A 71,914-nucleotide genomic window follows, 5' to 3' on the forward strand; every position below is an offset into this window, starting at 1 on the left:
CCATGATACCCTCAATTATTTTCTCATTCTTGTCGTGCAACAGCCTTGTGTCTTCACTGATTCATTCATATCTCAGCTTGAGCTCCTCATTTATGATTAGATTTGGGTTTTTCAAAGGCTTGGCTTTTTCACCTACACACAAAAATATTAATCTCAGACAGGAAAAAAAAAAAAGCACGAGTAAATAGATCAAAACACAATGGTTTCATAGATTGAAAATAAATAATAAATAAATAAACATGCATAAAATAGTAAATAATAAATAGTACAATATATAAATATAAAATGCATAAATAGTAAATGATTGCATAATTCATTCCAATATTAAACTTTATATTTTTATCCTCACACTTTTTTAACATTTTTAATATTACATTATATAATAAAAAATTATCAATTATCATAAATCAATGTCCTTTTAGTCATTGCTATTTAAAAGTACATTTCAAAACCATAAATTATCATCAATTCAAAAAAATTTTAGTTTATCAAACTGACTTTTAAAAAAATTATCTAAACATAAATTTCATTACAACAATATTTTTATTAAACTAATTTTTATAAAATGAACTTTCAATAAATTGCCTTTTGACAAACTAAACCAAACACACAATTTTAATCTTTTAGAACCATAGCATTTTACAAGCCTCCATACCTATTCTAATTGCAAAAATTTCAACAGTAACAATATTCATTTCACCCACAATCTCTCTAAAAAACCTTTTATCCAAGTCCTATTAGAATTATTGATCATTCCACCTCATGCAACTTGGTGACCGTTGACTAGAGATGCATCAATATCAACTCTAGCATTGTCTTGAGATGGAGGGCTCCAAGTAGCATATGACCTCCCCGAAGGATAGAAGATCTTATGCTTGTACTTGCCATTCACTAACTCCTCCAAAAGTTCGGCAAAAATGGCATGTATGGTTTCACTAAGTGAAGCTGCTTTCACCAAACATCTTTTACACCTAGTATTCCATAAAGTCCAGCAAATACTGCTGAAAATTTTAACCTAAGACCACCATTGAAAATGACCACTTCTAGGGTTATGCTCGAAGTTCCATCTAAGCCATGCTTGTAAGTCACCAAAAAAGAAATTGTAAATTAAATTAGCATTAAAAAATTGCACTAGACAAATTTCACTCTCTCATAGCTGTCATAAAGTATATGTATAATGCTCTCCTTATATCACACTCAAGAGGACACAAGTTATTGCTAGTATGCCTCTCTCATTACTGAGAAGAGTTTGAGGGAAGTCTCACATGAGTCACTTTCCAAAAGAAGACTTTGACTTTTTCAGGAACAGGCCATCTCCATAATTTAACCCACCTAAAATTAGTTCGATTAGTTTTCAATCTTTGAATGTACTCATAAGCAGATTTGATAGAGAGACCATCATTCAGGAAGTTCACACCCAGCTATACATAGGGTAAATAGGTGGTCCAGTAACTTTGCCTAAAGCATTAATGACATGTTGGGGTAAACAGTCGGTCCATCTTGAAGCATCTCATTTTCCATCATTAATGACAAAGTCTCCGCCCAAAGCACGGGTACCTATGTGGCCACCTCTAGTGACATAGGCAATTAAAGTTGCTCAAGGGTCATCTACAAATCCCACAAAACTTGGTATCTTTGCTGCTAATAATTTTCCTCTTGATTCCCTTAAAGAAGTCATTCCAAACTTCAACAATTCCCTTCCAAGTGGCAGACAAGCAACTCTTTCTTGTGATAGTTAGGTGACCTCACTTATACTTTGCTTTAAGACACTTGACACAAACGCGATAAAATTGGCAAAAGATTCCCCACAAAGTTTGTACATAAAAGCTTTGTTTTGTCATTAGAGATCTTTAAACCTAGGCCACCTTCTTTTTTTATCTATGAGAAACTTCTATATCGCCATATTAAGGATCTTCCTTTCCAAGAACACAATTTCTTCCTAACCTTATCAACCATAGGCTCAAAAGTAATCTTGGTGGCACGAGTGTGAAGGAGAGGAACTCCCAGATACTCAGATACCTCAAGGTTACAAGTGAGACTAAACACAACCCTTTGGCATTATTCCATTGGCAATTTTCTTGACAGGCGATTTGTGGAGATATGGGACTTGGAGCAATATATGCAGCCGAATGAATGGCTCATTATATTTAATTACATGTATTGAGTATTTAAATATTTTTTTTTAAATTTAGTCAAGCGGCATTATATATAATAAATTATTGCAAACGGAAAAAGAAAGAACAGACTACTCTTCATTGATCAGTCACAATTTTAATCCTTTTCTCCATATTGTAAAGATGCCATATATTTTTTTCTATCAGTTTTTTGTACAAACTTTATATATATATATATATATATATATATATTTTAATTTTATCCTTTCCTATTTAAATTCTAACTCCGTCCCCAACTTTAGTCGTGTCTCTTGTGAATATGTCCTGAAGAATAACATTGAGTGCATGAAATGCATGATGCGACAAGATGACAGTGGCTGGGCCATAGAGATATAAATGCATATCCAGTCACACCTGTATCTTAAAAAAAAAAAAAAAGAAATAGGCATACAGGTTTCACAAGAAAAGCAGAGACATATAGGGGTCACTCATTTCTGGTTGATTTTAGTGTGGATTTAATTTTAATTTATTAAAAATTTATTTAGTAAAAATTTATTTAATAAAAATCAGTTTAATAAAAGTCAGTTGTTGTAACGAAATTTATATTAAATATATTTTTTTAAATGTCAGTTTGATATACTGAAAATTATTTAATTTTTGATGATAAAATGTGCTTTTGAATGTACAATTATAAAAAAGGACATTGATTTATGATTATTTATAATTTTTGTTATACAAATGTAATATATTTAAAATATTTAAAAATATGATAAAAATTTAAATAACATAAATTTTGATTTATATGCTAAAAATTTGATCTTTAGTTATTTTTATTTTTTAATTTTTGATTTTAAAAATGTGAAAGATTTATAATTTTTATTATGCATTAATACTAAAAATTAAGATGATTAATTATTTAATTTATAATGTTAAAAATTGATACCTAATTATTATTATTGAAACAATATTATATTTTTAATGAATAACTATTTTTTTAAATAAAGAATAAGAGATTAAATTGGGATAATATGATCAATAACATCTTACTTTTTAAATTTATTTTTAAAAATTTTAAATAGTTACATTTCATAAATTATTTTAGCTATTGTTTGAATGTACTTTTAGAATATACTTTCCTGTAAAATATTTCTCAAACAACTTCCAATTTTTAAAAATAAAATTTTACTTTCTAATGTAAAATGAAAGAAAATCAAATGAACCCTTAAAAAAACTGATAAAATCCAAAGATAAAATAATAACAATTAAACCTTTAAAAAAATTTATAAAAAAAGACATTATAAATATTAATTCAAACAATATTAAACAAAAATTTAATTATGACCTTAAAATTACATTTAAAATTTAAATGTATTATTTATATTGAAATTTTTAAATTTATTATTATCATTTTGATTAATATTTATAATTTATTTTTTATAAAAAAATTCATTCTCTCTTTTAAGATTTAATTGTCATTTTCCTTTTTTTAAGTGGTTATTTTAAAAAAAAAGGTTAAATAAAAGCGATCAAACTAACATTGTTCATGTGCCCTTAATGCATGCCAGCATGAGCCATGTTGATCTTTTCTGTCGAAATTTGGATTTTTCTCCCAAGGAACCGCAACACCCACTTTCACAATCTATGTTGTTTTTTCCTTTTTAGGCTAGTACAATTTATGTTGTGATATGTTTTTTTTTTTTATTTTGAACGAATTATGTTGTCATATGTAATTTGGTAGTTCTCCATTAGTTTTTCCTATTTTTTTCCCTTAAAAAGTAGAGAATGGATTGCTTTCATACCATGACATATACCATCACGATCATTTGATCATGGCTTGAGAAACAAAGTTAATTGTTCTCGTGTTTTTAATTTAAAAGATTAAAGAACTAATATATTAGATTATCGGGATATATTTGATTTCTTTTTTAAAATTATTTTAATAAAAAAATCCCCTTTAGAAAGTGTTTTGAACTTAACTATTTTTAAAATTGTTCTCATTTTTATTTAAAAAAAAAAAACAATTTAATGTTTTTTTCTCTTTTTTATTTTTAAAAACACTATATCTAATTATTGTAAATTATTTTTAGCTTTGACCAAGCATTGGCCATCGCCGTTAACCACAAGTGGCTATTATTATCAACCATTTTTAACTCTAAATTATTTTCAAATTGACAAATAATTAAATGAATTTTTATTTTATTTTAAAAATAATTTCAAAAATTTATTTGCAAAATAATTTTTACCCTTCAACTTTTATTCAAAGGATCATTTTTATTGTTCAACTTAAATATTTTATAATAAAAATATCAAAAAATAATGTGAGACTCATTAATGATTAATTAATAACGAGAAATGGTAGGGTGATAAAAAAGAAATCTTTAAAATTAAAAAATAAAATTGACTCGTAATTAAATTTAAGAACGTTTGTAATTTTTTGTGTATTTCATGAATAAAAATGATCCTTAACTCTTGATTCTATAAACAATGTCTTAAGCTTCAACCACATTCTTAACATGCAAATTATCAGTGCAAAAGGAAAATTACAAGTATACTCCCTCAGGTCTTTAATAATTCTAAAGTCTCGTAATGGGGTGACAAGTATACTCCCTCAGGTCTTTAATAATTCTAAAGTCTCGTAATGGGGTGAGAGAAATTTAGTTAAAATAATAATTTTTCACTTTCTAGAATTACCCCCAATATAATTCATTAATTAAATAGAGAATAATAATTAGTTAGAAAAATGTTAGTTGTGGAGAATATCATTCGCAAATGGCATTCAAAAGAAAAAACTTAGGTAAAAAATTAGAAGCAATGTTAGTGAATAAACATATATAAGCATTTATAAAGTTTGTAACAAGATTTGCTTCTTTCGGATGCAACATGCTAACATCATTTGGAGGACAAATTAAAGTTAATAAAACATAAACAACTATTTACTTTTACCAAATTTTCAAAAAAATTTCATACCATTTTTTCCAAATATCACACTTCTTACTTTTCCAAACCTTTTTTTAATACCTTCTTAAAGTTGATATGCAATAGCTAAAAAAATAGATATTAAAAGTGATTTTCTATAGTAGTGATTAAAACCATCTATCCATTGAATCATTATAACTCAACTCATTTAAATTTTTATTTTTATAAAAGTTTTTTTTCTTCTTATGTGATGAAATTAAACATGCCAGCAACCTCACCGGAGGATAATGTATTATGGGAGAATGATAACCAAGTCCCAAAGAGACTTTTTAATCCCAATAAAATCCTAACAAATTGCAAAGTACAAAGTAAGTCCCATATGTACTTAGCTGGTACTTCCTCCGTCCTAAATTATATAAAATAATTTTAAAAAAGATTCAATATCCTAAAATATAAAATATTTTAATAAAAATAAGGTTTCATTAATTATGCTTATTATAATATTACCCTTTTCATATATTTTTTTCTTTAATATTCTTTTATTAATGAAATATTAAATAAAGGTTTTTTTAAAAGTTTATATTTTTATCTTAAAAAGTAAGGTTGTAAAATGCAATTAATGAGCTTTATAGCTATACAAAATTTTATCTAAAAATATTTATAATTTGGGAGGGAAGAAGTAGTATGATTCATTAGAAAAGACTTAAATAACCTTAATAATTATAATAGAATATTTTGAATGTAGAAATTTGCAACTTATCCTCCTTGATTTCCTAATTTTATTTATAAATACACTATTTTAACATTAAATTTTAAAGTTAGTTACATCTTATTTTCTCAGATTTGCAGCTCCATCTAATCAAATTTGCAATTCCCTATCCCGAATTTATTTATGAATACTACAGCCGTGAAAACCAAAGTGGTACGCCACCACCTTCTCCTCCTCCATTCCCACCACACAACCCAAATACCAGAGGTTATCTGAAACCCAAAAGGCAAGATCTTGAATCAATATGAAGACCCCTAATAGAAAAGGATCTTGAATCAATATGAAGACCCGCAATAGAAAAGTCTACTATGTTAGAGATTGCAATTAACAAGTTTGAGGCTCATAAGACTACAATCTCTTCCAACAGTAGGGTGGACTATTTGAATCACAAGAACATAAATGCGCTGGAAGGTTGAAAACAAGCTCCATAATGTTCATCGTTGGTTTTTCTAGCTCAAGATCAATTAATACAAAGATCGCACTTGATTCTACTATTTTCATTTGGTTTCTTCCTAACAAGTGAGTCCGTGGTAGATTTGGTAATTTAGGCCAAGCCCGACATGCTAACTTGAATTGGCCTAAAAATAGTTAGGGCTGAGTTTGACTGTATATGTTTTTTTTTTTTAAAAAAAGATAGGATATTTTAAATTTTATCTGAATAAGCTGGGCCATTGGAATTATCGTCTTTATGTATGTAGAGTTGATAATTCAACCAAGCCCAACAAACTAAACAAACTACCAAAAAAAAAAAATTAGAGTCACACTTGACTATATAAGATTTTTTTTAAAAGTATGATGCTTTAAATCTAATTCAAAAATGCTCAACCTGAATTGAGTCCACTCAAATTATTGGCTCTAGTTGGTGGGCAATGGCTGCTTGGTGATTGGGCATTTCCTCTCCTTGGCAGTGAGAAGCCACTACTCGATGCTCCTTCAGTCATATTGTTTGGAAGTTTTGGGTCCCTCATAAAATGAACCGAGTTGCGTTTTAGAGTCCCAAGTTAGGAAACGTTACAAGTGATGCAAGCCTGGATCATTTGCGTTGTGTGGTTGGGAATGGAGGAGGAGGTGGTATCACTTTGGTTTTCATGGCTGTAGTTGAGATATGTATTTATAAATAAATTTGGAATAGGAAATTGTAAATATGATTAGATGGAGCTGCAAATCTTAAAACATAAGTTCTTGGTCCCTATTGAATGCAGTTATGTTTCATAGTCCGAAGTTGGGAAATGCTGCAAGCGATGCAAGTCGAAATCCTTTGCGTTCTGTGGTAGGAATGGAGGAGGAGGTGGTACCACTTTATTTTTCATGGCTGTAGTTGAGATATGTATTTAATAGATAAATTCGTGACAGGGAGATGCATATATGATTAGATAGAGTTGCAAATCTAAGAAAATAAGTTGCAAATAATTTTAAAAGTCAATGTCAAAAATATGTGTTTAAATTAGGAAATTAAATTGCAAGTCAAGGTGAATGAATTTGCAAATTTACGAAGATAAGTTGTAATTTTTTATATTTGAGATATTCTATTATAACTGTTAAGAGTATTTGAGTCCTTTTTAATGTGTCATAATACCAGCTAAGAACCTAGAGGATTTATTTTCTATTTTGCAATTTGTTGGGACTTTATGAAAATGCAATGATTTTTTTGGACTCAGTTATCAACTTAATCATTCTCTAGTGTTTCCGAGATTTAACTTCAAATATTCTAAATCCGAATTCCTCGACATCATTATTATATCAAACATGTCCAAAATTACCGCTTGCCTTTTAAAAAAAAATTGAAAAATAAAATTAAAGTTTGGGGTCGACATCGAGTTGTCGAGTGTTTAAAGGGGCCATGGCTCATAATTCTTCAGGTACATGTGTCCTTTATTGATTTGCTTCATAGACTGGATTTAATAATGAAGCGGACAGAACAGCTATTCTCTCAATCCAGTCAGAGGATGTTTGATTACGATTAAAAAGTGAACAATTTTTAGATAATTTAAAAATGTTATGAAAAATATTTCTTTTACAGAATTTTTATAAAAAATAAATATTATTTTTGTGTTATAGTAATAAAAAAATTATTGTTAATTAGTTACTCTCTTCATTCAAAAATATAAACTATCTTTTAAAAAATTAAATGTTTAAAATATAAAATATTTTTGATCTTTCAAGATCTAATCATTATTTAAAAAAATACTCTATTGATAAATAATTTTATATTTATTATAAGGTATTTAATAAAGATAAATATAAAAAAATAATTTTAATTTAAAAGTATGTAACTATTTTATTAGGCACTAATATTTGGTTAAAAATATATTATATTTTTTAACGGAGGTAGTATTTTTTAATTTTATTATTTAATTGTTTTAAAATTTTAAGATATTTTTACACATCCCACCTTTTTACAACACTTTTTTCATTTACCTTCGAAAGTTATTTAAAATAATTTTTTAAAATAATTAAAAATTTATTTTTTAAAATATCATTTATTTTCAAAAATTTAAATAAATATCATAGACACTTATAGAATAATTTTTAAAAAAAAATTAATTTTTTCATAAAAAAACTTAAACGAAATAGGTTTTAATGAAAATGAAAGGTGTTAGGAACATGCATATCTAATTTTTTGATTAAAGTATTATGCATATCTACATTAGAATATATAATTTTACAAAATTTTTTAAAGGTTTTCTTACATACCAAAATGTAGCCTAACTGTTTTTTTTTTTTTTATTTGGCCATCAACCTGACTAGAATTTGCAAGATGACTTCTATTTACCAATTTTAATTTTAACACCATCATATTGATACGAAACGATACACTTTTTTAAATAGGACATCTTAATCTACATAAAATTGAACTCTTATCGTACGAACTAATGGTAATTATTAGGTTGTGTACAAGAGACTCAATGTCCCAAAAAAGTCTCAAATTTGAGCCTTTCAAATAGAAAAAAGCATATTAAAAATGCTATTACCCACCATTTATAAGAAACGTTAAAAGTCAATGGTTGAATATGGATTGATTAATGATACCAATCAAATATTATATAATTATCACAAACGATATTTATTTCATAAGGCTACATGCAATGCATCCGGCTAGGTAAATTTGCTGAGGCAAAAGTATCTTCCTATGGGTATTTCAACTTGACTTAATTTCTTAGACAAAGAAAGAAATTCATATTTAATTTCAAAATTAAAATTATTTTTTGTCAGCAAAATTATTATCAAGGTCAAGGGCTTTTTTTAATAGCACAATGAGTAAATTTCACCAATAACAGAGATTATGCCAGTTTGAGATATTGAGAACAAAGGATAAAGATTTCCTAACTAAATTAGTATATACTTAAGTGAAGAGTCTCTACTACTCATGTCCCAATTTTAGTTGGTTAAAAGTTTTTTGAGTAAATTTGATAGGAAAAGAACACTAATATATATATATATATATATATATTTATTTTGCAGCAAGGTCCTTATAGCGTTCTCAGGACACAGAAGCAGAAGCATCTAAAAAAGATACCGTACAAGCAGAGGTCTCAACAAGTTTTATCAAATCCCAAATATTAGTATTTAAAATTTTTATTCTTTAAATAGAAAAAGTAAACTCTGCCAGACATAAAGATAATTTCCCTCAAAATGTAGGAGGTAAAAAATAGACATCTCCCAATCAAATTATTACATAGATAATGGCTTATTTGAAAGACCAGAGTTATTATTGCTCATGTTAATTTTAATTATTTTTGAGCAAAAAGCAAGTTGACCTTTGAACTATGAACTTAGGGGTATGTGAGACTTTAAGCTCATTTTTGTGCAATTTTTTTTAATAATAGTTTGTGCAATGTACAATCTAACCCCTATCATTTATAAAAATTAATTTTAATTATTAGTTTACCAAAAATAATATTAAAAATTACAAAAAATGAATAAAAAATTACAATAAAATACCAAAATTATATAAAAGGATCAATAAAATTTTATTGGTCCCTTTTTAATATTTTTTTAGATTATTTTTTAGTCAACTAATGATTAAAGTTGACTTTTGTCAATGATAGGGGACTAGATTGCGTTATTTTTAAAAGTTAAGAAGAATCATTGCATAAAAAATAAGTCCAATATTTATAGTATAAGAGCTAGTTTGCTATTTCACTAGTTATTTTTTTCATGAAAAAAATTAATTATTTGATCCTTATAGTTTTAACTCAATTGTAATTTAATTTTTGAATATTGATTCGTTATAACTTGATTCTTATAGTTTTAATTTAGTTGTAATTTATTACTTAAACTTTAACTCTTGTAATCCAATGTTTTTAATTTTAACCATTTAAAATATTGATTCTTATATTTTAAAAAATAAAATCATTGATATTAAAAATATTTTAAAATTTTAATATCTATAATTTTTATAAATATTAAAAGGTTTTACACTAGTCCTAAATTTTAAGTTAATTTTAATCTTTATAATTTTTTTAAATATAGAGAATGATATTTTAAATGCTTAAAACTATAATAATTGAGTTACAAGATTTAAAGTTCAGGAATTGAGTTACAACTGAGTTAAAACTATAATGATTGAGTTAGAATAAGTGAAATTTTAGGAATTGAGTTATAGGTAAATCAAAAATATAATGATCAAGTGATTTTTTTTTAATCATTTCTTCCTTTTTTTTATTTGTTCTTTTTTCAATTTTGGGCAAATGGTTCAAACCCAAGCCCAGCCCAGCCCACCATACAATAATTCTAACAATACATTTGACCCAGACAAGATGTTAAACTGATTGAAAAGGGAAAACACACGTAGTTCAGTACTTCAGCTTATTGGTATTCTGTCATTCACCTTTTTTAATTTCTTTTCTTTTGGTGGTAATCTTTCACTTAATTATTTAATTTTCACACGTAATATTTTTTTTAATATCAAGCGTGAAACATGCTTGACAGATATTTATGATTTATGCACGCAAATCTATTTCATGGTCGGTAAAAAATTGTAACTGCTGTTTTCAACAAAAAATTTCACTTTCTCCATTTAAAAATGTAAAATATTTTGTTAGAAATTGAATCTTAAAAAAATATAAAATATTTTTAGTTTTTAAAGCATAATCATTATACTTTTGTTTTAAAATATCCACAATAAAAAACCACTTTATATTATTTTTGAATAAGACATTATAGTAAATAGGAGCACACATAAAAAGATGGTGCTAATTTAAAGACAAATAACTATTTTATTGAGGATAAAATTTAATTAAAAATGTTTTAAATTTTTTAACGGAGTGAATAACTGCTATCTAGGTGTAATATTTTAGTCTATATCTTTGTCAATTAAAGTTTTAATTTAATTCTTGTACTTTAAATATTTATTTTTATCATTGACCTTGAATTTATATTTTTAACAAAAATAACAAGTGTTCAAGTGAGTTAGATTTCAAAGCTTGCCAGAGTTAAAATCAAGAAGGTCTTCTGATTCGAAGTGCGGAAATGAAATATGCTACTCGGAAATTCTCCGCTAATGTGTTCATTAAAATAGCAAGAGTATGCTTCATACATCTTTTTGAAGAGATAGAAATAAGTATTGTTCGTAAATCGAGACTGATCTGCCCGGGTTGATCGATAAACTGGTGAGCAAGTCTGGTTGATTGAGAAAATTGATCACTTATCATCCGGCTTTAACTTAGACAAACCGGCCAACCCGATAAATTAATGGGTTGACTCGAGTTAGATTTTATTATTTTTATTTTTTTTTTTTTATTCTCATGAATATTGAACTCTAAATCAAATATAATTTTTTTATTAATATTTATGCTTTGTGTTTTATTATTGTGAAAAACTTATAATTATTATTTTTATAAGACATGTATAAGATTTTATGAATAATTTTTTTATTTACTTAAAAATTGAAGGCTTTTATTTAAATATTATGATTTTTCATGTGAATATTTTATATATTTAATCAAATTATCTTATTTTAACCTTGACTGATCTGATTTCGGGTTAGCCTTTAGTTGAATTACTTATTCTTAAATTACTACTTCTATCAGTTCAATGATTGATTTGGCTTTTGGCATCTTGAAAATAAGCTATGTTATTTAGAGAAAATAAGAATTATATTTTAAAAAACTGAATTAATAATAGTTAGGTTTTTAATAAATTTTTTAAATGAATTATAAATATATTCAAATATACAAACTAGAAACCTAATTATAATTTGAGAGTTTCATTTAAATATTAAATTCTTCATTTGTAATAGAAACTTTTGAATTTCTAATTATTTGAAACAATATTTTAAAATTAATCAAGAGGGCACTTAGTTTAATTGGTTGAGGAAGTTAAATCAATTTGTCTTCAAGTCGAGTTCAATTATTAAGATATACAGTTGCATTAAATAAATATAAATTGGCTTACTAGCAAAAAAAATCTTGTGCATGAAAAACATGAACCAAATTTACAAAAGATTTGTCATTAATATATAATGGTATGTTATTGACAAATATAACAAACCTGCCATAATGCAAAATATAATAAATGCTAGATCCTTTGCTTGGTTTAATCTTATAGTATGATCTATATTTGCAAAAACCCCTTAAATAAATATTCTTAAGATATTTTGAAGATATTGATAATAACAGTCCAATACAATAGGTTTTGGACTACTTTAAGCTAGCAGTGATAATATCTTTAAATTTTTCAAAATATCGAGTAATGAAAAGTATATATATTTTCAACCGGTCTTTCAAAAAAGCTATATACTTTGATTATACTATGAGAGATTAATGGCTCCATGAGTGCTGCAGCAAACATTCGAGTGTGCCGCCCTTACAAGCAAAGCCATGAACCATGATTGATGAATCTTTTGCATGACGCTCTAAACGTTAGTCAGATTTGCATCTGTAATATCAGGTCCTTGTTTGGGTCTTCTCCTCTATTGAATGAAAAAATATCATGAGGGATTAAACCTCCACAGCTTCATCTCTTAAGATATAAAATAGAATATACATTAATACACTAACCATTGATACTATAAAAACACTAAAATACACATTTAAATACATAATGAGTCATATATAGACGGCAAAATATAATACATTGAATGGTTTTGTTTTTGAATATTATATGTAACCTTTCGTAAAAGAGGAGATCATACACGTATACATTTCACACATTTCCACACAGCACATAAGAATTTTGATGTCTCTTTAATCATATGGGAGTTTGATCCTCTAATCTCTTATATTAAGAGGTAAGATCACAAGAATGAGTTTCACTAGACCAAAGGGTCATTGAATGAGTTAATTGATGATGGTCTAAAATGACAGAAAGGATGGTTAATTTTTTTAAAATAAAATAATAAAAAACAGGGCATGGATAAAAAAAAATCCATTATTCCTGTATTTCTTAATTCTAAAAAGTTAAATATTTCTAGCCTAATTTTTTTTTAAAATTTTGTCATGTTTTATTATATAATTATCCAATTAAATATTTTTCATAATTTTATTAATGATTAATTTAAGTATTTTAAAAGTCAAAGTAATTAAAATAATTAAGAAAGGATAATGAAACTTTAAGTCCTTCAAGAATGCCTCAATTATCAATTTGATCCCTTAAGTATAATTTTTATTGATTTGATCCCCTATTTTTTTTAATTATCATGAAAATCTTTTAAATTTTAAAACACAATTTGATTCTTCAAATAATTTTAAAGTATATTGATAATTTTAATCAATAAATTCCCTTTCATTATGTTTTGTTCTCTCTTTTTCTCTTTAAATTTTATAGTCTATTTTTTTCTACTTAAATAATTATACTTATTTTCATTAATTTACATGATTGCTATCAATATTTTATTTTTTTTATCAACAAATTTTAACAATGTGATTTTATTTTCAAATAATAAAAATTAAATTAATAAAAATTAAACCTGATATAGCAAATTGATAATTGAAATAAACTAAAATAATTAAAATTTATTTTATCTCTAATTAAAAAAGTGAATTTGAAAATGAAATAAATAATTTGACCTATTTTTTTTTTCAAATTTAACCTGCAAAGAAAATGAGAAAGGTAGCGAAGGACCCTGCAGGTGAACTGAAAATTGCCCGTTCCAAAAGAAACTAACAGAAGAAACTGAGAAAATTTGCTCATAACCACCATATCCTCATGAATAAACGCAATCTTATTACCAACACGGGAACAAAACCTAATGCTCTTTGGCGCTGAATCTCTTCGACTCATCCTTCTCTTGCCTCTTCTAATTCTTTGATTTTCCTCCCTCTGAACTCCAAATATATCGGTGTTTTTAATCGAATTGCTTTTGAAATATCTACTCACTGCACGATCCTGTTCACGGGAACGTTCAATTTGTGTCTTCTACGGCATTTACTAATGAGGCAGAGCCAAAAATAGGGCATTTGCATTGATTTGACTTAATCTTCCATTGTGGAGTGAGATAGGCTCGGAAATGAGCACGGCGAATCGGGCTACCGTGAGGGACCTCGTCGATGAAGCGAAGAAACGGATTGTCTTCCTGGTCATATGCGTCGTAGGACTGTCATATCTCATGTCGTGTAAGTTTCTGTTATTGATTTGGTTTAATTATTTGAAACTATGATTCCTTCTAGTTCAGCTGGGCATAAATCGGTCATCTGCGTTTTTGTTCCTCCTGGCTATGTTTCTATTTTTATTATTTCGTAGATTGCTTTTTTTATTAATTCAAACTGAGAGCAGCCACTTGGGTATGCATCTTGCTCTGTGTTGTTCGTTTAGTTTGGGCATCCTTTTAACGGCCTCTTTATCGTTTTCAAGATCAATATTAGTCATTACATTCCTACTGTGCAAATAACAATAGGATCATTTTGATGGCATTTATCGTGAGTTAAATACTACATTGGGCAGCCGCATTTTATTGGAATCGCGCTGGGGAAACTACTCTAATAAACGATGAATTCAATATGCAAAATCATGGCCTTATCGTTACTTACTGTTTCTCCTCGGTTAATAAAAAAACTTTCTACGTGTATAAGGTGTGAATACACGATTTGGTCCACGATCAAGGTGTACGACTTTCCTTTCTAGGGGTTATAATGAAAGGTTTTCTTTGGAAAATGTTCTGCTTGCGTTCAATTCTCCCACTTGTTGCTCTAAGAAAGCTAGCAGCGAACGCTTCTCTAGTTATTAACATCGTTGCTCAACTAGGGATTTGCGTGCTTAGTTTGTAGAATACAGAAATAATTTAGTTGAGTTACTCCATTTACTCACAATCCAAGAGTAGATAGCCATGTTGGCAATTCTGGGATCTATTTTCAACTTTAAGGATCCCTACTTTCTTCTTTGTTCAGGTTGGTAATATGTTACTTATCAACTCCGATGCCTTTGGGGGTCTTCATTTTATTCCCTGTGTATGTCTTCATAGTATAGTTTAGTATTGAGCAAGTAGAAGGTTTACAAGTAAGGTTTTTGGTACCGGTTCTTTGAGAAAAAAAGGTATAATGAATGGAGTGAGTTTAAGACGAGATATCACATCAAGTGATTAAGTGATTCAAAATCTTAATGTTTGCTGACTCCTTCTTCCCTATAAAAAATGGATGTACTCATTATCAAAAAGAAATCACGTACTAATATTTGAAGTGAATAATCTTTTTTTTTCCTTTTTATCATTCTAACTTAATTTTCTTGACACATTGAAAAGTCCATTTCCTATTATGTTCTAGTTTTCTCGTTGTCTCTTGCTTGTGTGAGTTAACCTATCCTCTCGTGCACTTACTGAGGTTTGATTTGGAACTGAACTAAACAAAGCACAACTCTCTTCTGGTTATATATTTTCTTTTCTTCAGTGCATTGCTTGATTAGCAGACTATTTTATAGGTTGAGTGGACTAAGTATAAATAATATGATCAAACAATGTACTTGGAATAGGCGTCTGCAACCTCAGTTTTGGAATAAAGTTTGAGATTAGCCTTAATATCTGGATTTTAAACTCTTGTATTGTTTACTTGATTGGTATCTTTTTCGACTTATATTAAGTGCCCATTTAGGTTAGACTTAAAATGTTTCAAGTGTGTCCTACATGCTTGAGATTATATTTTCATATCTTGTCCTGGGTATTTGATTTATTTCCCCATCTTTCATTTCAGTGACGAGTTCCTCAGTTTGGGTCAACTTACCTGCTGCAGCTTCCTTAATTATCGTCCTCCGTTATTTATCACTTGATTTTGATATGAAGAGAAAAGCTGCTGCATACAACAATAAGCCAGGCTCCACCTGCGATCAGTCTCTAAAGAAACCTCCTGAATTTTCTAAATCTGTTGCAAAGTCTGATTGGAGAGTGAAAGTTAATTCTCCTATTGTTGAGGAGGCAATAGACCACTTCACAAGACATCTTGTTTCTGAGTGGGTGACAGACCTGTGGTATTCTCGCTTGACACCAGACAAAGAGGGTCCAGAGGAGTTAGTGCAAACTTTAAATGGTGTTATTGGGGAAATATCAGGACGCTTGAAGAATATAAATCTGATTGATCTTTTGATAAGGTGCTTTATTTTTTGCTCTTGAATCTTGATTTCACTCTATTGTTAGTTAGGTCATAAGTTGACAAACTGGGGTGTTAATTTTTCTTTTATGGTTCAGGGATCTTATTCATCTCATCTGCACACATTTGGAGCTGTATCGTGTTACCCAAGCAAAGATTGAAAAGCAACTTTCAGGTTCAGTTACATTTGAAGGTCGTGATGCTGAAATAAAACTTGCCTTGGCTTCTGAGAACAAATTGCATCCAGCTTTATTTTCTGCTGAGGCTGAACATAAGGTTTTGAATTTCATTGTTTTATTAATAATTACTCTTTGCTATTAGGCTATAGGCTTGTTTTTTTTTTCTTTCCAAGGTTTGGGGATTATGCTTTGTGCATTGTTAATGAGCAGGTTCTGCAGCATCTGATGGATGCTCTTATGTCTGTCACCTTCAAGCCAGAGGACTTGCAATGCTCTTACTTTCGATGTACTGTAAGGGAGCTTCTGTCATGTGCAGTAATGCGACCTGTCCTGAACTTAGCCAGTCCAAGGTATCCATTTAGAGTCATTTTGCTTCTTTTTCATGTATTTTGTTATTCTTATTTCCCCTAATTTCTTCTGGCAGATTTATTAATGAAAGAATTGAATCTGTAGTAATCAATATGACCAAGGTTAATAAAGGGACTACTGCAGTTCAAGAGGCATCTCACTCAAAAGAAGAAGGGTTGTCAATTTCATCTGACCACTTCTCTTTAGATCCTTCTGTTACTGGTGTGGAGCTTGTGCAGCTAAGAAATGGTACCTCCAAAAAAACACAGTCATCTGCAGAAGATAATGCCAGTGATAAATTTTCAAAAGACCCATTGCTTTCAATTAATGCTCAATCATCACGTACATGGAGCTCATTGCCTGCAAAGTCCCAAACTAGTGAGGATCTAGGTATTGAGCGTCATCGCTCAGGAGGAGAGTGGGGTGAGATCCTAGATCAATTATCTCGCAGAAAGACTGAAGCCCTTGCTCCAGAGCATTTTGATAACCTTTGGGCAAAAGGAAAAAATTATAAGAATATGGAAGAAGGGAATCAATCAAATGAGCAATTACCGCATAATTCTGTGGCTGGAAAATCCCTAACAGTGGGTCCTGTAAAGGCTTTATCTGGACCAAAAGAAAAGGAGACTTCTTCTAAACTTAATCTATCCAAGGGCATCAATGTTGATTCTAGACACAACACTCAATACAGAGGAGAAAACAGAATATTTCAGGCTGACATGAATGGATCAACATGCCCTTCTGTTACATCATATCAAAATGATGGGCATGAATACATGAATGTGCAGAAAGTTGATTCAGGTAGCACTACTTCTTATGACTCAGAAGATGATGAAACTATAACTGGTCTTGACTCCCCTGTAACTAAAGTATGGGATGGAAAGAGTAACAGAAATCAGGCAGTTTCTCATATTCATCACCCACTTGAAAATTTTGATGGCCGTAGCAAGAAAATGAAAAAGAGGCATTCTCACTATCAGAGGCTACCAAGAACTCAATCTGGCTGGAAAAGGTCCAGGCCAAGTGGTCATAACACACATACTTGGCAGGAAGTAGAGAGAACTAGCATTTTATTTGGTGATGGACAAGACATACTTAGTTCTATGAAAAAACACACAAGCTCTGAAGACTCCAGTGATGAGGCTGATCCTGAAAATTTAGTTAGAATTCACAGTGGAGCAGCTGCTTCTTCTTCCACATCATTTATTTGTAAATCAGAATCTTCTGTTAATTCCCTGAAAAGTTCCTTGGCAACAGATTCCTTTTTTAAGCTGAGATGTGAGGTACACTTTCATTATGCTCCGTAACTCCCTCGATATGTGAAACTTCAGTTTTTATTCGGATATGTTTGTGTGTGAAAAATGGTAAGTTGATTCCCTGATGCAGGTCTTAGGTGCAAATATTGTGAAGAGTGACTCAAGGACGTTTGCTGTTTATTCCATATCTGTTACAGATGTAAATAATAACAGCTGGTCAATTAAAAGAAGGTGATAAGCCTTTGTTTGTTCTCTTAAACAATGTGTTTTTAATTCTATTTTGTCAATATCTTGTCATCTTCTTGTATTCTCCAGACATGTGTGACTGAGGTTTATTTTTAATTCCCCAGGTTTCGTCATTTTGAGGAGTTACATAGACGTTTGAAAGAGTTTCCTGAATATGATCTTCATTTGCCTCCAAAGCATTTTTTGTCAACAGGTTTAGATGTGCCTATCATTCAAGAGCGGTGTAAATTGCTGGACAAATATCTAAAGGTTAGCAACTTAACTGACATTTCTTTGTTCCTCCCATTACCCATCCAGCCGCAATATATCATGATAATACAGTGTATAGTATAAACTTAAGATATGTTGAATGACATTTAGAACAAATTCCTTCTATTTGCTCCTTTATTGGAGTGCCCATTATTTCTTAAACAATCAAATGTTGGTTTCATCCTCAACCAATTTATTCATTTTGATTAAAGAAGAATAAATTAATTGGTTTCAGAACTGTCTTAAAAATGGAATATCAGTGTATTAGTTCCACTAGTATAGATGTTAAGTGAGTGAACCTCTGTTTTAAGATATTGCTTTCTCTGCATGTATTGTATAGTGTTATTTTTGTGTCTGGTAATGATGCACTTCCGTTTTTTCAATATTTTTGTTGATGCATGTTTGTTTTTCTTCAGAACCTCATGCAGCTTCCAACAGTTTCAGGATCAATTGAAGTGTGGGACTTTCTCTGTGTTGATTCGCAGGTCCAATTCTTGTCCCACATTTCAACTTCGTGTTGCCTAATGGTTTTGTTTTTCTTGGCTTATCCCTTATTACTATGCGTTATGTTGCAGACTTACATATTCACAAATTCATTTTCGATCATTGAAACATTGTCAGGTGACTCATGTTTGATGGACAGTGTTGTATGGCAACAATTTCATTTTCCCCTGCTCTTTTTTGACTTGTCTTGCATTTCTTTGTTAATTAAAATCTATCCTAGTTGACCTGGAAGACAAGCCATCTGAAAAGACTGAAAGAGCTTCTAATCTGTCCACATCTGCAAATGGTCCCTTGCCCTCAAGGGGAGAAAACGAAAACACAGAACATAAGGAGGCTGTTTTACGAGCAAGAAATAATCATATGGCTAATGGACTAAGGTCAAAAGAAAATTCTAGCATTAATGCGGATATTAAAGCGTCAAAGAATGCACCATCTCCGAAGAACTTACAGAAGACAGTGAATGGAAGCAAGCTGAATGGTTCAGACAAGGAACCTAATCTGCTCCACGATACCTCATCTGATACTATTCCTACTGAGGTGGTCCCAAGATAACTCAAGTCTTCTCTAGATGTCACTTAATATATGTTCTCTAGTTTTAGGAATAGATGAAGTATAGATATTCTGTCACCTTTTTTTCTTTTGGCCCAGGCATTCTGTTATCTGCAGTGAAAGTTAATATTCAATCGTTGATCTGTTTCTTTTTAGAACATTTATTACATGTGTTAATCATGATGGCCGCTGATATTGATAATATGGAATTCTTTGGTGCAGTGGGTGCCTCCAAATTTGAGTGTACCCATATTGGATCTGGTTGATGTTATCTTCCAGGTTCATGATGGTGGCTGGATTAGGTAGCTTTTTAAATCATTTTGTTATTGTAAATGTAAAATTTTGGTTGAGGTCTATAAGCTCAGTTTAGCTTATAATTTTTAGCTTGTATTCAACGCAGGCGGAAGGCTTTTTGGGTAGCCAAACAGATTCTTCAATTAGGAATGGGTGATGCCTTTGATGATTGGTTGATAGAGAAAATCCAGCTTCTGCGCAAGGGATCTGTGGTCGCTTCTGGGATCAGCCGAATTGAACATGTAATTTTATGACCTGCTTAAGTTTTAGAATTTGTGATGTTCCGGAAACTTACCATTTAATATCCATTAGCTTTGATAAATTTCTGAACTTCTACGTCTTGTAGCATTTACTTCGTATAATGTACATGCAACCCTGATGACGTTTCTGGGCTATAATTGAGCTCTTTGACAAACATGAAAGGAGCAATGTACTTAGTGTACAATGCCTTGATAAATACATGATATGCTGATGCGAGAATTGTGCTACTTCTGTAGATACTGTGGCCTGATGGAATATTCTTAACCAAACATCCAAAACGAAGGCCACCACCCCCAAGCTCATCCCAGAATTTACCTCCTGGCCAACAATGTCCAGCAGCATCTTCTCCAAGGATGGACGAGGACAAGCAACGGGAGGCAGATCGACGTGCCAAGTTTGTATATTCGCTAATGATAGGTGATGAATGTCATCCTGTTCATTATTTAAGTCTGTAGATTGCACAGCAAAGCAAATTAGTTTAAGTATTAATGATGATCCTGTCTCTCTAATCATCTGGAAGAACGTAATTATAGACAATCCTAAGCATTCAAAGTTGTCCTTAATTACTTTTTTAAGAGACCACATAACTCTAATTAAAATAAAGTGGTCTTGATTACACTTTTGAGTGTCTGATTCTTTCCTGCTCTCGCTTGCTACTTGCATGCAGATCATGCACCATTAACAATTGTCGGTCTTGTTGGTCGCAAGGAGTATGAACAGTGTGCTAGGGATCTCTATTTTTTTCTACAGGTAATGCCTTCCTTAAATGTTTGATGTTTTTATGTTCTCCGACGAGAATATTTGTTTCTGCAGTGTTGTTAGTAATTCTAACTTTAACATTGTACTTTTGGGTGACATCAACCTATAGTCTCTGTTTTATTTATCCTACATTAGTTTCAATCTTTCCTATGAACGTTGCACTTTTAGGGCTTGTTTGTTTTCTGTTTTTGAAAATAAAAAAATTTAAAAAACATTTAGATAAGTGTTTTTTTGGTTTAATTGTTTCCAAAAATGTTCTCTCTCTTTTTTTTAATAGAAACATCTTAAATTGTGTTTGTTGTATTTTTCTAGTTTTTCAAGATAATTATAGTTATTTTCACTAATTATTATCATAAGCCACTATCATTAGCAAAAGGCTACTATTATTATCGGCTGATTTTTTTTAATTCTAAAATTATTTTAAAATTAAAATAACTAAGCAGATTTTTTTATTTTGTTTTGTTTTGAAAAACATTTTAAAAATTGATTTACAAATTTTTTAAAAAGTGAGAACAAAAATCAAACAAGCCCTTAATCACTTGGATCATGATTATCTGTTTTCTAGGCATGTATTCCTGTGATTAGATCTATGCTCTTTTACTCTGCACTTGCAGCTGAGTGTCCCAATTATTCTGGTTAACTGAGTGCTCCTGGTAGATTATTATTTAAATGTTTGTTGCTTTATTTTTATGTTTTAATATGGGAACATTAATTACATAATCAACGTACTGATCTGTTGTCGAATAAAGTTAAGAATAGCAATCTTATCATGTTGCTCTATCGTAAATAAAACCTCTCTCTACTGACTGGAGAAAATTATTATTGCCATTCGTTTTATCATAATTTAGCTTGATTGCAATTTAATGAATTGATTACCTTGTCACAGTCATCTGTATGCTTGAAGCAGCTGGCTTATGACCTTCTCGAGTTACTTATGTTATCGGCATTTCCAGAACTAGAATACGCCTTCAAGCAGCTTGATGAAGAGAAACACAAATTTGGTGAGTTTAAGTCTAAGTGAAGATGATTAATTCCGATTTAGCTCCAGAGAAACATTGTTACCGATGCAATGTTTTCTACATTTGGCGTATTGCTCAAGTTCTGCTTGCCCCATTTGTCTCCGCAACCTGCTGGGCCATCCATTAATTTTGGCTTCGCAACGGAACTATTTTGTAAATTTTCATAGCAATGCGATTATTTCATCTCTTTTTTATAGTATTTTTTTAATGATCTTTTTTATGTCCCAACTTGAATAGTATCTGTTTTTATATTTTATATTGATAATTATTTAAATATTCAAAATTTTAGATAAACCGAGCTATTTTCCTTATTAAAATGGCAACATTTGATGGCAAATATTGCTGGATGTCAAAGCTCACTCCCCGAAACTGAAAATGCCATAAATTCTTGGGTGGCATGAAAGCCTTGATGTTTAAATTTGGATTTTGAACATAAAATTTCAAATTTATGAAAATTTATATATTTAAAATTATTTATTTAGATTATGTAAACATTTTTAAAAAGTAAGAGACGATCAGAGATTGAAGGTGATAATAAAAAATTAAAAGTGATTAGTTTATTTAAAAAATAATTATAATAAAGGTGCTAGCAGAAAATACCCAAAAAAAGAGAACAATTTGAATGGTTAAAATTTCAAATAACTAGAATAAAACACTTAAAATTATAGAAGAATTCTAATAAGAAAATGAATTCATTTGATTCAATTCAATGGATCATGTATCCAAATAGATATTTATCCAAATTCAAATACAGATCCAATCCAGATTGTCATTAAATCAAAATTAATTTATTTCTTTGCGTCCTTGAATGAAAAGGCATTTGGATTGGTATTTTTTTTATCCATTTTATAAGAAAACCATATGGAATATTGATTACATTTTTCCCCCATATTACCCTTGTTTAATATTGGTTCGTTTTACAAAGATTTTAATTTTTAGCAAGTTAATCAAATGAAAAGACTAAAAGTGACTTGTGAAGTGGGTTAACGAAATTACATTTGATGTTTGATTTTTTTTTTTTCAACGGCCACATTGCATTCTTTTTGAAAGATATACCAACTAAAATTTAAGAATACCAAACATGCCTGAAAGTAACTAGAAGAAAAGTTTTGGAATAAATTTGTCATTTAACCCAAAAATAATTAAAAAGACAAAATCAACGTGACAAATATTTTGAATAATAACAGACTTGAATAGCTGTTCATTTAAAAAAAAAAATCAGACAAAGTAAATAAAGTAAAATATCTCATTTCACGATACAACATAAATTTCAACCCACGCTAGAACCATGATACCATTTTTTTTTTGCCCCGGGGGGGGGGGAGAAACAAGAGCTGTAGACAGGAAAGGCGCATCCCAAACAAAATGCAAATGTTTCTACAGGAACTCTCAGCTCAGGGAAAGCAACGAGATCCCTGCATATCATTTATTATCGTTAATTCTGCGCTTCATTCTTTATTATAAAAATAAATTGTTCTAATACGCGTAAGACACGGTCATACAACTAAAACGCAAGGCCAGTTTTGAAGTTTGAAACCCATATGCAGCGTTCAAATAATCCATCATCAGTTCACTAGCAAAACATGACATGTTACTGAATCATTCTCTTGAACTTTATTTTTTGTGCAGATATCCACAAACATTATTTGCAGATAACCTTCTAACTTTTAGATCATATTACATTGCATCAGTGAATGATTCTGGTTATAACATAACAGGGGGCTGTTTGAAAAAAAAAGTGAGCGTTGATTACACAGGCTACCTCCACATCACCAGGGTTATGCAAAAAATTGGCCCAATAAATATTCAACGATAGAATTATAAAAGCAAATCTACCCAAGCATCCAATAGTTATTACTCCTACCACTTATGGTGTTAAGATACCCAATAAGTCACAGGCTGCAATCAAGTTTCAAGCCAAGAAAAAGGTGCTGCCTTGTAAATCAGTAAAATGGTTTTGGAATCAGCAAATCATTCATCTTATACTGGCAAGCAAACCACACTAAACAAGCACGGATGATAGAATGTCCAGTAAAATGCATGACATCGCAAAAAAATAAAAAATAAAAAAGGTTACTCGGCCACCATACTTCAATTAATCACAAGTTTACTAAGTACTAAACATCTTGGTGAATGCTTCGAATTATCATGAGATTTCCCTTGAGCCAATAAATGAAAAACAAAACACAAACTCTCAGTGAAAAACCAAAAGGTCTTACAGTCTTCTCATTTGAATTAAAGGAACTACATATTACTCGATACAAAAATGACAGATGCAACGAGGCCATAAAAACTGTTAATAATTGTCCAAGTGCTTGCCCCCACAGTAAAAACCTCAAAAACCTATAATTCATTACCAAGATTTAGAAAACAACGATCTACCAGAGACTTAAGCTGTGGCAGCTGCTCCCTTCTTCCTGGGTGCGGCTTGAGTACCTGAATCAAAATGGCCCAAAGAACATATAAGTAATAAAAATAATAATGAATAACCAATCAAACATTTCATCACAGGATATTTAGATATGCCGTTACATACCCTCTCTGAAACCGCTCTTGAACCTGCGAGGCACATTACGCAAGTACCTCATCCTACCAGTTCCTGTGGTCTTTCTGCGGATTGCCTTGACACTCCAGTTGTCTGCGAATCGTAATCGACAGAATTAATACCCAAAAACAAATCAAATTGACTATCAACGCCGAAATCGCAATTCAAATCCAATATTATATCTGAAATAAAACAAATATCATCTCGTTAAACAGGCCAACCGATCCATGAAATCCGAAAGAAGACCTACATTTTCTCTTGCGAGCAGCAGGGAAAGCACATGCCGCACAGCGACTCTTCTGGAGGTGAAAGCTTCGACGGCCACACCTCACACAGAGAGTGTGGGTCTTATTCCTCCTCTTACCAAAGCTTCCTGTTCCCTTCCCCTGCGTTACATTAAAGGCACCGCAAAATCAGAGTCCCAATTCAGCATAAAAAAGAACGCCTTCAAGAAAGGCACAGGCATTTTGTTCATTGAACATCGATATCGAGTGAGAGACTGAGAGGGAGAGAGGGAACGAAAGAGGGTACCATTGTCAACCAGAAACCCTAGATTCAGCTTCAGACGAGGAAGTATAGAAGATGGAGAAGCGCCGTTGCTTTATACGAGCCGCATTAAAAACAAGGTTTAGGGTTGAGTTCCGAGGTGAAGTGCTCATTAGGTCAAAGCCCATGGGCTCAATTCATAAGCCCAACAAGGCCGTCATTAACTTTCCTTATTGGGCTTTTGTAATGCCATTTACAGTATGGACTCAGTGAATGGCTCAAAACCACTGTCTTTTATCCAATAGCTTTCAGGAAAAAATGGGTAAAATGTCTTGAAACTATGTAACTTTAGTATAAAATGTGATCTTTTAGTTTCTTTGAAAATATATTTTCATTATATGCATCAAGGTATAGTTAGTTTCGATGTTCTTCGTGCAATTTTGTATCTTGATTTCCTTTCTTGTGATTCTATACTTTAAAAGTAGGGCTAATAATATGAGCTCTCACATGCTGAATTTGCAAAAAAAGGTGTGTTGGATTGGAAAAAAAGGATTACAATTACGACATGTTTCACATAGCTTGAACTCATAATGAGCTAACTCATGAATTGGTAGGTTAGATCGCATATTATAAAGAAAAAAAAGGGCAAAAATCACATGATTGCTCTCTCAATTCTCAAGCCCTCGCTCTGGCGCTTGCGTTGCGTCCTTGACTCCTTCTCGCTCGCTCGTCTTGTTGTTCAGCATCACCCAGCAAGTCGCAAGTCACAGGTCCTCTCTCCAGTGACCACGTTTTTTTTTTTTTATTTAATATTATAAGAACTGTTCAATAAGATATCAAATTGCAATGCAACCATTGAAGATTAAATCTAAAAGTGGGGTATGTGGTTAAAAAAAAAAAAAAATCTAGAGGCGGGGAACGTGAGGAGAGGGTAAGAGGAGATGAAAGCGTCCGTTTAAAATGATATCACAGATGTTTAATGCTTATTTGGACACGAGGTTACTCCCCTTGCCAGCTATCATTCTGTCTGTAATATAGTTGAATGAAATATGTACATAGCATCTCCTGGCCCAAAAAAAAAAAAATAGATAATATATTGATTGAATTAAAGTATTAAAATATTCAGGGAACACTCCTCAGAAACCATCCACACATCTACAAAATCCAACAACAGAGACAAGAAAACTATCAAAATAACATAGTCTTGAAAAGCAATGAATTTGTAATTTTTAAAACTAAAAAAATGTATATAAAAAATATTTTTTATTAATGAATTGGCCTGTTAATCTATAAAGTTAGTAGAAATACAACTTGCATAAGACACGAATTATATCAACCTGCCCTGTCGAGTTTGTAACTCGTTGTGGCCTTTACGGGCTGACCCATATTACTAACTTTATTTAGAAGTTAGGTTTGGTAATTAATTAGGATAATAGCTTAGATATTTAGAGATGTAACCTAAAAGAGGAGTTAAAAGATGCATATCTTCTCATATTTAATTTTCCAATTTTAAATTATCAAAGAATAATGTAAATAATAATTTCTAATTAAATAGAAGTTTCACTCATATAAAGCCAATCTTGAACAATGATACTTGATGAACATAAGATTTAGTAAGATTAAAATCAATATTTTGTCACTAATAAAATGTTTATTTAGTTGATAAGGAGTTGGTTATAACTTACAAGATTGTAGGATCAAATCTTGAAATCAATGTAAATCTTATTAGTGAGCAATTTATAAATATAATGATAAGTGTTTTTTGAGTCTAGAGGTATGTTTTGACCTTACTGAGGTTTCATGATTTGATCCACTCAAATTTTTGTTATGAATTAAGATAATATGATTTTTAGTACGAAAAGTACATCTAATCAATTATAAATTTACTTAATTTTTGGAATAGATAACAAAAAAACAAGATCATTGTCGGATTTGAAACCAAAAATTTAAAATTTAAATGAAAATATATAAAAATTAATATTTTGGTAAGGGTTAAAATATTGGTTGTTTCTTGTGCCAAACTTGAAAGTTCAGCAAATAATGTTATTTATACTTGCTAATTAAATAATAATATTCCTTGTTATAAAAAAATAACAATAATATTCTAGAACACCGTAGGAAGCTATAACATCTCTACTAAGAATTTGTAATTGATATTTGAATGTCCTTGCTTGTGCTATTGTATATTGTTGATATGGTGTATTTTTTTATTGTATTGTTTTATTAAATATAATTATATTTAAGATGTATTTTATTTGTTCAAGTTACAAATATGGATCATATCTAATATTTTTAAAAATTTACCAGTGGTATTCTTAATCTGCACTAACAAGCAATTCTACAGATTCATAACAACTGATGTTTTTTCTTTTTACTTTTATCTTTTAATTTAATTTAATTTAATTCAAATATATTATATAAATCTAAATCCAACACTAATTTTATATAATACAATCAAATAACTTTTTTTTTGTAGCCGAAGCAGGCTGGAATAACTTAAGTCATGTATTTTAAATCAATTAGTCAATTAAGTTGCTTGCTTAAATTAATTGTTATAATAATTATACACATTGCTTTTCAAAGGTAGAATTTGGCAAAATTGGTACTTTAATTAACATCGATCTTTTTTGTGCATTATTGCACAAGAAAGAACATATATTTCTAATTTTCCTTTAAACCAAGACCCAGGTAGGTGGAGATGAAAGTGTCTTAGTGGTTAGGGTCGTGTTTGGATCCAAAATATGTAGCAGTACAGTTAAGCATGTAAAATATGTCTCGTTAGTGATACCCACTAAATCCCCTCAAAGAAGGCCCACCTAAATGAGAATTTAGATTAGTTTAAAGTGGATTGAACAAATAATAAATTTAGCATATCCAAAATGATTGGATGCCAAATAAAAAAAAAAATGCTTTTTTTTTTTTACTTTTTTGGTTTGGCCCAATTCACTTTGCATGAGTTAAGTGTCAACTTCACTGCATGATAAGGGACCATTCATTCACCTATGTTCCCGCGTGAGCGCACACATTTTCAGGATCAAATGTTTATCTTTATGTCAGAGTTTATAAATACTTTATGTTTTGGTTTTGATTGGAGAGAAAATCAGAAGAAAATACAAAAGAGAAAATAATAGAAAGAAAAACTTCTAATTTTTAGGAGCTTTCTCTCTTAATATTCTTTCATATCTAATTTTCTTTTTCATTCAAATCATGGATACATGTTAGTTTAGTTCACACCTCATTTTCACAATTTAGAATAACGCATTGTAGATTGAGCCAGGGACGTTCATCACAGTGGAGGCAATTGCCCCCACAACCCAAATGAAAAGTATTACCTAAAATGAACCTAATAATTTTAGTTGCCCCCTTGAAAAAATTTTCATTTGCCCCCTCATTTCAAAATATTTGAATTGCTCCTTTATAAAATTTTACTTATCCTATTAGAAAATTTATTATTTCAAATTTTTTATGTTTTATGACCTTAAATAGTAATAGTTTTAAAATGAAAAGGTAATAATTTAGAAAAAAATTGTATAAAAATTTTTTTATCGCAAAAAATATTCTCAATCATACAAAAGAGGCATATAGATTCTATTTAACGAAAATTTGAAAAAAAAAATGGTTCTAATAGATATAAAAAATTGTTTGTATAAAGTGAGTGTTTTATGTCATTATAATGACTTGTTTTATGGGTTTTTTAGTATTTTATTTATTAAATTATATACCCTTAATATAATTTAATAGATATTTAAAATTATGTTTTTACATAAATTTTTATTTTTATTTATGTATAAATTATGCCCCCATTCATTTATTTTCCTGGGTCCGTTACTGGATTGAGTATAAAATGAATTTACGGGCACAGCTAAATTTTGATATGCCAATAATCTCATGCTACACTGTAACGCTAAAATGGCAATATTAAAAGTTTGTTGCTTCAATCAATGATAGAGTCAGGAACTTGGACCAGTCGCTGGGAGGAAAAAATTTATGTAAGTATTTAAATTCTTTTAAAAAAATAATTTAATAATTAAAAGATTGATGGATAATTACATACTTAATAAATTATTTAATAGTATTTTTATGTTTCGGAATCACTGAACAATTAATTTGTCATCATTTAAGACTCAAATGGGTGAAAAATATGGAAAAATAAGGTGAAAAATATGGAAAAAAAAAGGGATGAGAATATAAAAACTTATACCCTACTATATAATTTTCTCACCCCCTCACATATATTTGGTTCTGGCACTAGCTTCAATAGAAAACGTACTGCTCAGTTATAAAGACATGGTTCGAATACAACTACAGTTGATGAGTCTCATGAATTTGTCTATTGTTGATGTAATAAGAGTTCAAGTGATTTGGCTTATATTCTTTTATTTATTAGAATTATTATAAGTCAATTTGACATTTATTAGGATAGTTCATTCTTTTGATATGCAAACCATTTCAATGTGAATAAAGGGTGGGGTATAAGTTACACTCATTTTCACTCCTTAATTTCTTTCCTTTTCCGCCTCTTTGCAATTTTCTTTGAGTACTATTTTTGGATAACATCAAACAAGGAACATTTAGATTTTGGTTAATGGGTCCCAAGGTTTCAAATTTGATTAAAAAAAAAAAGAAAAAAAAAGCTAGTAGGCCACTAATTGTAATAATCTTTTATTTATCCCCAACCTTTAGCTTTGCATCTCAATCAATAACAATTCACTTTCAACAGCAAATAGTCAAAACAAAACAATACTTCTTGATAATTTAGACACCAAAATCCCATGCTTTATTTATTTATTCAACATCTTTTTTCCTTTTTCTTTCACTGAAAATGATAGCCAAAGTTCATACGTATCTCAATCAATTTACTTATTTGAATTACATTAAAAAAATACATTATTAACATTAAAACTAGAAACCTCATTGATTTTTTGAAAAATCTATAATAAAAAGGATAACAATCATCAAATCAGAGGACAAAATCTTCTTACGGTCTTGGACCCCAAAGATTGGGACACAGTCTAGAAGGCCAAGGACAAAAAAAGTTGAAGGTGAAGACCTACACAGAAGACCGACATATTAACCCCTTTAGAATTATTCACTTTTGTCTTTAACTATCTTTAAGGAGCTCTACACCATATGAATGCTTCTTCATCTGTAAATCTGATTCAAGGCAGATTTGGAGAATACATAAGCCTTGAAAAAGCAAAGCATTAGCCTTCTCAGAGTAGAACCACAAATGCTTCCTAGAGAAAGCATTAGCAAGACCAAATTTTTCTTTCACAAAACCATTCAAAACTTCAAATCCTTCTTCTTTGGTGAGTACCAGAAACTACCCAGATCCTTTTCCCTCAATCCTTTCTCTCGCAGAAGTGGCAATGCCGAGACTTACACCAGCGAGCAATTCTACCACGAGTTTTATGATCAGTGGCAGTCTGAACTCAAGAGGTTAAAGATGATTAATGAAGACAATGGCTTATCAGGGTCGAAATCAAACGAGCCAGAGATTGAGAATGCAGCTGAATCTACCGAAAGCATGACAGGTTTTGTGAAACAAAGTCCAGTGAAGAAACGCATTGAAGAAGAAGATAAAGGAAAAGAGAAGAACAAAAAGGAATATCTGAGTTCAGAAAGAGGAAATGGAAGAGGACGAGTTCATGTTTTAGCACAAAAGATGAAGGAAATGGACATGATGGATGTTGATGATGTGGAGCACTTACTGGATATAGAAGAGGCACTGCATTACTATTCTCGTCTCAAGTGTCCAGTTTACTTAGATGTTGTGGACAAGTTTTTCATGGAGATGCTCTCAGAGTTCTCTGTTCCTCCTCATTTAGCAGAACCCAACTCTTGATAGGATAGCCATTGATATTAGTGTTTTTGTGCATATGAAAATCTGTTTCATTTCACGGTGTTGTGCCTCCTATTTTCCTTTTCCACTGTGTGTTGTGTGGTTTGTTGAGTCGTTTGGTTTGAATTCCCACAAACTATGGCAATTTTATTTATTTATTTATTTATTTATTTTTGTTACAATAGTTTTGTTTACTGCACGCTTGAATACTTGGTGATTCATCAACGAAGAAAACATAGGATTAAAATGGAATTTAAAATATTAATAATATATTTGAAGTGTGTGAGAAGACAGACACATTCATGTCATTTTAGAAACGTTAACCACGAACAGGCGGCAGCTGTATGATATGCATATAAATTTAAACAACGCTGGAGGGAAGGATCATTTCGAATCTATTGTAAGGTGGATATGCATAAGCATAACTTTTTAAAGCTACCGAAAGAAATCCAAACACACTCTCCCCCACTTTTAAGTTATATACAAAACTCAAGTTTATAATCTATTAAAAAGATTATCTTTTATCTGTAAGAAAAAATACAGATGTAATATATAATTTAAAATCTTTACCATCAAAAATTTATTCTAGCAGAAAAGACTAATTTCTTATAATGTGATAAATTAAAATTTAAATCATTTTTAAAAAAAGTGTCCACATTTATTGCTTGACCGTGCATTAATTCCTTTTTTTCTATATTAAAAAAAAAAAACTGTTCAGGATGTTATCAAGTTGTTCCTTCTACTGTAACATTTAAGCTCAACGTTGGCTTCAGCGTGGTAAGGATTATGATCTATTATTAGTGAAGCAAGGCTTTCGACAAAGCAGATTAGGAGGCATTTACATCTGCACAATGTGCCTCCAAGCTGAATGAATAAAATTCGTAGCAGTTTTCCATACCTATCCACCTCAGGGTAAGCAGAAAACTATTTAATAAGAAATGATCTGTTCATGACCCTGGACCAACATCAATATAGAGCTTTATACATGCATCCTGAATAAAGAAAAAGTGAAGACTTCAGCTTCTGATCCCTGGGAGAATAGTTATGATGCATAATAACTATGAATCATCTAGCAGAATGCCATATGCCAGATCTCACGTAATCTTCTCCGACTGCACTGCAGGAATGCATGGTTTCCCAACCAAGTGCATGAACCACAGAAGTTTCGCCTTCCTTAATACATGATGTTAATAACCAGCAGAGGAAACGAAAACACTGTGCTCTTTTAAGCGTTTCTGGAAGTGAGCTAAACGATTTTGTAAGTGCAGGATACTAGCAGCCTTCTGAGATAGAATGGCGCTTAATCTTGTTATGTAACCATCTAATTTATTCCCTGGTTGATCAGCTTCAACCAAGAGGTTCATTTCCTGCAAGCAAATGTATTCAAACAATAATTATAAGCAATTGATGAACTTCTTGGATCCCACCTCTCCCGTGAATGATACAGGCGGCATGGGGCTTGATGCTTGATGACTGAGTTTTTTTTTTTTTTTAAATAATAATAATAATTCATCCAGACCAGGTATCAACTGCCAAATATACAAATCTCTGGAATGTTCTTTCCCAAGTAGATGAGACTTTCGTCATAATATTCATCCAAGACCCGTGGAAACGCAACTAGATGAGAAGCATGCTTCAGGTGACTCGCCATCTTGTATAAAGACATTTACACAACTATAGCAGAAATTTCTAAGTTTGACACACATGGCTCATTTGCATTCTTGACAAGACATTTAAAAGTTAAAATGTTGAAGACATCAAATTTATATACCTCTTTGACAATATTCATGGTATCCTCTACTTGTTTCCTGTGAGCATTTACAAGGTCCTCTTCTTCCTGAAATTACAAAAGAGAAAATAAGCATTATCTAACAATGAGTTCTAGACTTCACTGTATAAATAGCCACTCTCTCAGGAGCTTACCTGTAGGAGGGCATTTAAATCATCATCTAAAAGTGTAGTAGATTCAACTTTTGGCATGTCTTTCCATTTGATCTGACTATTGGGTTTCTTTAATTTGTCCTCAGCGGTACTGTATGATTCTATCTTTCCGTTTTTCTTCCAAGAGGGTTTTCCCTGCTCATAGTACTCTTCAGGCGGACTAAATTCATCATCCTCATTTTCTTCAGGCCACACATCAGTTGCACGGTCCTCAAAGGTTGATGCACTAACAGCAGATAAAGGAATGGTAGTCGATTCTTTAGGGTTGAAATTTGAAGACACAACTTCCTTCTTAGGGTTGCTCCCTTTCGACAGGCTTTTCACCCTGGAATTTCATTCAGATTGTAATAGCAAAGGCATCAATTTTTCTGTTCTCACTTATGCATGGCTGTAGTTGTATTGTGCTGTTGTGTGCCCTGTGGAGGACGGGAGATTTGAAGGAGGGAAATGCTGAACCATGGAAACAATCAGCATTAAAAGGAAAAAAAAAAAAATCTTAATTACCTGTCAGCATATCTTAATGTGTTAAGCGTATGTTCACATGAACCCGAGCTTGGTGATATGCATGAAACCATAACAGTGCGGGAGTTGCCCACAAATGAATCCCTCAAAACTTCGGTCAATTTGCTGCCTCTGAAGGGGATGTGTCCCTGGTCGTTATCTAGAGCTCTTATGCACTCCTTCAAGGCAAGTAAGCTCTTGTTGATCTCAGCACCTTCAATTCTGCATCATAAAATTTCAAACAGCCGACAAAAAAGACAAAACTGTCAAGAGGTTTACAAACAACTGAATCATATTCTATACACTAAAGTCTGCCTGGTGTCGAAGTGCAAAAAAGCAAGATATAAAGTTTTTGATGGCAAGGGGGAAAATTAACAAGACAAGATCTGCAGCCAGAATGTCAAATCTTATATGCACTTGTTATGTTCACATGTTGTAGCAGCACAAACTCCATAGATGGGCCCAGGAAATTGGAGTTGATAATAAAGTATATGACCAAATTTGGAGTACTAAAATTAAAATTTCTCAAAGCAATGTCTATTGCACTGAATTTTTTTCCCCCCGGGGGGGGGGGGGATGAAATAGTACAAAGCCAAAACCAACAAAGTGGTTAATCTCTATTGTAGTGACCTTTTTAGGTAAAATAAATAAGTAGATATGCCAATTCATCTTATCCCCTTTCCAGCTCATTTAAGCCTACCTTGTCTGTTTGTCATTGTCTGTGGTATCAGCTCCACGTTCACTTCCAGCAAGATCTATGAAGGAGAGCTTGCCAACAGCACGGGGAGGCTTGGAAGCACTACCATCAACTAACTTCTTGACGGCAAGCTGAAGAATTGCATGTGATCGGGAAGATTCCTCATTTGCACCTGTGGTGCCAGTACTTCTTGTGGCACTTCCTTTCTCAATCAACTCCTTGATGGTCTCCACATCTGATACCCTGTACTCTTGCAAGCCCACAATGCAAACTTGCTGCTTACCATCCTCCCTCATGAAAAGTTTTCTACAGAATTAAATTTATTTAAGCCTCATGAAGACATTGAGATTACAGACGATGACAAAAGGAGGAAATGTTAGAATGACTTACTTTCGATCATTAAGGAGATCAAAAAGTTTTCCACCATATATTTCAAAGAAACTCACAAACAACTGAAAGCCCTGGTTCCTGTAAGTATGGTGCATCAATCTCAAGATGTCTCTTGATGCCTTAAGCGGAAGTGGCTTCATTGTGTAAGTTTTTCCACTACCTAGGTAAGTAGAAAACAATGACTTGAATTTATTTAGGATACAACTTGATTACAATATGCCAATTGCCAACAGTAGTGCAAAACATCAGATTCCTCTGGACATGAAACCTGTTGTAGAATTTAAAACTACCTTACAGGAATTACATGTTTTGTTTTGGCATCAAGTAGATGCAGGAGTAATGAAAAAACTTGCTTAATATCTATATCACCCAAGAACATCAACTTGCACAGTTGTGCTTAAAGTAGACAAAAGAGATAAAACTGAAATAATTATGTGTAACATACCCAGGCGCCCTCTTTTCCAAGCACTTTTTCATGATCAACATTTTTTGTTGGGAATTAAAAAGAAAAAGAAAATTCCATTGAGATACAAGATATGAAGTGCAAGTATCATTTCTTGAATAGGCATAATATGACATTGTGCTAAAGCTCGCTTTAACATCAAGCAAATCAGATATGTGAGGCTGTTAACACCTGTTTGGCCATAAGCAAAGCAAGTTGCCTTTGTGCGTTGAAAGATTATTGGAACTATGGGCTCCACTGTTTCACAATAAACCTGAGAAGAAGGAAATGTTAACATAATAGAACTATGTATTATCATTTTGTTCTCATTTGAACATCTAATTACATAAAGTTACCTCATCATTCGTAACCTCTTCATTCAAGACAGCATCAAAAACAAATTCATGCTTTTCTACATATTGAGTTAAGTCAACCTGAAAAGCATTCAAATTTTGAAATTTTCCAATACAAAGCATTAATTATAATCAGAATATCATGCCAAAAGCTTTTTACAAACACAAATTAGTGAGGGAATATGCCTATAAAATTACAAACCAAGAAGCTCTCTTGGTTTGTTTTAGTTTTTCCTTTTTGTTTTTAATAAGAGAAGCTTTTGATTTAAATAAGAAATTTTAAAGCTAGCACATTAGAGACCCAAATTATACAAGTATAGAAAAATGTAATTTTTCTTTCCTTTTTCCCCATAGTTTTTAATATTTTAAGCAAGAAAATTCATGAAACTGAAGCTGGCTTTATGCCAGTTATACTGTTTCCAAGTCACACATCATAGATTTATTAGGAGAAAAATTCAAAGTCGTCAGGTATGTTGGGCAGCTCAATCTCAACCTTCCTAGCTCTCATACTACCTACAATAGCATCATCAGATATTGCCCAAAGTTAAGGATAAACATACCACATTTCAGCTATGGATATTACTTCTCATACTTTTGCCTGTAACACCCACCTTAAGTTTAGTTTCATGTACTCTTAAAGAATTGGAGTGTGTTTCTATAATATCTTCCTCATTCTTTGCTAGTTCCTTCTTATTCAATGGTCTTTTGCGCACCTGCATTAAAATCAGTAACACCCAAATGTCAGAAAAGACTTGAGATGCAAGCAATGCTTGCTGCTGTAGGGCCAACTTTAATTTTCAGAGTGGAAGGAATTTGGTGATGCAATTATTATGTTCTTTTTTTTTTTGTGGTTATTTGGAAGGAATTTGTTAATGCAAGCAAGTAAGTAAGGAATTGATACACAAATCAGCAATTATGAGGGGAAAACCACTGGGTAAATTGGATTTAAGAGATAACATACCACAACTTTAATCTTAGCTACAGAACTAGATTTCTCTTTGTCTGCAGAAATACTTCTGAGGAGGTTGTTTTCCGGAGCACGAGCTCTACCAGTCTGTTTGTTTGAAACGTAAGGTTCAGAGTCATCAAAGCATGTGCTCCGAACAGGATGATACATGGAGTTACTATCATACACGTTCGTAACTGGCATCTGACAGGGTAGAGATCATCAGAACAACTAAGTTATCTTTCCAGAATGAGAAATCACTCACAATAATTCAACATGGAAACAAAATAATGATGATAAAATAAAATAATATTTTGTATGACAACTTCAAAGCGAAATGTTTGATGTCTTCAAGTAATCAAATTGTCAATCATATCTCGAATCAATTTATACCTCTGATCTTTACATCCCTGATAAATTATTAACAAGGTTTTAATGGGTGTACAAGAACAGTTTAGGATCTTTTGAAGCTTTCATTAGAAGTAAACATCAGCTCAGCTCTTGCAGTTGAATCGTTTTTTTCTTTGTCTTGAAAGAGTCCCTAGCACAAACAATTTCAAGTGCTAGAGCAAGATAGCAATGCTAAGGCTAAATGAAAAATTTCCAGGAGTCTTTGAAATATCGTTATACTTCAAATATGCAATGTGAGTATTGGTCATGAATTCTTATCTGAAGGAGAGCATATGATTGTTTTAGAACCACGAAGGAAAGAAATCCATTGGAAGCCTTTCTAGAAAATTCACCTCAGGAAGAAGCTCGGTATCAAACGAATGCAGGTCCAACAGCCCAGGGCTGAAATCACCGGGTGAATCTTCACCATGCTTCATCTGGCTTGAAGACCGATGATTACCTGGCGGTGTGGACGGTTCTGTGTAATATTCATTCACTCCATTAAAGCTCCTTTGTGTATTCCTGAACATCCTAGCTCCCTGCCCTCCTCCACCATAGAAGTTATAGTCCTGGTCGAATTTCAAGCATATATCAAGTTCAAGTAGATATTGAAATTGCAGAGAAATGAAGTCTTAAGACAGCATCACTATCGGATCATCATCATAATTGTGTGTAGTCAGACTTTCTTCCAAGGGCCAAAAAAACTTCGGATTATCAGCAAAAGGCTATGGTTAATTTCAGATTATAAATGTGATAAAACAAGACAGTTCAGCTGATATAGTCATAGACTCACAGTTCATGGGAATCCATTTACATTAAGGTATAACTGGAAACAGAAAAAAAAAAACAAGTTTTTCATTGCATTTTCCTCAATTTTCTTGTCAGTGTAATCAGAAATGAGACAGTAACAGACATGTTGAAGATCAGAACCTGAAGCGGAGGAATGGGATCGCCGGAGGATTGGAGGTGTTGAAGGCCAGCTGACTGGAGCCACCTCCCATTGGACGAGCTGTTCAGAAAGTTGTCCGAATACTGGCGCTGGTGATGCACCCCCGTCGCACCAGATCTCAGTCCCTGCCTCCCTCCTCCGTTCATCTTATTTTACCTTTCCCCCTTCTTTTACTATCTCTCCCTTTAACCCGACCTAGAATCCGATCGAATCACAGCAACTCCACTCTGAAGCTCTGAAAATCAAATCCAGCTCCGATCAGAGTATTTTTTCCTCAAACCGATCGGAATGCTTATCCGCAAAATTGTCACAGACAATGCTTCAGCAATGCGCGCATTATGCTCAATGGAAACGGAGAAGTAGAGAAAAACGGGGAATGGAGAAAGCTGGACGGAGCTGATGAGCTGCAGTGGATGCTAAAGGTTGGGTAGAGTAGAACCGAAGATACAGGAGGAATCATGTAATGAGACAAGTCTTTGAAATTCCTTGGAGGAGGAGAGACTGGGACCGGCACGTGTCAACACAAGGCACGTGCGAGTATGGCCCCGGCACACAGAAACGACGACGTAGCGCTGGGTCCCGTCAGTTTCGAAATTGCTCTTTCATCACATGCCGTCAACATGGTGTGCGGACCGCCACGTTTTTTGGATTTCAGTCTATCATCCACCGTTCCGCTCTAGGCTTCCCATTTTAAAATTATTCGATATTTGATGAGTTCACAAGAGATGCCACTTGTCGCGATCTTGTAAAAATTTTTTTGCTAAAATCGAACCGGTCAATGGAGAACGATGCGTTGCGTTGCATCTTACGGCGTCGCCCCGCTTGGGTGTCGGGGTTATTGGGCCCATGACCCAAAATTTTCGGGCTTAAATTTTATTTGAGTGGGTACACTTCGCCAGTGCTTCCAAAAATCCATTCAAAAAAAGGGTTGGGAGTTTATTAAGAACCACTTTATGTTCAAATGAGGGCGATGGTATCCCTGCTTAAACATAAGTTTTGAGTTCAAGCTTGGAGAATGTAGCAATTTTAGTAATAGAGCTTTTACTTAAAAGCCTAAAGGTCACGGCCGAGCTCAATTCAGATGAGTTTGGTCATCATTCAAGTCTTTTTAACTCGGTGTAAGGTAGATAAATTTAAGATACCAACTACTAAAAATTATATTACATGTAGCTTGTGAAAAATGTATTATAGGAAAAAAGAAGGAAGAATTTCAAATAAAGATCAGGAATGTGACTTAATCATTAGTAGATCCCAAAAAATTTAAAACTTCAATTTAATCCAAGAAAATAAAAGTGAAAATAATTTTAACTATGAAAAGATTAAAGTCCTCTTTATTTGTTATACAAAATTACTAGTGGTTAATTTTCTTACTTCACTTGCTAATTTATATTGTAAATTACATGAGTTGACGTATAAATAATTATGTATGACTTAATATTAGTTATTCAATCATAAGCAGTAACATCAATTATTAATTCGTTAACTTTACTTGTTAATTTAGTAATATTAATTGTAAATTACTTACAAGCCTTGCAATTTACTAAAATCAATAATTTACAATTGATGTTAGTAAATTAACAAGTAAAGCTAGTAAATTAACAATTAATGTTACTGCTTTTCTGACAAATAGATGTAATTTACAAGTGATATTGGTAAATTAACAAGTGAAATAAGAAAATTAATAACTAATAATTCTACACAACAAATGAAGGGTATTTTGATCTTTTTAGAGTTGAAATTATTTTTACTTTTATCCCTAGATTGAAATGAAATTTTATAATATTTTGAAACCTACTAGTAATTAAACCACATTCCTAATCTTTATTTAAAATTCTCCCAAAAAAGTAATAAATAAATATTCATCATCTACATTGATGATAGTTAAAAGTTTCAAATGTCATGTTTTTAAATTTTTATTGAAATTAAAGTTAAATTTATGTTTAAATCATAAAACTTAGGCCACTAAAAATGTGCCCTTTTTTAAATAGTTTGTGTTAGGCTTGTTTATTCAGCTTGTATTTTGTATCCAACAAGAGTGGCTCATTTAAACTTGGGAATCGACTGTATAACACTCCAAAAGTAGCCCAAAAAAAAAAAAGAAGGAAATGTATGGGCAACAATTAAAACCATATTTTAAATGAGATAATAAAACTTTCAATCCCTAAATTACATCAAGTGAGGATTTGCAAAACATCAAATATATCAAAGCTGGACTTGAATGTTATTTGTTTACTGTCCTTGATTGCTTTCATTGTTAAAGAAAGCATCTCAAGGAAATCTCATAAGCAGAGAATATAGCTCCATTCACCACAAATGCTCTAACAACAGCAGTTCCTGAACCCCACCATACGTGACCTTCTTTCACACTCTTTTTGAGTTCTGAGGCAATCCAAATTAAAATCCCTTTGTATTTGACTGAACGTGGGGTTTGAGCCTGAAGTCTTGTCTTTATAACATCCAAAGGATAGCAGCAAACGCAGGTCGCTGTTCCAGCTAGACCACCTGCCATTAACACTGTGTCAAAGCTTTCTTGGCCACTTTCCTGCAACCTGGGCGAAGCGCTTCTCTCATGTACTCGCAGGTCCAGAAGCAGAACCCATAAGTAGGTGCGTCTCTGAGCACAGATGCCTAACCCTCTATACATACTCTTAGGACCCTCTGTTCTTAATATTGTCTTGGCCACTTGTATGGGACCCTTGTGAGATTGATCTGTCAATTTATTGTTATCTGCGTTTTGAAGCTGAAGGCGAATCTTGACCAGTTCTACTGGAGAAGTAAAAGGCTTTGTAGGGCTCCAATGGTGAATCCTCCTAGAGCAATGCCTTTACATGGAGGAGGCTCATTGGCTGGGACTGATATGTTAAGTGCTCTTGACAAACCAACCACTCATATCTCAAAAGTTCATAAAAAATTTAAAGAGGTTTGGTTAACACTAGTTGAACAATTTGAATTAAATATTTTTTTCTCTCTCCCTTTACATGAATAGAAAATTTGGAAAGTGAAAAAAGATGCAGGTAATGTAAAAGCAAGGAATGTCTATTGGCAAAGATTTTTTGCTCATGTATGTTAGAATACTTGAAAAGAAAAATGTAAAAATATCTACTATGATAAAAACACGTTTGACAAAGACATTGCTTTTACTAGCATATAAAATATTCTCAATGATTAATACCTATAATTTAGAATCAACTTTTTGACTCAACATGATAATAGATCAAAAGCTAAATGATTCTCTCCATAAAAAGCATGGATTAGACTTGATATAGATGGTTCCATCAACAATTAAGGCGTGCGTGCTTTTAGTGGTCTTATCTAAGATTATCAAGATAATTGGATTAAAAACTTTTCTAAATATCTTAATTATCTCTCCAGTACAATAGTTGAGCTTATGAGCATCTTGAAAGGACTTAACATTTTTAGGGTGAAAAGTTTCACAAAGTTAATGTTCATTCTAATTGCACAAAAGCACTTACGCTAATACACAACAAGTTTTTCACAAATCATCCCCTAACCGCAACTACCAATAAAATTAGCGAACTTATTATGAAAGATTGAACGGTTACTTTTAATCATGTCTTTAAGAAAGCTAATAAATATGTGGATTTGCCGGCTCTTCTATTAATAATTTAAATGTTCAAATTTTTGATAATTTACCTTCTAATTATAAAAATCTTCTGTACCTTGATATGAATTAAATTGTCTATCTGCACATTTTTGTTCTATGGCTTTCTATTAAAAAAAAAATGCTCTTGACAACGCTGCGTAGATTTGGAATACAATGGCATTTTGCAGCAAGCAAATAAGCAATGATATTGCTTTGGATGAACTATAGATATTCCCATATGTGATTTTTGTAACACCTTCAAATTTACAAACCGATTTTTCGCAAATTATTAATTCAACAAATTATTTTTTTTCTTTTTTTTTTCATTGAACCCTTATCATACCCTTATCATGGTAGAAAAATTTCTACCATGATACATCCAAGACAATATACCACAGGTCTTAAAATATCTCAAAAAGCAATTAGAACCATGAGGGACAGACATGATCCTCATAACATGTTATTCAAATTAGGTCATGAATCAAAAGGGATAGACATAATCCTCTTGGACATATAAATGCATTTAATAAAAAGGATTAAAGTTTACATGCTCCATAGACAAGATATGTCCTAAGTTGGCACAAGATACATTGTATAATCCAAAATAAGAGGCAACGTAAAAGATGGTGTCTCATACACCATAATTACACCTCTGGTGCTTTCTCGGCCGGATTCGCTCCTGTAAAAATATTAACCAGGGGAATGAGACTTAAAAGTCCCAGTAACCAAAAATTAATATGTAATGATGCATGCGGATGTAACTAATCATGCGATTGCTAAGTGGGTACACAAAACATTTAACCGAATAATATTTCAAACAAACCGAACAAGTATTTAATTGCACGACTGCACCTTATATCCTCCTTTCACCATGCTCGGACGCCAAATCGCCCGGCCAAAGGTGAGTTGGACCAAGCGACACGCCACTTATTGGGTCCAATGAGGGCTTACCACGTGGTAATAATTAACCGAACAGAAATTTCCATTAACACCATACATTAAAATACCCTGACAAGTCATGCATCATTCAAATATCCAAACAGGAATATATCCGAACAATAATATCTCATCATGATAAACAAAGATAAATTTTTAACCCACTTGGCAATAATTTCAAACAAGTATATACAGTATTTATTTTTAATAATTCATAATTTTTTCAAACAACAAAACAACACATAACCATTCACAAATATACTCATCACAACACATTAATAATGGTTACCTTGTGTCTTGAATAACAAGTTCCCCTTCACAACTCCTTTTTCACCACTATCTTTGTCAATATAATCTACATAATTATTTCACAATACTATATATTAATTTTACATTAAAATAAATAACTCTAATTTAACGAATTAGAAAGTCTTAGATCTATAATCCATATTAATACTAATTTAAGATTTATGCCTCATTTAACTTTCCAAATTCTTTTTCTAAAATTCTCGTACCCTAATAAACTATTTTTTTATCCTCAAATCACTTCTAATATCACAATTTCATTCTTCTATATTCTAAAAATTCATCCAAAAATAAATTAAAAATTTTAAAATTATTCTGAAGCCTCAAATCACCTTTCTATAACCTCAAAAATACCTATTCATACTTAAATAAATATTTAATAATCATAGGTTTATCCCTACATCTCAGATTTCACATAAATTCAACCATATAGATCTAGATTTTAACTTAAAAATTCTTAAACATGAGTTTCAACCTCAAGAAAATATTCTATAATATTTATTATATCCCTAAGAGTTTTAACCTATATTTTTAATCCATCATATCATCAGATTAATTATCCTATAGAAAAAAAATTCTAATCAGAATATTTACTCTATCCTATAAAATAATCATATCACTAGAAAGCTAATATTATTTAGAAAATAACTATAAAATTAATTTTATAATTAAATAAATTTTTAAATGCTAATCTAAACAGGAAAGTTAGAACATACCTGAAGAAAAAGAAAATAATCCCCCCTTGCGAGAAAAACGTCGAGCAACGTGAGAGGAAGAGAGAAAAATAATATAAAAATGGGATTGTGGTCCCAAAATTATATTAAAAAAAACTATAGGTTCGAATTTAATTATTCAAACTTTTGGGCCAAAAGTTGCAATTTCCTCTAAATTACATCTTAGCCTCTCATGCTTCCTAATGCACACACCCCCTCCTTTTTATACATGAAGGCACCTCTTCTCTTCCCTCATCTAACCAATGTGGGACTTAGAAACAACAACCTTCCACCCCCCTTTTTTTTTCCTTCTACCTTCTCTTTTTTTTTTAACACACAATAAAAAATTATTTATGTATTATATCTTAACTAAATATTGCTTATGTGATTTTAAATTTAAATTTTTAAATTTATAATTAAATACCTAACCATAATATCATTTCTAAATAACCTCAAATAATATAAATTCCTATTATTATCATTTTTTTCCTCAAAACCTAAATTCCACAATTTCTTTATTATATAAAAATCAGGATGTTACAATTTTCTTAATTTTACTGGACTAATTTGTTAGAAATAAAATTCAAAAACCACATGTAAATATTAAAAATATGTTACTATTATTTAATTAAGTCAAGATAAAATAATATATTTAAATTAAATTTTCTTGGCATATAGGGGTGTAGTGATTGTGAATTTAATCTAAAGATCACCAAATCATTAAAGTAATATTTATAATTTATTGAGTCATGAAATCATAAATCTCACATATTTAGTGTGTGTTTGATTTTTAGTTATTAAAAATTTATTCGCTAAAATTTTATTTGGTGAAAGTTAATTTGGCAAAAACTAATTATTATAATCTTGATATTTGAATACATTTTTTAAAAAAATTAATTTGGTAAATTAAAATTTATTTAAATTAATAATAATTTACATTTTAAAATGTGCTTTTAAATATGTAATGACAAAAATGACATTAACTTATAAAAATTTATAATTTTTGTTATACACATATAATATATTAAATATGTCTCAAAAATGTGAAAAAATTTGAAATCATATAAAATTTAATATATTAAATAATAAGAATAAAAAATATAAAGTTTGATATGTTAAAAATATTATATGATAAATAGTTTAACATACATTAATATTTAAAATTAACGTGATTCAAAAAATATATATGATACATTTTTTTATTTAAAAAAATTTAACTAACTAGACAAATCTTTGTTAGTTGATAAAAATGTTAAATAATATAAAATTTAATATATTAAATAATAAAAGTATAAAACATAAAATTTGAGTTATTGGACAAAAAATTATAAATAGTTGAATATATATTAATGCTAAAAAATAACATGATTAATTATTCAGTATATAATGCTAACAACTTGATCTTTAATTATTATTATTATTTAAATAATCATTATATTTTTAATGAATTAAAAATATTTTTTAACTAAAAAATAATAGATTATACTTGAAATATCATGGTTAAATTATACCTCACCTTTTAAATTTACTTTTTTAAAAATTCTATCATCTTATATTTATTAAATTCACTTTCAGTAACATTTTCAAAGTACTTTTAAAAAAAGTACTTTCATTTTTTTTATTTTTTTTAAATAATATTTTATATTTTAAAAGTTAAAAAATATTTTTCAAATATTAAAAGTGAGTTACGCAAACATAACCTTGGATTTATAAATAAATGTTTGGCTGGTTGATTGGAAACCTTCGCTATTCCTTTATGGGAAATGTTTAGAAATTTTCTCCGGCAATAATCAAGAAAACACACTGCTCCTGAAATTTAGGTATTGAGTCAAAATGAAAGGATTCATTACGCTTCCATGCAAGTTGTATCTCTCTTCTTGAGTTTGACTATTGGGTTTATAAGTTGCCCAGTTTTATCAAATCTTATCATAATTAGGATCAAAAGGAGAAGGAAAATAATGGAAAGATGAGGACCTGAAAAGTGAGAGAGGCCAAGGAGCCGCCGTGCCTCTGTACAGAGTCCTTCCTTGGCCATCACATGCCTGAGAATGCTGAAAGCAGAACCAGTACTGATGGAGCTTTGTTGTCGGATGCGGAGGGTGTCGAGAGGGTAGCCGGAGATTATTCCGGCAACGCCCCCAAAGCCCCCGGCGACAAACTCTCTACCCCAACTGCTTGGGAGAAATTCAGGCCAGAAATCCATTAACTTGGCGGACTGATTTTGTTGTGTTGCTTGTGTGACGATCACATCGCTCCAGATTGTGTGGTTGAATATGCGGAACTAACAGGACTTACTGATTTCAACTCAAATAATTGATCCCCTTCTCAAAACTATCAAAATGGTTGTATCCTAGTCCCAGATCTTTGAGTAATTGGCCGAGCCAATGCCTCCGACGGCTATGTTTGTTGGGGATGTCTCAAGAGATCAAGAGCGAGAAAGATGGCAAAATACGAACGTTTAGTTTCATGATCAGTAGTGTGAATGGGACTGGATCGAGTAATCGACCCAGTAATTGGTTCGCTGGATTGAGCATCTGATCTTCTTCCAAGATTCATGACCACGCATGCTCTCAGCCTAGTGGTTACCAACTTGAAGGGAAATTTTCTAAGAGTGCCCCATTGAAATTAGTATCGATGCTCATGCTGACGCAGCTCATTGGAGAAGACAGCGAGAAGCTCAACTCTGAGTGGGGAAACGGATTATTTCATGCTCACCAGTCGCCCGCCGACAAAACGGTCATTATCGTTCTTCCTTCTCATCCTGTGAACTAAAATGAGCAGTTCTCTTTTGTTCAGACTGATCCGGTCACGGCTTGGGGTGATAGTTCTACGTGGCTAAATGAGCAAATTCGCCTGAAATTTAGTGCCATAAATCCTGTACATTTTTTTATTATACAAATTATTTTTTAATTTTTTTTAAAATAGTATAATCCAGCTTTTATTGTTAACAAAAGTAAATTTTAATTATTAATTAATTTAAAAATAACATAAAGAACCTAAAAATATTATTAAAAAAGACAAAATAGACAATAAAAGATTCAAAAATTATAAACAATGACTTAAAAAATTAAAAAAAATGACAAAAATATTTTAAGTCATTTCCTATAATTTTTAAGTCCTTTTTTGTCATTTTACAGTTAACTAATAATTGCAGTTAACTTTTGTTATGTCAAGGGCCATATTACATCATTTTCAAAAATTAAAAGAATAATTTACATAATTAACAAATTCAAAATTTATGGTGCTATTGAATTTAAAGTTTAGGGGGTAATTTATTCATTTATCCTTTTATATATTGATAGGATATATTACTTACAAAATTTTATTATGCTAAAATTTGTGATCTATCAAAAAAAGAAAATTGAGACTTGGAAAAAGTGTTGTTTTGTTGATACTAAAATATATATTTTAATAATAACTAATGATTTCGTAACAGTTTGTATTGCTTAATCTAAAAAATAGATCTCAATATATGGTAACATGTACTATCACATATCTTTTTTTAAAAAAATAATACTATTAAATCATGTATTAGTGCAAGATTAAAGTTAAATTGTTGTTTTAAAAGTTAACGTCAGCTTAATTCCGTCTATAATTAATTTTCTTGTGATCATATAGTAGTGTATTTAGTAAAAAATATGAGAAAACCTGAAATCCAATGCAATTTTTCATGTTTATTTTTATTTAGTTATTTAATTATTTTACTTTTTTTTGGCCAAAGATTTAATTATATTTATTTGACTTAACTTTTTCAAATAATCCATAAAAAATGAGATCACTTCTCTCTATGAACTGGAAGCTAGGGGCTTTGTAGCATTTGATTTCAGCGCTTATCTGGGTGCTAAGTGTAAAGGTGCTCATCTTATTTATTTCCAAAGAAAAATAGTGTGTTAAATTGGCGAGTGAATCTAATGGCAGAATCATCGAGGGCAGCAAGAAATAAAGAGTAAAAACACATCGTTGAGAAAAACTATAAAACATCAATATTTTAAATTATCTCAAGTATTTGTATCAGTATTATATCCGATATTCATTGATATTTTTTTGATACATGTTCATAAAATATTAAAATATTTTTTTAATTTTAAAAAATTTTAATTTTTAATATATATTCAATATTTTTAAATTATGAGTTGATATTTTAAAGTCAATACTTTGAAGATATTTTTTATTAAATATTATTAAATACTTAAATAGATTAGGTGTGTCATGTCATTTGTTATTTATTTTTAAAGTTAAAGATTAATTTTTTTTAAAATAAGTTTTAGACATAATAAAAGAATAAAAATTATATTTTTTATTATAAAAATGTAGAAATATAATTTTTTTTGTATATAAATACTTAGTATGGAACTATTAATATAGACTAGATGGTAAGTAATTAGATAGACATACAATATAAGTATAATTAATAATTATATTTTGTTTAATATTACTATAAAGAATTATATATATATATATATATATGCTAGGCTAGATTTTTTCTAAATTAAAACTATATTTTTAATTTTTTATAATTTTTATAAATATATTTGCACGTATCAAAAATGTATTGTATCTTGTATTTTTAAAAATGAAAATATTAATGTTTTGGATATGTATCATAATCGATATACACATCAGTACTTGTGTAAAATAGTTGAAAATAGAATCAACCAGAAATTACCACCGTGGAAAGACGGAGAATCAGCAGCCACATAACTCAAAGTTACTCTTGGAATTTCGACACTCCACATATTCACTCTTGACGTCTCTTTCTAAGAATCATAAAATCATGTATTCTCTTTTTCTTTCTTTTAGTGTTCCTCGTCATGTCTTCTTCAAGCTTATGGATTTATGTATGTTCCTTTCGCGCATTCCCGCTGTCCTAGAAGGCCTTCCTATAGTTTAAACTTGATGAGAAGAGAGGCAAAAACAGAAACTTCATGGACGTCAGAGAAAAGAAGATTAAAATTTTTTTCATCTTTATTTGCTTGATAAAAAGATTGATATATTTGGCAATTACATCATCAAGTAATGAATGTCAAAGCCAAACTTCAATGTTTATCAGATTCAGAACACCACACCTATTGTTGACCCCACAATCACTTCCTTTCTTTCCAATTTCTGGGGTCTATAAGAACAATTCATTCATTATCCTCATCAGATAGTTTCTTCCACTTGAATACTACTTCCATTGTTAAACAAACACCTCAGAGCAATCTCATAAGCAGAGAATATAGCCCCATTCACCACAAAAGCTCTAGCCACAGCAGTTCCCAAACCTCGCCATAACACTGCGTATCCTTCTTCTTTCACACTCTTTCTGAGACAATCAAAGATGCCTCTGTACTTCACAGAAGATGGGGTTTGAGATTGAAGCCTCGTCTTTATAACATCCAAAGGATAGCAGCAGACCCAGCTCGCCACTCCAGCCAGACCCCCTGCAATTAGCATGGTGTTCAAGGTTTCTTGGCCACTTTTTCTGCAACCAGGGTGAAGCTGTTCTCTCATGTACTCGTAGGTCCAGAAGTAGAAACTGTGAGAAGGTGCGTCTCTGAGCACGGTGACGCTGAGGCCTCTGTAAATTCCCTTGAGACCTTCTTTCTTCCAGATGGTCTTGGCTACTTGTGAGGGACCCTTGTGAGATTCCGTGAGTTTGCCTGTGTTTTGGAGCTGAAGCCGAATTTTGACCAGTTCTACTGGGGAAAGGAGGAGGCTTTGGACGGCGCCGGTAGTGAATCCTCCCAGAGCGACGCCCTTGTACGACGGTGGGTCGGTGGCTGAGACTGATGAGTCACATGCTTTAGAGAAAATTGCGTAGATTTGAAATACCATGGCATTCTGCAGCCACAACAGCCAGAAACAGTCAACATATAGAAGAAAGGTACATTTCAAAACTAAGATAAAATTTTTGGTCCAAAAGGCTAATTTTAAAAAGTTAAAAGCTATTATCTGGATTGTGGATAATAAAACTTGTGGTCTTTCAAGTTTGTTCCAGTCATTGATTTGATTTTTAAATTTTAATCCTTATAAATCAAATCTTTAAAGTTTCAAAAGCGTACACAATTATTCAATTAGTCTTTTCGGTTTGAAGAAAAAAATAATATTATAACAATTAATTGTATATGATTATGAAATTTTAAGGACTTAATTTGTAAAGATTACTCATTTTGATCTTATTTATAAGTTATTTTTAACATTTTTCATCAAAACTAAGAAAAACTTTAAATTTTATTAACTCTATCTTAAAATTTAACAAGTTTTTATTTTTACCTCTAATAAATATTCTCAAATTTTATAACTAATATTTTTATTTAAAGCAGTTAATAAGGACAAAAATATAAAGAGAAGCATTGAGAATTAACAGATGTTTTATAAATAAAATTAATTTTTTTTCTCCTTTTTTTATCCTATAAATAACACCAGAAGAGTAAACTTTAAGAATTAGATTAGTAATTAAAACAAACTTGAACGATAAAAAGCGTTTGAGATTCATGGTAGACCAAGAAAACATATGCCACAAAGTCATAAAGATCGTTGGTTATATAGACATGTGGGTATGGGCTAATCTTAAGGCACGCCACCTGCCTTAAAAGGTCAAGCAAGATAGCCCCATCTCTTGCCCCCTATGCTTCATGTTCAAAAAAACACAAACACAACACACTGGCCCTCAATAATCCACACGTGGATGGCTAAAAAAAATGGTGTCAAGTATATCCCTGATTTGACTCTAAAATTTAAGAAGAGACTTCCATTCAGAAACGATTCTCACGTCCCAGTATTGGATGACATCAAAATTACAAATTTCATTGCTATCTTGTACGTAATAATAATAATAATAGTATCATTGTTTTAGCCAAGTTTGATTCCTTTCCTGCCTAAGTTATTTGAGAAGACGTACCCCATCCTAAAACATAGCGTAGTAAACAAAACTAATCCAATCTAATCTAAGTGATTTATTAATGCTCGTGAATTAAAAAAAGGGTATGAATCAGGGAGGCCCTATCCTGATGATTCGTCAGCAACTCGCAAAAGATGAAGATTCATTGATTTCATCATGAAAAACAAAAACTGGGAAAGCTGCTTTTAAAAGGAATCAATCAGTACCGAAAAACAAAATCCCTAGTTAATTCCAGGAGTTCTGGCACGTTGGCCCACTGATATTTGCTTTAACACCAGATCAACTACCAATTTCTTTCGAATGAATCTAGCAGAAACTAGGCTTAAAACCAGATCAAACCCCGAAATCGTATGTGAAATTCGTAGGTTCTGGATGATCAGTCATCTGAAATATCATTCATATGGACACACGTGATGATAAGGTTCTGGACTTGTGGTCCCCCACCACAGAATTTTAGTGTCCCGCATGTGATTTTCTCAACTTCACAGAAGCCAACTAATTTCTTAGTTGAATATGTATCGAAGAATTAGGAATTAAAACAATGGAGGGAAGAGATGAGAGAAGATTGACCTGAAAAGTGACAGAGGCTAACGGAGCGGTCATGCCTCTGTACAAAGCAGATGGTCCTTCTCTAGCCACCACATGTCTGAGAATGCTGAAAGCAGAGCCTTTGTTGGAGCTCTGTTGACGGATACGAAGGGTGTCGAGAGGGTAGCCAGAGACTATTCCGGCGATGCCTCCAAAGCCTCCGGCGACGAACTCTCTGCCCCAGCTGCTCGCAAGAAATTCTGGCCAGAAATCCATTATCTCCTCTCTTTCATTCCTCAAACTACCCCAACCCACTTATCGTGCGAGCACAGAAGTCCCCAAAAGTTAAAACTCTTTTTGCCTGTTGCTTGCACGGATCAAATAGCTTTTTACTAACGGACTTGTTGATGTTCTTTCTGGGTTCTTCTTCTCTGCTCTGCAAATCTTGAAAGGAAAACAAGCAAAAGGAGCAATTTTTCTCCCGCTTTCTTGGGATCCACTCAAATCGTTTATTTTGTTCTTGAAACCATCAAAAATTAAAAGCCTCTAGTATTGTGGCCTTTGTTCCAGATCCAGATAGTCAGATACTTACACGAACCCCTTTTTTCCCGAGACAGAGAGAGAGAGAGAAGAGAACAAAGAAGAGAACCGCAACCTTGGTTTCTCGATGATAGGCCGAATCAGGGGCCACCGTTGGCTTATATTTTTGTTGGGAGTGCGAGGAAGGAGAAAAAGGGGGAAATGCCGACCTCTACATTCATGAGGAGCAATGCGAGGGCGACACGTGGAGCAATAATTGAGTTACTGGTTTCGGCTTGTGATTCACGGCCTTATGGATGGGTGCGTTGCTGCGTTCAGCCTAGTGGGTATCAAGTTGAGTAATTAAAAACAAAAGCGTAAAGCAGGCGAGAAGGTGATTGGGAATTCATTTGTGGATGGTGAAGGAGGAAGACGAGAAGCTCTTGCTCAGGTCTCGGGGTTGGGAAAGAAGACTGATGAGAGGTGTGGCTTTTGTTTGGGGAAGGCCGCAAATTGCAGTTTTGTTTAGCAAAGTGTGACATCACCTCCATCCGTTTCCTGCACTGCCAGCCAACGTTTCTGTTTGATTCTCACTTCTATAAAAAAAAAAAAAAATGAATGAATGAATGAATTGAATCTTTGAGATATTTATAAAATTATTTATATAGATCACCATTAATAAAAATTTTGTATCAGCAATGAAATTTAATATCATAATTTTATAGGTTATAAATTAAATCTTAGCCAACACCAGCCTTTATTGGTCTCCCTTCCGCATTCCCTACATTTTATTTACACCCATAGTATAACAAAAATCATCTTATCAATAATAGTAATAGTAGTAACAGTTATAAATTTTAATATTTTATGCTATAATTTTAACTTAATATCTAAAATTTAAGTTTGCTAATTCAAAACTTTAAGTTGAAGCCATTTAATTCGTTAATCCTCATATTTTCACAAAATATCTAGTCTTTTAAAAATTAAGGTACTATTGGGTTAACAAAATGAAATGGAATTAAAATGATTGAAAAAATTAAAATAAAAATGGACTAAATCAGCATTTGCCTCATTATAAATATGATAAAACTCATTAATATATATTACAAATATAAAAGTCATCACATCCTTCAAAAATATTATGAATCATGATTCTTATTCCCTTAAGCTAGATTACTCTTCTCTTTTATGAATGTGTTCATCCATTTCTTTTGTTCATCTTAGTTTTTACCATTATTTTGTGGATTAAATTGCATTTTTGCTCTTGTACTTTTTTTTCAAAGAGCGATAGACATGCTGTACTAGTAAGTGGGGCATTTTTTCCTTAGAACATTTTTTAGATGATCAAAAATCTTCCTTTGTTCTTTATTTCATTTCATTCAATTTCTTTCCAATAATCAAGTGAAACCTAAAGTGTAACTGATTTATAAAATGTAAAGACTAACAGATGTAAAGGTTAGAAACTTGAGTTTTGAGTTACATTGAATTAAATTTTATGGATTTATATTTTATATTTATATTTTTATTTATAAAATATTTGATTTATAAAATGTTAAGAATGAATTAATGTTTTTAATCCGGAGATGCTTATGACAAATAAAAACATATTACCTAACGCTATTAATTTGATTAGTTCCTCCTTAAGAGTTTTAACTATACTGAATCAACAGTGTATTTGAAAAAGTAAAAGGTCGTAGGAATATTAGCTATTAACTTGATGTAAGGTATACGTTTAAGTATTAAATTGGGAGCATTTGCAAGTAAAAAATTAATTTATGACACATTTGCAATTAAAGAATTGGGAGCATTTTCATTCATATTTACTTAATAAAATCACTATTATTTAAAATCACCTTTGTTCTCTACCCCAAAAAAAAAAATCACCTTTGTTCACCTCCAATCCAAACGGACAACTTGGCTGGCCGAAGGAACGTGATATTAACATTTAAAAGTGAGGGATCACATTGCAGGACTGATTACTCAAAACAAAAAATCTTGTGGGTCTTTATTGATGTCATGTTTGGACCAGCACAGGAAAAACAAGTATTATCTTCAAGGCTTCACGTTCCGCCACCTTTGTAGTTTACCAGTTCTTCACGTAATCAAGCATTTAGGTCCCTCCCTACATGCGAATCAAAACTCCTTTCTTGCTACTATTTATTTAGATACGTTAATTGTCACGCGCCCCAAATTTAATTTATATATAACCCACACCGATATATACATAAGCTACATCCCGGGATGAATCCAGAGTTCATCATTGAGGGCCCTAATTGAAATTTTATCTAAATATGAGGAGCCGTAACTGAAATTTTATTTAAATGTGGGGAACTAACAATAATTTTTACATTTTTTATAAATAAAATTATACTCATTTAAAAAATTAGTGTATGGGGGGCACAGCTCCTGCTAACCTCGCTTTTGTCACTAACTACATCCCTTAAACCTTAATTCAAAAAATATTTAATTTCAATCATAAGTGTATCTTTTCTATAGAGTAAGATTATTTGATATATGTACATTTCATAATAATAAAAATAATAGATTTTGTGAAAATTTTAACAGAATTTCATCTAAAAATATGATTTCCTAAAAATTTTACATCAACACATTTTACACAACACAATAACTAGGAGTTTCCCTCTTTTCAATAGGCCAACAATATATGTAAATAAACTAGAATTTTAATTATAGTGCGTGTGAAGCACTTAAAATATTATTTATAACTCAACAAATAAACTCAAGTTTTACATTAAGATAGATATTAACAAAAATGATGTCACAATTTCAATTCAATAGAAAAAACCTTTTCAATGATTTCTCAACGGCAAAGAGCTAGCTACACAAGATGAGATTAAATATAATTTTTCAATGACATGTCATTCTAAAATTAAAGAAAATAAAGGAAAAGTGTAAAAATAAAATAATTATGGATTTTACACAACACAATAACTAGGAGTTCCACTCTTTTCAATAGGCCAACAATATATGTAAATAAACGAGAATTTTAATTATAGTGCATGTGAAGCACTTAAAATATTATTTATAACTCAACAAATAAACTCAAGTTTGACATTAAGATAGATATTAACAAAAATAATGTCACAATTTCAATTCAATAGCAAAAACCTTTTCAATGATTTCTCAACGGCAAAGAGCTAGCTACACAAGATGAGATTAAATATAATTTTTTAATGAATGACATCTCATTCTAAAATTAAAGAAAATAAAGGAAAAGTGTAAAAATAAAATAATTATGGATTTAACAAAAATACTCATTAAAAAAAAAAACACATACCTCATTGGCCAAGTAATTCTACATAAATATATAGTTTTACTTTTAGGCTACAATATCTACTTTAAACAATTAAAAAAAAACAAGGACACATTTCTCATGGGCCAAGTAATCCTGCATAAATATGTAGTTTTACTTTCAGGCTACATTATAACTCATTATGAAATCCATACATGATAAAAGGATAGCTTATTTAACAAAATCATTTTTAAACAAATAGTAAGTTTCAAAACTCAATATTGGCAAGACTTCATTAGAACGATTAACAAGTGTAAATATATAGTCCACCAAAATAAATAACCAACAAACGCAAATGGGAACCATAAAACAAGCGTAGCAAAAAGTTATAAAACAAGAATGACAAAAAGCCACAAGTAACAAGCGTAGTAAGAAACCACGAATAACAAGCACGGCAAAAGGCCATTAATAACAAGTGTGACCACTGACTAACAAGCATTAGTGCAATACTCATATATACCAAGCTAGCAAAGATTTAATTATAGCATGCCAAAAGTTAATGGGAATGTCATTAGTAATTAACATTCTAATTCAATCCTTAAATTAACCAAGCATGCATGGGTCCATGTATAATCAAAATACCATTTATTTTCAACATATACTTGCATAAATAAATTTATCAATGTTTTTTTCCATACATGAATTAAAATAATTAACCCTCCCTCAAGTCTTAAAATCATTTGTTGTCAATATAACAAATAATTTTGAATATTATTTTTTTAAATATTTCCAAATTGTTCTGTAAATACAATATAATGAGAACATTTTCATACATAATAATTGATAATAGCATTAAAATAAAAAAACCATTAAGCAAGAATAAATTAAAATAATCTATCATTTATTCTGGAGGAATCAAAAGGATTGTAATAAATTTATGAAACATAGATACTTCAAATTGTCACGTATATCCATATTGGTACTCTTTGATTCATATTTATAGAGTATCAAAATATTATTTTTTTAAAGAATTTTGATTTTCAATATGTATATAATATTTTTAGATTGTGAATTAATACTTTAAAATTAATACTCCAAATCTTTTTAAACGGTATTCAAATCTTTTTATAGAAAATAAACAACTCCTACCATAGCTTGTTCAACATTGTCAATCATTTATATCTCGTTTTTATAATCTTTCATGCACAAAAATTTTATATGCACCCAAAAGTTAACAAAAGAACAAACAAACTCGGTCATTAAATTATTAACCAAATATCTTTTTCTTCTTCTTCTTCTGTTCTTAATATTCTCATTTCATTTCTGACCTTATGTTTTACAGAATAATTGCCTTTCTTTAATAATTTACCTAACAAGAATACATTTGACACACACACTAACTTAAATGAAAATTCTCCTATCAAATATTTCGTTGAGCACTATAAAAAATATAACTTTTGACAATGACTTTTAACAATGACTGAAAAAGTCACCGATAAAAGTAGACTTTTAGCTGTGATAAATTAAAGTCACTGTCAAAAGTTATCACCAAAACTATACTTTTGACGGCAATGATTAAATATCACCACCAAAAGTGACTTTTGGTGGCGACTTTGATTTGTCGCCGCTAGAATTCTACTTTTGGCAGCCATATTTATCATCATCAAAGGTATTTTTATAAAAAATAATTTAAAAATTAAAAATAATTAATATAATCTACTTTTGGTAGCAACATTTGTTGCCCCCAAAGATATTTTTATAAAAAATAATTTAAAAATTAAAAATAATTAATATAATCTATTTTTGGCAGCAACATTTGTTGCTCCCAAAAGTATTTTTATAAAAAATAATTTAAAATTTTAAAAATAATTAATATAATCTACTTTTAATGGTAACATTTGTCGTTACCAAAAATATTTTTATAAAAAATAATTTATATAATCTATTTTTGATGAAAATATTTATAAAATTACAATTTAATTTTTTTAAAAAATTATAATTTATTTTTTTTTAAAAAAATTATGAATTGTTTTAAAAATTTTAAATTAAATACAATTATTTAAAATATATGTATGAAATTAAATTTCTTATTTTATGTATAGAATTAGAAATAAATTATATGTAGGAACATGAAACAAAAAAATAATAGTCAAAACGTGCTAAGTTTAATTATTAAATTATTTCTAATTTTGTATTATTCATAATCATTTTTTAGATTTATATAGTTCATATTTTTTTTAAGAATTATGTTATTGAGCTAGTATTTTAACATGATAAATTAAAATCTTAATGGGTTATTACTTCAATTATAATTAGGTTAAGTTATACATAAATTATTACTTATAATCAAATACATAAGTGACATTGAAAAGTTAAAATTGTACAAATGTCATGAGATGCAAATAATATTATAAACTATTTAGCATCGTGCGCACTTGATGCTTATCTTGATATGCATATGGTCTTTACTTCTTTTATTAAGCTCTAACGACTTTTGAACAAGAATTTTATGTAATTCTTTCTAGTATATTTAGGTTTTCATTACTATAAAAAAAAAGTTACTTATAACATTTTTATAACTAATTATTGCTAAGAATAATATGAATAACTACTCAAATTCACCTTGCTATAAGATTGAGGATGATTAGATGTTAATTAGATTGATCACATATGAAATTTTTATAATTATCATATATTATAAAAGTTATTAGTATTTATTTTCAAAATTATTCAAAATGACTATTAACAAAATTTATATGGTTAAAATTAATTTTCTATTAAAATAATTTTTTAAGATATTGCAAAATTATCAATAAAATATATTTTTAATAAAAGAGGGGGAAACATTTAGCTAGTTTGAGAGAAGATAAAAATTTAATCATTTAGTTTACCAATTTTTGAGAAAAATATGGAGAAGAAAAAAGTAAAAGATATTTAACATAAAATAATATAATACATATTTATAAATAAATTATATAATTAATAATTTTAATTTAAAAAATAAAAATATAATTTTAAAATTGATTACAATGTATATAAGAATATTATTTAATATTTAAAAATTATTTATTTTAAGTTCATTTTCCTAAAAAAATAATATTTACTGGTGAAAATTAATATTTTATTAAAATTATAATTTAAATATTCATATAAATCATTTTGTCATATTAATAATTAAAAATATAATATAATATATGTATATCTTTTTAATAATATATTATTTGATATATGGGTATGCAGTTACATAATATATATTTAATTTCACATATAATAATCACGGGTGCATTTTGGTTTGATTGGCAAAGAAGGAAGACTTAAGACTTGGAGGTGGGAGAGATTAAGGGTTCAAACATTGGCTTTACCATATTTTGCAATAAATGTGTGATGTGGCACATGATGGTGACGTGGCGCATGAGGTGGCTTGAGAAGGCACACATATGGCAGGTGACGTGGCACTAGATGGTGGTGTAGCACATGAGCTGGCTTGAGGGGGCAACACGTGGTAGGTGACATGACATAAGATGGTGATATGGTACATGAAGTAGCTTGAGAAAGTGTACACGTGTCATGTGACATGGCATGAGATGGCTAGTGATGTGGCATTATCTGTTGAACACATGTCATGTGACGTGGCATGAGATAGCTAGATGATGTGACATCATCTTTTGAACACATGTCATGTGACGTGACATAGAATGACAAGTGATATGGCATCATCTGTTGCATATATGATAAGTGATGTAACATCACTTAATACACACATGAAAGAGTGATGTGGGATAAAATAAATTATTATTTTTTTAAAAAATTTTTTGACAGTGACTACTTACTTTTTAAATCTCTTTGCTAAAAATTTCTAATATCAATGTTCGAATTTATTGAGGTTTCCAAATTTTATTCCTTATCAAAATCAATATAAGTTTAGAAAAATTTCAAGAAATATATTTTCAAGCAAGACTCCCTATCCGAGGCTGTAACTTGATTTTTGACTTCGGACTCTTCTTCCTATTTTTTTTTTTTTTAGAGTTAAGGTACAAAATTGTCCTTAATATTTTTAAGCAGGTGCATCCTATATCCTTAAATATTTTCTAACACGATGTCATCCTAACTTTTTTTTTTTTAATTTAGTACAATTCTGCCATCAGTCTTTGACTGCTATAACTATGAAAATTTAATCATTTTGTGTCCTGTGTGACTGCCAAGTGAGAGTCCATATAACCATTTTCTTCCAATTCTTTTTTTCCTCCCTTCCATCGTTCTTCGAACTAGCTTCTTTGTTCTTCTTTCTCATTTTTCTCATATCAATCACAAATAGATGGAAACTCAAAATCATACTTAAATTGAACTAACAAGCACTTAATAGTAAAATTTACCCAAAATCCTTCTCTTGAATGTAGACACTCTTGGTATCAATATTGAAGGAGGGAATTAAACTTCATATCATCATACCAATAATTAAAGACAAAAAGGAAAAGAATCAATACAGTTGGTCTTGATTGTCCACGTTCTTAACAATAATAAGATACATATTCAAGGATGATATTTTTTTTTTGGGTATAAATTTCTCTCTCCTTCGGAGCTTGTGAAATGACTACATAAAAAGAAAACAAACGATTGCTTTACTTATAATCTCTTATGTCCAAAATATAATAATAAATTTATGCTACATTTGGGTATTATAGTAAAAAAATATAAATTATTTGTTCTTTTTATCCTTAATTTCAATTTTATGATGATTGACAAAAAGTCATAAATTCAAAGATATAAAAATCTAAATTAATTGTCGCACCTGAAAACATGAAGCGGATGGCATGAGTAAGCAGAAGTTCCAACCTTCGGAGTGAAAACTGAAAAAATGGGAGTTGTTACCAAAATTTAAAAAAAAATTTTGAAACATGTTTGAAAGTCTATTAAGTGTGGGGAAGGTGTTAGGCACCTCACAACACCCGTTCGTGAGAATAGTTACCTGAAGTTAATTGCGCTTAATTAATATAATTTTAAAGTTATTTTAATTATTCCTTTCTTATTTATATGTTTGATATAGAAAAATAATAATAATTAAATGAGAAATGTTTATTTATTTACAAGGGAGGACTTGACTCAGAATCGAACACTGAGGCCTATGCATCCTGTGATAGAGATCAAAGTCCACATAGTTTGGGATTATAAGTTTTTTGATGAAAATATTTTTTTAAAAAAAATTAACTAAAAATAATTCACCACTTTGCAAATAAAATAATTTTCTAAAATTTTGATATGTGTGTTTTAAATTATAAAAAATAATTTAATTTTAATCATTTTCTCAATTTTGAATTTTTTTTGGAATAAGAAAAAGTAAAGATTTTAAAGTTATTAATTTTTTACATTTTATTATTATCAATTTAACTACTATATCCACATAGCCTTATTAACTCATATAATAATGTGATTATTTTAAATATCTGTGAAGATTTTAAAATCTCACATGACAAGAGAGTTTAAAAACTTAATTTATTTTTTTTATTTTTTAAATATTAACAATATTTTTTAAGCATGTATATATATATATATATATATATATTTTAAGACTCCTAATCATTATAGTTGTAAAGCTTTGTTAATTTATACAATAATATGATTATTTTAAATATCTACAAAGATTTTAAAATCTCACATTATAAAAGATTAAATAACATATATTAAATATATTTTAATACATAATTATACAATGTGTATTTTTAAACATAAAAATCTTAATCGTTATACCTGCAAAGCCTTATTGACTTATATGATAAGATAATTATTCTAAAGATCTATAGATATTCAAAAATTTTATATGACCAAAAGATTGAATACATTAATTTGATTAATTAATTTTATTAAAAATTTTTATCATTTTATTTACAAAATTTGTTTAGTTATCATATAAATTGAGAATCATGATATCTGTGAAGATTTATTATCCCACATAATGAGGCAATTAATCTAAGCATCTGTGAACATTCTTTAAATCTCACACAATACTGTTAAATATTTTATTAATTTTTACAATTTAAAAATAAAAATAATTAATTTAAATAATAGGCCATTAGAACCCCATTAACATATACAAGTTTAATCCTTATACTTGTGAAATCTTATTAATTTTTATGATATAAGATCATTTAAAAAACCTGTGGAGATTCTTAAAATCTCACAAGATGAACTTTGAAAGAGTGGTGTGAAGAGTAAACACAAACTTTGACATTAATATGACCAAATTAAGCTTTACCAAATGTGCATAACATGTGAAATTTCATGCCTGTATGAAAATGGCTTAATTTTATAAAGCAATTCTAGATTGATGAAGTGGTATGAATAACATGAAGACCAAGCTAATATATGTTGCAATAACTATAAAATAAAATATTCTAATGCACGCCTTATGTTCAAAGCCATTTAGAACCTATTTGTGTTGGGCCTCATTTCATTAACAATACAATTTCAATTCTCATGAGTCGACACCTAAACCAAACCCCCTGGAAAGCCTTAATGCACTTAATAAAATAATTAAAAAATATTTTTTTAAAAAGCATCATCTTTACTTCCAAAAGAAATCCCAATCTTTATGTTAAACAAAAGCAAGTCTCCAAAATGATAATTCTTAGTTGAATGTCAAGTTTGACAGTATCACACCATTTTCAAGAATTCAAGAGACGATTACATATGAGAAATAAAGACAACATGAAATCAAAAGCCACTTCCAAAAACAAGTCACATATAAGGGAAAAACGCAGCCACTAGGATACTTGACTAGCATGTATAATTCAAACCATTAAATGATGAAGGAAAGCCTCAAAATGCAAAAGCAATAAACTCACAATGACGAAGGCAGGTGCTAACTTGTATATTCCACTCAAGTGATATCACAACATCACTCCTTGTAAACTCGTGCAACTGAACTGAATGAAGCAGCCACGCCCACAACAGCGCCTGTAGTTCTCATAGGCGCCATTGTTGATGCTTGAACCTCTTACTATTACCCCTTACAGAAGCTTGATCACGGCATAGATCACAGCCATTAACGACTTAGCAAGACGGCCAGTTGAAAATAGGCCCTTTTTCACTTTCTCTCTCCCAACTTCTTCCTTGCACAACAGTTGAAGTAGCTTTGGGCTTTTGCTGTCAATTGAATGCAAGTCTTCTCCACTTTGCCGTCTCTATTCAGACTCCCTTTTTTCTTTTGGTCCGCTCTTGCTCTAATCTCTTCTTGATTCTCTCTCGTCCTCCCTTTGCTACAAACTTCATCTCATCTTTAAAGTGCTCCCTCGTCCTCTCAACCTAGATTCGGTCTTCTTTTTCAGACTCTCCCTGTTTTGAAATCTTTCATCCTCTCAGACTCTTAGTCTTCTCTCCCACACTTGGTCCTCTCTCCCACTTTGCTCTCTCTCTCTCTAGCTTTTCAGCTCTCCACTTCCGTACGGTCTCAGTGGTGCGTCTGTGCTTTATTTTTTTTTTTTTTTTCTGTAACATGCATCTCTCCCTTGCTATCAATTTCAACTCGGTTCTCAGATTCAACTCCCTTCATTTCTTCTTGGTTCCAGGCTTTCGGTCCTCAAAGTAGAAGCAAAAATACCTAGTTTTTCTCTTCCTCCAATCTTTACATGAGTGCTCTGTGTTTTATCATTGAAGCTCCCTCTTTCTCTTGCCATGCACGTCTCCTCCTTTTTTTTTTTTTGTTGTGTTGTGTACATACACATTAGAGAGATTGTGTGTAATGGCTGAAAGTTTGCTCTCCTCTTCTTCGTGCATGCATTTTCAGAGGAAAAGCTTCGTGCATGCATATGCATGCGTCTCTCTTCTACTCTTTCGCTTGCATGTCTGACCTCGTTTCTCTCTGCTGTGTTTGCTTTGTGGCTGCAGCTTGCTTTTAGGGTCTTCATTCATGTGTTTCGTGTGGGTTCCTCTGTATGGCCAAAAGCTTCTTCTTTTTTTTACACCTGCTCGTGTGTTTTGACTGGTGAAGAGGCTGAACTGATGGTTAGATGCTGGATCTGGTTTCCAGCATTTAACCATCGGGTTTTAACTTAACCTCTTTTTTTTTTTTTAAATCATAACTCTTTTTTTATTAATCTAATTTCCAAGGTACGTAAAACCGGACCGGTCATGGCACTGGGTCACGGGTTAGTGGTTCAATCGGGGTTGAACCGGGGGTTGAACCGGTGGCAAACCGATCATGATTAAAATAATACAATTTAAATAAAAATACATTAATTATAAAAATATTCAACCAAATCCAATCACTCAAAAGTCTAACAATAATAACATACTATATTTTTGGACTTAGCATGCTCTATCTCTAATTTTTCATTTTTTGACTTCAATTTCACTTTTTTTTGTTATCTTTTTTTCGAACTCAGAGCTCTGAAAAATTAAAAATGAAAAAAAAAATAAAAAACGATGTTTTGGGGTAAAAGTCTGAAAAAATATTAACCCGGTTAACCCAGTCAACCCACCGGGTTATCCGGGTTATACCGGGTTGAACCCGAGTTGACCGGGTTACACCGGTTTACTCCCTTACCGGGTTAAGAGCAAACCCAGACCGGATAGGGGACCGGTTCACCGGTTTCCGGGTTGACCCGGCCGGTCCGGTCCAGTTTTCAATACCATGCTAATTTCTAAAATTAATTTAAAAGAGTTAACTTTCAAAAGTTAATTTTCAATATTTTTGAATGATTAGGATAATTTAAAAGAAATTTTTCAAGATTTAAGTAAGATATATTTTTTAATTTTGTTATATTATTTTTTTTAAAATATAATCCTAAAAAGAATTAAATTTTATTTTTATATTTTTTGATTATTTTAATGAATTAGAAGAAATAGAATACTAATTAATAAAAAATTATCTAGATTAAAATAAAATTAAACTCTATTAATTAATTTTTTTGTTTTGAAAATATAATCCTAAAAAGGATTAAATTTTATTTTTTTATTTTTTTATTTTTTGTTTAAATTTATTATTATTTTTATTATATTAAAAAAATATTTAGATAAAATATAGTGTTCACGTTAATAAATAAAAAGAATAAAATGTTAATTTTTATAAATATTAAATTATTTATATTTTAAATTAAGATTAACAAGAATAAAATGGTTATATTTTGAATTGAAGGGATTAATGTTTTTTGTTTACTCACCCATTTGCAATTCTATTTTTTTTCTAAAAAATAATTTTTAAATTTTAAACCTCATTTATAGCTAGTAATTTGGGTTAAACCAAACTCGTTTGAATAATATAAGCCCGAATCTAAAAAAAAATAATTTTTAATGTTCGAGCTTATTTAGGGTGGCTCGAATAGGTTCAAAAAAATTAAAGTCAACTCTAATCAAGTTTGAGCTTGACCTGGATACCTGAATAAGAAAGTGAGTTTAAAAAATATATATAATATAATAAATATTAATTAATTCTTTAAGTTTTATATGATTTTATTCTAAAATACCATATATTTGAATACATTACTATAATTAGTAAAAAAATAAAAATACTTTCATTTTTTTATTTTTAATTAAATAAAATATCTCAAAATAATATTTAAAATATATTTTAATATTTATTTTTATATTTTAAGACTCAATTTTTTTCAAAAAAAATGTTTTGAGTCATATACATCATTTTCTTATCCAAAAAATTATATTTATATTTTTTATAAAATAAAATAATTAATTTTAAATTAAAAATAATTTAAAATAAAATTTGAGCACGTACAAATTCCTAACTTTACTATTAGATAAATATAATAAATAAAATAATATTTTTAAATAATTATTTGATTATTGTCTATGCCATATTTAGTAAAAAATTAAGAATAAATTAAAGTAAATACCTTTTATATATAAGGGTTAAACAATATGAAAAGTTAGAAAAAAATTTTAAAAAATGGTATTTTACTCATAATTAAATAATTATTTTTTATATTCTTAAAAATAAAGAGCACAGTTTATTCAATAGTTATTAAAAAATTTAAATTAATTAGGATAATAATTTTAAATTAGTAGTCCAACCATGATTGAATTGAGATTAACTTGATTATAATTAAAATATTATAATTTAATTAAAATATATAAATATTTTTATATAACTATGATAAGAGCAATATTTAAATAAATAAGACGTTAATTTATAAATAAAAAAAATATTTATGAATGAATTACACATAATACAACATAATAGTAACAGAGTTACTTAATTATAAAGTTAATAAATTATTATTATTATTATTATTATTTTAAAGTTAAAATAATATTTTATGTTTAACAAAATTATTTTAAAATTAAAATTGATAAAAAAATAAAAAAATATTTTTAAAAAATTTTGAGTATTCAGGACGGTCCAAATAACCTTAAAGTCTAAAGGTGTTAGGATTAAATTTGATTATATGAGTTTTTCAAAAATAGTAAAATTTTTTAAGTTTAATTTAAATAAACTTAATTTAAATTGAGTTTGATTTAAATAAATTCGGTTCGTTGTTCGAATTACCAATCATAAGTCATCATCATTTGTCATTGCCGTCATTTTTATTTTTAGAATAATGTTATTCTATTGCGTGTTGGGCAAGCCTGACAGCCCACGTTCCTCCTCATGTGAGAAATAGAACCTAAGGGCGCCCTTGGTTTTCACATTTCCTAAAAGACTTTTGAAATAAATTTTAAATTTAAATATTATTTAATTTTTAATTTTTTTAAAAAGTTTATTTAAAAAATTATTTTTAAATGTGATTGGATGTGCTTTAAAATAAATAATAAAACTCTTAAAAAGTAAATTTAAAAAATAAAATATTATTTCATCATACTACAATAAATTTAATTTTTTATTTTTTATTTAAAAAATAATTAATTCATTAAAAATATAATTATCATTTAAATAATAATAATTATATATTAATTTTTTAACATTATAAATTAATTAATTAATCATGTTAATTTTTAACATTAATCTATAATAAAAATTATAAATCTTTGTTATAATTTTTAAAATTACAAATTTAAAAATGTCAAATGATTAGAGATTAAATTTTTAGAATTATAGGTCAAATTTTATGTCATTTAAAATCTTTATCAAATTTTTAAAATATTTTAAATATATTATATTTGTGTAATAAAAATTATAAATTATTATAAATTAATATTTTTTTTATAATTGTACATTCAAAAGCACATTTTATTAATTATAATTCAAAAAATTTTTAATTTATTAAATTATCTTTTGAAAACATATATTCAAATATAAATTTTTTTATAACAAGTGACTTTTACTGAACTGATTTTTGACAAATTAAAAATTAAATACTCACTAAAGGCCCGTTTGGTTTGCTTGCATTTCATATTTATAAAGCAAAATTTTATTTTTAGGATATTAAAAGTTTTTTGGGTAAAATATTTTACCAAAAAATACATTCTGAAAGTATATTTAAACAGTGGCTAAAAGTGAATTTGAGAAACATAACTATTTAAAATTTTTAAAAAATAAATTTAAAAAGTAAAATATTATTTGACCATACTATCCCAAATTTAATCTCTTATTCTTTTATTTAAAAAATATTTAATTTATTAAAAATATAATTATCATTTCAATAATAATAATTAAGTATCAAGTTTTTAAAATTATAAATTAAATAATTAATCATGTTAATTTTTAGCATTTAAAAATTATAAATCTTTATTACATTTTTTAAAATTACAAATTAAAAAGTACAAATAATAACATATCAATTTTTTAACATTATAAATTAAATTTTATGTTATTTAAAATCTTTATCACATTTTTTAAATATTTTAAATATATTATATTTGTATAATAAAAATTATAAATTATTATAAATTAATATATTTTTTGATAATTATATATTTAAAAGTATATTTTACTATCATAACTCAAATAACTTTAAATGTATCAAATTAATTTTAAAAAATATATTTAAATATAAATTTCGTTACAATACTTAATTTTTATTAAATAAATTTTTAATAAATTAAAAACCACATGCACACTAAGGCCTCGTTTGGTATGATGGAAGAGTTTTTAATGAAATTAGAATCGAAATCGGAATCAGAATTGAAATCAGAATTGGAATAGAATTGAGTTTTAAAAGTGTATTTGGTATGAAGATAGAATTTTAATATAATATTAATTTATATAGGTACTTAAAATAAGAAAAGACTAAATTATCCTTTTTTTTAAATTAAAAAAACCTATTTTATTATAAATGGATAAAAAAGATAAAGATAATGAGGTCCACAAATTGAATTCAATGGAATTGAAGCAATTTTATGGTCAATATAATGGAATTGGATTCTAGCATTTTTGATAGAATTGAGATTCTTAAGAATTGCAATTTTTATATACCAATCATACTTAAATTAAAATTTTATTTTTAATTTTATTTTTATCTTACCAATTTAATACCACCAAACATGGCCTAAGTTCACCAAACCAACTTTCAAGTTTCAACCCATTTGGCAAGTTGTGACTGGGTTACCCGACTCGGTTACTTTTCGGGGGAAATTACTAGGTAAATGAACCGACTTAATGGCGTTGAAGCATCAAGCCAGAAGGACGGTAGGTGGACGCCGTTATTGAGAATCCGTCAAGATAAACGAAGGATTTGTGTTCCTCAACGAAAGCGCAGAAGTAGAGCCACTCAGCCGCATCCATGGCGTTGCTCGGCCTGAACATGCCCTTACCGTCTACTTCAGCCACAGTTCCGTCGCTTTTCCCTTCGTCTTCGTCTTTCTCTTCTACATCGTGTTCTTTTCCCAAATCCTCCTCTTCGATCCTCACTCGTCGACCTTTTCTTTGTTCCTCTCTCTTGTTCGTTCCGTCTCTCCACCACCTTTCTGCAACTCTTCTCGTCCCAACCCGTCGGTTACAGAGGCACATCGTTCGTATGGCTCCGGAAGAAGAGAAGATGACTCGTCGCTCACCTCTCGATTTTCCAATTGTAAGCCCCCCCCTTTTTTTTAAGGTTATACATTCTTTCGCTTACTTCGGGAAAGTCTGTTGCACCTTATAATTGTGTTTACTCTTTTGTTGAATTAATTCCGCTTTTTATTGACTGGTTTCTGAATTGAGTGGAAAATGTTGATGTTAATGAGTGATTGTTTTCGTAGTGATTCGTTTAAGATGCGGTGAACTGTTCTTTTGATATGATTGATTTATTCTACCCTCTGCCATTTTCAGCTACTAAGATTGAAGATGTCATACTTTAATTGCCGTTTGATAAAATATGATATTGAAGAGGAATATGATTTTGGGCTTTTGATGTGATAAGAGGAATAAAATAAGAGGAATACTTGTGCAGGCTTAAACAAGAAATCTTGTTTTAATTTTGGGATGATTTTCGTGAAAAACGTGAAATTAATGGCTTGAATTTATTTTATAGCTTTCGTTGGCTGCTGATTGGGGATAATTCTTGCGGTTTCTTTTTTCAACAGCTTTCGGTAATAATTGGGCATGAGTGGGCTGCGGATTTTGTGATCTTTTATAGGACTCTAGTTTAATCTTATGTTGCTTACTGTAATAATTTTTTGAACGTAAGCTTATGAAGATCAGTGTGTTGGACATATGTCCTAATTGCTGTAAGGCACTTGAATCTTTTGAATACAGAGAAAAAGATTCTTGAAATGGCAGCTGTTAATGACTTGTAATGCCCAAGTGTAGTATTATGATCTCATTAGCAGGAGTTTGTACTGTACTTTGATGAATTTATCATGTTTAAATAAAAAGTCCTAACTCTATGAAGTTCAGGTTTGATCAGTGCTGTCAAATACTAGTCTCAGATGAATTTGGATGAAGTAATCAAATTAAGTTTATCATGAGCGATTACACTTTAGACTCCTGAATGATGTCAAAGAAATTAAAATTCACGCTCTCTAAAGATTGGAGCTTATACAATGATGAATTAATGTATTTCTTTTCATTATTTCTCACATTGAAGCTAAAGATAATATTGTGGGTTGTCCAAGAAACCTGAATGATGTTGCATGTTGTGTGGTTTGGAGGTTTTATTGGTGAATTTTTTCCTCTGTAGTTTTTGATTTTAATGTTTGCACTTCATTTGTGTTCTGTGGGTGAGAAATTATCTTGATGAAAACTATTATTTCCTTATGTACATTTTGGAGCAATGAGAAGCAAAGAATGATGTTTCATATCGAGCACCACTCTTTAAACGTTGTTAAGGATTATTTGTCGTTCCATCGTATATAGAAGAAAATTTAGTTTGGTAGAAGACAATTTATCCAGAAAACTTCTCTTAGATTTTTTTTTTTTCTTAACCTTGTTTCCATAATCCAGTTACGCATAAACTCATTAGTTAAATAGTTAAATTCAAGAGTCAGGGTAGATTTAGCTTTGTGAGATTGTCTGCTCTCTTGCTCTTTCTAGCATGTGGCAGTTTTATCCTTGAGCTGATTGGTTGTTGAATATATCTACTGATAGGAATGGGAAAGGCCTAAGCCAGGACGAAGACCAGATATATTTCCTCAGTTTAGCCCAATGAAGACACCTTTGCCAGCGCCATTGCCTGCAGATCCTCCAGAAGAGGATGAGGAAGAAGAAGAAAAGAAAGAGGAAGAAGAGGAAGAGGAAAATCCTGAGAAGGAAGAGAACGATGAGCCAGGACTGCAATAATGAATTGATTGAGTAGCCTTCGGTACTCCTGAGGTCATTTTGGTATCTCCTACCACACTGCTACTTGCCAACCAATATGCAGCCTGTCATGAGGTCACCGTATGCAAATGGAAATTTGAGCCGTCTTTCACGTCCTGTAGCTAATACTTAACGCAATAATTTCTAATGCATGATTGGAATAATACTCTTCATGTTAGGGAGCACTACTATGAATGGTTGTGTCTTGGGCAATTTTGTTTTAATATTAAAATTCTTCTTGTACTTATTTAATTGTCTGGACAGCATTTACTTACGGTTCTATCCTTTGGGAGTTCTATGACTTGTCCTGAATTGAGCTAAAGGGGGAAAAAGTTACTGGATATGTACCATCCAATTTTCTCTTTTTCTTTTCTAGCACCAAGTAAATCTAATCGAGGTTTGGTGATACTTTGGGGTAAGTGAGTTGAATTAGGAAGTAGTATTTGACTTTTGTTGGGGTTAGAAACACTTGGGAAATGATGTAACATAGGCTAATAGGAAATAGAATGGGATATTTCAGCCGAACATGCTCAAATTGGAAAGAGAATCGCGGACAAAAAAATGATCGATGTCCCATTTACGAACACGAAGAGTGAAATCTTGACCCACATGACAATACCACACTTGTGATGTCCCTACTTCCTAAGAGACATTAACATCACCATTACTCTCTTTTCAAGAGACGGGGCGCGATGATTTTTTTTTAATAATCATTTATTTCTTTTTTATTTCATTTATCAGGACTTGTGAATTGAATAATTTATTATGAATTTTATTTTGCGCATTGATTGATATTGTTTTTTTTTTACCAACATAATGATTGGTATTGTTACTCCGAATGTCATTGAGTTACATATATTTATTGCTGAGTTAGGACTATATTCACAGGCATATCTAATTTGTTTGCTTGCAAATGGGGTAACTCCCGAAGTTAAATGCCCAATTACTGGTACATGTAATTGTAGTTTTCTTCAGGCTAAAATACATAAAACTTTCTTGAATTTTGATAGAATTACATATAACTCTCTTCACCTTTAAAAGTTTAAAATCAATCCCTCTAACTTTTAATTTTGTTTTTCAAAATTCTCTATTGTTAAGAGAATTAAAATGTCATTCAATTAAAAATGTTATTAAACAAAAATAATATATTGTATAACTATTTATAATAAATTTCTTATAGTTTTTGGATGGTTGATGCATTGACAATAAAAAAAAATGTTATTATCACTATATACAATTTTAAATATTTATGTTTATATTAGTCTTATCCATATTTTTATGTTATCAATGGTGCATGATTTTATTATTTTAAAAAATAAATTTTTATTTATATTTTTATGTTAGATTAATGTAATGCACATAATTGAAATACTTAAAATTTTAAATATTGCCATATCTTTTAATATTAAAAAAACTATGCACCATTGATAACAAAAAAATAAAAAAAATTAGCACAAAATAAATATTTAAAATTTTATATGGTGATAATAACATTTCTTTTGACTATTATCAATGCCTCAACTATCTAAAAAATATAAAAAATTTGTTATAAACAGTTATACAATATAATATTATTGTTTAATAATATTTTTTAATTGAATGGCATTTTAACCCTCATAAAAAAAAATAACATAATTAATAATAGGGGGGTTTTGAGAAATGAAATTAAATGTTAGGGAGTTAATTTTAAGCTTTTAAAAGTGAGAGAGGTTATATACAATTGTCTTAAAATTCTATGAATTTTTATGCATTTTAGCCTTTTCTTTATTTTTTTTTTGAATACAAGGACACGGAAAAACTGTGTGAAAGTTGAATAAAATCAAGTTATGTCAGATTCCATAAGGGATCTGCATTCTAAGGGCGGATGATTGTAAATAATAAGGTCAAGGTTATCCCAAGAGGCTAGGTGAGCGAGCATGTTCGCACATTTGTTTGCTTCCCTAAACATGTGTTCGAAGTTAAATGATCCAATCTTTTATGACTAAAATTCTGACTCTGTTGATAATTTCAGAGAGAGGATGGTTATCAGGGAAATTATGTTGGATAAGTGAGAGTGCTTCCACAGAATCAGAGTATACGTTGATTTCATCGAAATGGGCATTCCAACAAAGCTGTAGACTTTCTAAAATGCCTAATAGTTCTGCTATTGTGCTTGGATGATAACTGAGGTATTTGAAAAATTTTTTAATCCAATTGCCTTTATTATCTCGTACGATTCCACTACAAGTAGCAGCTTTAATGGAGTTGACAACCCCATCGATGTCAAGGCGGATCTAGCCTGTTTCTGGGGGTGTTCAACGTGCCTCTAGCTTTTTGCAATCGCGACTTAGAAAATTAACTTTAAATTAAAGTCTCATGTCATTGGTGATTTGCTGGGTACTCAAGAAAGCAATTAACCTTTTTTTTATTAGCAAAGGAGAACTTGAGCCCAACTATACTCAATTAAACGGCTGCATACACACGCACAAATGATATCGAGCTAACATGACTTAGAAAATTATTCAAGGGTTAAATAAATGAGCAAGTGGTTGATGGGGTGCCACATTGATTAATGAATCAAACAACGGATTATATAAAAGGTTATGGGAGAATTAGAAATAAGAATATAAATCATAAGTTACTTGTACAGAAATATATTAAAATTTTGAAATTTTTGCAAATATGTGGACATATACAAATGAGCCATACAAGTCTGATGAATCATATATAGTAACTTAAACTAAATTTTCATATTTACAAACGATTGGATTAACATTTTTTGCTTATCTTCTAATAATTTTTTTGGACATAGCTGTCATTACATCATTTCACTTTTCTCTTTCTTTTTAATGTCAAAATATACTTTTAATCCTTTAATTTTACATAAAATTTTATTTAATCATTTAATTTTATAAAGTGTATATTCTATCATTTATTTCTAACATCATTAGTTTTATTATAAAAAATTTTTATATTAAACTTTCAAATATTAATAAAAGATTATTAAGTGTTGACATGTCATGTTTATTTTTTAAAAATAATAATGATTGACATAAAAAATAATTATTTATA

At 30.2% G+C, this 71,914-nt stretch overlaps 6 protein-coding genes and 1 pseudogene across 9 annotated transcripts; 2 read left to right on the plus strand and 5 right to left on the minus strand.

Annotated features, from left to right (window-relative positions):
- Positions 1-13,889: 13,889 nt before the first annotated feature.
- LOC129291384 (uncharacterized) lies at positions 13,890-22,171 on the plus strand. 2 transcript variants are annotated; one of them, XM_054928689.1, is made up of 15 exons: positions 13,896-14,354; positions 15,921-16,314; positions 16,412-16,589; positions 16,703-16,842; positions 16,917-18,123; positions 18,227-18,327; positions 18,447-18,591; positions 19,008-19,076; positions 19,167-19,212; positions 19,316-19,632; positions 19,867-19,946; positions 20,045-20,180; positions 20,436-20,616; positions 20,867-20,949; positions 21,845-22,171. In XM_054928689.1, exons 1-15 carry the CDS (start codon positions 14,249-14,251, stop codon positions 21,977-21,979), a joined length of 3,318 nt encoding a protein of 1,105 aa, XP_054784664.1. In that variant the 5' UTR covers positions 13,896-14,248; the 3' UTR covers positions 21,980-22,171. The 2 variants fall into 2 exon arrangements, 1 of the variants encoding a protein (XP_054784664.1); XR_008588671.1 differs by lacking the exons at positions 19,867-19,946; positions 20,867-20,949; positions 21,845-22,171 and having other exon boundaries at positions 13,890-14,354; positions 20,436-20,576.
- A 1,979-nt stretch (positions 22,172-24,150) lies between these two features.
- LOC129291454 (60S ribosomal protein L37-3) lies at positions 24,151-25,159 on the minus strand. The gene is made up of 4 exons (XM_054928806.1): positions 25,054-25,159; positions 24,773-24,908; positions 24,514-24,615; positions 24,151-24,413 (listed from the first exon to the last, which is right to left on the minus strand). The coding sequence occupies exons 1-4, from the start codon at positions 25,054-25,056 to the stop codon at positions 24,367-24,369; spliced, it is 288 nt and encodes a 95-aa protein (XP_054784781.1). The 5' UTR covers positions 25,057-25,159; the 3' UTR covers positions 24,151-24,366.
- A 6,459-nt stretch (positions 25,160-31,618) lies between these two features.
- LOC129291630 (kinesin-like protein KIN-13B) lies at positions 31,619-37,909 on the minus strand. Its single transcript, XM_054929101.1, has 12 exons — positions 37,441-37,909; positions 36,864-37,079; positions 36,136-36,324; positions 35,786-35,887; positions 35,178-35,255; positions 35,014-35,095; positions 34,380-34,539; positions 33,993-34,295; positions 33,296-33,514; positions 32,774-33,116; positions 32,622-32,687; positions 31,619-32,217 (listed from the first exon to the last, which is right to left on the minus strand). Exons 1-12 carry the CDS (start codon positions 37,603-37,605, stop codon positions 32,038-32,040), a joined length of 2,103 nt encoding a protein of 700 aa, XP_054785076.1. The 5' UTR covers positions 37,606-37,909; the 3' UTR covers positions 31,619-32,037.
- Positions 37,910-39,675: 1,766 nt separating this feature from the next.
- LOC129289844 (mitochondrial arginine transporter BAC2-like) lies at positions 39,676-41,301 on the minus strand (annotated as a pseudogene).
- Positions 41,302-41,544: 243 nt separating this feature from the next.
- Positions 41,545-45,818, minus strand: LOC129291813 (mitochondrial arginine transporter BAC2-like). 3 transcript variants are annotated; one of them, XR_008588771.1, is made up of 3 exons: positions 43,022-43,477; positions 42,289-42,354; positions 41,545-41,742 (listed from the first exon to the last, which is right to left on the minus strand). XR_008588771.1 is itself a non-coding variant. In XM_054929339.1 (3 exons), exons 1-3 carry the CDS (start codon positions 45,219-45,221, stop codon positions 41,708-41,710), a joined length of 330 nt encoding a protein of 109 aa, XP_054785314.1. In that variant the 5' UTR covers positions 45,222-45,818; the 3' UTR covers positions 41,545-41,707. The 3 variants fall into 3 exon arrangements, 2 of the variants coding, with proteins under 2 accessions (XP_054785314.1, XP_054785315.1); XM_054929339.1 differs by lacking the exon at positions 43,022-43,477 and adding an exon at positions 44,993-45,818; XM_054929340.1 differs by lacking the exons at positions 42,289-42,354; positions 43,022-43,477 and adding an exon at positions 44,993-45,818.
- A 2,137-nt stretch (positions 45,819-47,955) lies between these two features.
- On the minus strand, positions 47,956-51,474 carry LOC129291845 (mitochondrial arginine transporter BAC2-like). Its single transcript, XM_054929396.1, has 2 exons — positions 50,472-51,474; positions 47,956-48,841 (listed from the first exon to the last, which is right to left on the minus strand). The coding sequence occupies exons 1-2, from the start codon at positions 50,703-50,705 to the stop codon at positions 48,161-48,163; spliced, it is 915 nt and encodes a 304-aa protein (XP_054785371.1). The 5' UTR covers positions 50,706-51,474; the 3' UTR covers positions 47,956-48,160.
- Positions 51,475-66,768: 15,294 nt separating this feature from the next.
- Positions 66,769-69,110, plus strand: LOC129290745 (uncharacterized). The gene is made up of 2 exons (XM_054927670.1): positions 66,769-67,157; positions 68,654-69,110. The coding sequence occupies exons 1-2, from the start codon at positions 66,870-66,872 to the stop codon at positions 68,843-68,845; spliced, it is 480 nt and encodes a 159-aa protein (XP_054783645.1). The 5' UTR covers positions 66,769-66,869; the 3' UTR covers positions 68,846-69,110.
- The last annotated feature ends 2,804 nt before the right edge of the window (positions 69,111-71,914 follow it).

Source organism: Prosopis cineraria, unplaced genomic scaffold (assembly GCF_029017545.1).
Source record: "Prosopis cineraria cultivar Desert tree isolate PC_DT_omini unplaced genomic scaffold, ASM2901754v1 PC13, whole genome shotgun sequence".
NCBI classification, from domain to species: domain Eukaryota; kingdom Viridiplantae; phylum Streptophyta; class Magnoliopsida; order Fabales; family Fabaceae; genus Prosopis; species Prosopis cineraria.

Bases quoted from the DNA above. Each gene is read 5' to 3' on its own strand.
- LOC129291454 (XM_054928806.1), bottom strand. The intron at 24,616-24,772 runs GTAGGTCTTCTT...TACGATTCGCAG, and splicing joins TGCTGCTCGCAAGAGAAAAT to ACAACTGGAGTGTCAAGGCA. The intron at 24,414-24,513 runs GTATGTAACGGC...ATTTTGATTCAG, and splicing joins CAAGAGCGGTTTCAGAGAGG to GTACTCAAGCCGCACCCAGG.
- LOC129291630 (XM_054929101.1), bottom strand. From the start codon at position 37,605: ATGAACGGAGGAGGGAGGCAGGGACTGAGATCTGGTGCGACGGGGGTG. The intron at 35,888-36,135 runs GTATGTTATCTC...ATTTTAATGCAG, and splicing joins TAGCTAAGATTAAAGTTGTG to GTGCGCAAAAGACCATTGAA. The intron at 33,117-33,295 runs GTAATTAAGATT...ATGAAATTCCAG, and splicing joins ACATTAAGATATGCTGACAG to GGTGAAAAGCCTGTCGAAAG.
- LOC129290745 (XM_054927670.1), top strand. From the start codon at position 66,870: ATGGCGTTGCTCGGCCTGAACATGCCCTTACCGTCTACTTCAGCCACA. The intron at 67,158-68,653 runs GTAAGCCCCCCC...ATCTACTGATAG, and splicing joins CACCTCTCGATTTTCCAATT to GAATGGGAAAGGCCTAAGCC.
- LOC129291384 (XM_054928689.1), top strand. From the start codon at position 14,249: ATGAGCACGGCGAATCGGGCTACCGTGAGGGACCTCGTCGATGAAGCG. The intron at 18,328-18,446 runs GTGATAAGCCTT...TTAATTCCCCAG, and splicing joins AGCTGGTCAATTAAAAGAAG to GTTTCGTCATTTTGAGGAGT. The intron at 19,213-19,315 runs GTGACTCATGTT...AATCTATCCTAG, and splicing joins GATCATTGAAACATTGTCAG to TTGACCTGGAAGACAAGCCA.
- LOC129291813 (XM_054929339.1), bottom strand. From the start codon at position 45,221: ATGGATTTCTGGCCTGAATTTCTCCCAAGCAGTTGGGGTAGAGAGTTT. The intron at 42,355-44,992 runs GTCCTCATCTTT...ATAATTATGTAG, and splicing joins TGGCCTCTCTCACTTTTCAG to ATTATATTGACAAAGATAGT. The intron at 41,743-42,288 runs GTAACCATTATT...ATATTTTTACAG, and splicing joins CTTGTTATTCAAGACACAAG to GAGCGAATCCGGCCGAGAAA.
- LOC129291845 (XM_054929396.1), bottom strand. From the start codon at position 50,705: ATGGATTTCTGGCCAGAATTTCTTGCGAGCAGCTGGGGCAGAGAGTTC. The intron at 48,842-50,471 runs GTCAATCTTCTC...TTGTGGCTGCAG, and splicing joins TAGCCTCTGTCACTTTTCAG to AATGCCATGGTATTTCAAAT.